General features: G+C 36.5%; 9 protein-coding genes across 22 annotated transcripts in view; 7 read left to right on the top strand and 2 right to left on the bottom strand.

The window, feature by feature from the left end:
- Positions 1 to 4,096: 4,096 nt before the first annotated feature.
- LOC104809561 (caffeoylshikimate esterase) lies at positions 4,097 to 5,314 on the top strand. Its single transcript, XM_010535588.2, has one exon. The coding sequence runs from the start codon at positions 4,187 to 4,189 to the stop codon at positions 5,156 to 5,158; it is 972 nt and encodes a 323-aa protein (XP_010533890.1). The 5' UTR covers positions 4,097 to 4,186; the 3' UTR covers positions 5,159 to 5,314.
- A 117-nt stretch (positions 5,315 to 5,431) lies between these two features.
- LOC104809560 (helicase-like transcription factor CHR28) lies at positions 5,432 to 12,957 on the bottom strand. Of its 5 annotated transcripts, none has more exons than XM_010535583.1 (12): positions 12,522 to 12,957; positions 12,163 to 12,238; positions 11,619 to 11,987; positions 10,375 to 11,501; positions 9,811 to 9,882; positions 9,162 to 9,239; positions 8,162 to 9,074; positions 7,873 to 8,003; positions 7,439 to 7,660; positions 6,529 to 7,131; positions 6,196 to 6,405; positions 5,432 to 6,028 (listed from the first exon to the last, which is right to left on the bottom strand). In XM_010535583.1, the coding sequence occupies exons 1-12, from the start codon at positions 12,669 to 12,671 to the stop codon at positions 5,918 to 5,920; spliced, it is 4,062 nt and encodes a 1,353-aa protein (XP_010533885.1). In that variant the 5' UTR covers positions 12,672 to 12,957; the 3' UTR covers positions 5,432 to 5,917. The 5 variants fall into 5 exon arrangements, with proteins under 5 accessions (XP_010533885.1, XP_010533886.1, XP_010533887.1 ...); XM_010535584.1 differs by having other exon boundaries at positions 11,754 to 11,987; XM_010535585.1 differs by having other exon boundaries at positions 11,757 to 11,987.
- Positions 12,958 to 14,025: 1,068 nt separating this feature from the next.
- LOC104809559 (glucose-induced degradation protein 8 homolog) lies at positions 14,026 to 16,015 on the top strand. 4 transcript variants are annotated; one of them, XM_019202111.1, is made up of 7 exons: positions 14,026 to 14,110; positions 14,306 to 14,414; positions 14,527 to 14,686; positions 14,783 to 14,889; positions 15,008 to 15,139; positions 15,322 to 15,478; positions 15,685 to 16,015. In XM_019202111.1, exons 2-7 carry the CDS (start codon positions 14,412 to 14,414, stop codon positions 15,804 to 15,806), a joined length of 681 nt encoding a protein of 226 aa, XP_019057656.1. In that variant the 5' UTR covers positions 14,026 to 14,110; positions 14,306 to 14,411; the 3' UTR covers positions 15,807 to 16,015. The 4 variants fall into 4 exon arrangements, with proteins under 4 accessions (XP_019057656.1, XP_019057657.1, XP_010533884.1 ...); XM_019202112.1 differs by having other exon boundaries at positions 14,027 to 14,110; positions 14,254 to 14,414; XM_010535582.1 differs by having other exon boundaries at positions 14,033 to 14,110; positions 14,398 to 14,414.
- Positions 16,016 to 17,908: 1,893 nt separating this feature from the next.
- LOC104809558 lies at positions 17,909 to 20,514 on the top strand. The gene is made up of 2 exons (XM_010535581.1): positions 17,909 to 18,386; positions 20,026 to 20,514. Exons 1-2 carry the CDS (start codon positions 18,075 to 18,077, stop codon positions 20,179 to 20,181), a joined length of 468 nt encoding a protein of 155 aa, XP_010533883.1. The 5' UTR covers positions 17,909 to 18,074; the 3' UTR covers positions 20,182 to 20,514.
- A 935-nt stretch (positions 20,515 to 21,449) lies between these two features.
- On the top strand, positions 21,450 to 22,563 carry LOC104809557. The gene has a single exon (XM_010535580.2). It carries the CDS (start codon positions 21,598 to 21,600, stop codon positions 22,465 to 22,467), a length of 870 nt encoding a protein of 289 aa, XP_010533882.1. The 5' UTR covers positions 21,450 to 21,597; the 3' UTR covers positions 22,468 to 22,563.
- Positions 22,564 to 26,809: 4,246 nt separating this feature from the next.
- LOC104809556 (protein STRUBBELIG) lies at positions 26,810 to 31,859 on the top strand. The gene is made up of 16 exons (XM_010535578.2): positions 26,810 to 27,288; positions 27,862 to 27,991; positions 28,092 to 28,163; positions 28,357 to 28,422; positions 28,536 to 28,607; positions 28,719 to 28,790; positions 28,890 to 28,961; positions 29,067 to 29,132; positions 29,240 to 29,305; positions 29,382 to 29,818; positions 29,902 to 30,242; positions 30,315 to 30,574; positions 30,657 to 30,795; positions 31,129 to 31,244; positions 31,320 to 31,476; positions 31,561 to 31,859. The coding sequence occupies exons 1-16, from the start codon at positions 27,186 to 27,188 to the stop codon at positions 31,621 to 31,623; spliced, it is 2,232 nt and encodes a 743-aa protein (XP_010533880.1). The 5' UTR covers positions 26,810 to 27,185; the 3' UTR covers positions 31,624 to 31,859.
- Positions 31,860 to 34,739: 2,880 nt separating this feature from the next.
- Positions 34,740 to 42,096, top strand: LOC104809555 (katanin p80 WD40 repeat-containing subunit B1 homolog). 5 transcript variants are annotated; one of them, XM_010535575.2, is made up of 18 exons: positions 34,740 to 35,080; positions 35,662 to 35,792; positions 36,094 to 36,211; positions 36,386 to 36,612; positions 36,714 to 36,816; positions 36,967 to 37,037; positions 37,418 to 37,492; positions 37,577 to 37,720; positions 37,857 to 38,022; positions 38,621 to 39,085; positions 39,179 to 39,436; positions 39,803 to 39,859; positions 39,952 to 40,475; positions 40,659 to 40,772; positions 40,995 to 41,069; positions 41,154 to 41,266; positions 41,472 to 41,588; positions 41,708 to 42,096. In XM_010535575.2, the coding sequence occupies exons 1-18, from the start codon at positions 35,056 to 35,058 to the stop codon at positions 41,835 to 41,837; spliced, it is 2,913 nt and encodes a 970-aa protein (XP_010533877.1). In that variant the 5' UTR covers positions 34,740 to 35,055; the 3' UTR covers positions 41,838 to 42,096. The 5 variants fall into 5 exon arrangements, with proteins under 5 accessions (XP_010533877.1, XP_010533874.1, XP_010533878.1 ...); XM_010535572.2 differs by having other exon boundaries at positions 38,615 to 39,085; XM_010535576.2 differs by having other exon boundaries at positions 34,741 to 35,080; positions 37,860 to 38,022.
- Positions 42,097 to 43,772: 1,676 nt separating this feature from the next.
- Positions 43,773 to 48,255, top strand: LOC104809554. 3 transcript variants are annotated; one of them, XM_010535570.1, is made up of 18 exons: positions 43,775 to 44,112; positions 44,512 to 44,676; positions 44,823 to 44,928; positions 45,082 to 45,177; positions 45,259 to 45,360; positions 45,488 to 45,523; positions 45,631 to 45,741; positions 46,075 to 46,158; positions 46,241 to 46,359; positions 46,453 to 46,554; positions 46,642 to 46,758; positions 46,836 to 46,901; positions 46,987 to 47,053; positions 47,147 to 47,200; positions 47,360 to 47,455; positions 47,659 to 47,685; positions 47,824 to 47,859; positions 47,956 to 48,255. In XM_010535570.1, the coding sequence occupies exons 4-18, from the start codon at positions 45,097 to 45,099 to the stop codon at positions 48,100 to 48,102; spliced, it is 1,245 nt and encodes a 414-aa protein (XP_010533872.1). In that variant the 5' UTR covers positions 43,775 to 44,112; positions 44,512 to 44,676; positions 44,823 to 44,928; positions 45,082 to 45,096; the 3' UTR covers positions 48,103 to 48,255. The 3 variants fall into 3 exon arrangements, with proteins under 3 accessions (XP_010533873.1, XP_010533872.1, XP_010533870.1); XM_010535571.1 differs by lacking the exon at positions 44,512 to 44,676 and having other exon boundaries at positions 43,773 to 44,112; positions 45,094 to 45,177; XM_010535568.1 differs by lacking the exon at positions 44,512 to 44,676.
- Positions 48,256 to 50,891: 2,636 nt separating this feature from the next.
- The window catches only part of LOC104809553 (endonuclease 1), a 3,202-nt gene continuing 2,582 nt past the window's right edge, over positions 50,892 to 51,511 (bottom strand). Inside the window, exon 9 of the mRNA XM_010535567.1 lies at positions 50,892 to 51,135. Within this exon, the coding sequence (XP_010533869.1) occupies positions 51,014 to 51,135 (122 nt within the window). The 3' untranslated portion in view covers positions 50,892 to 51,013. The remainder of the gene's footprint in view (positions 51,136 to 51,511) is intronic.

The following is a 51,511-nucleotide window of genomic DNA, read 5'->3' as shown; positions in this document are numbered from 1 at the left end:
TTTTATATATATATATATATATATATATATATATATATATATATATATTGAACACAACGTGGATATATTACCACACATTAATAAAATATTATATATATGAGATAGTGCCCAAAAACATTAAATAGATAATATATATATATATATATATGTTTACGGTAGGTTTAGAGGATTATTGTATATATTTCGGACTTCATTCTGTTTTTAATTTGACTATTTTGGAGTTTGGATTTAGATTTTAAAAAAACTATCATTTGTTTGTTATATTATTTTACTTCTATTTTTATTATATTTGTTCAAATTTGATTTGTATTAAAAGAATCATTTTCTAAAAGATTTTATTTTTTCATTGGGTTATTTTTTATATTTAATTCCTATTTAATTGAAGAAAATTTTATCTAATCAAAATTTTTGGTTCAATTCGATTCGGATACCTGATTTGAATGAATTTGGTTATGCATATTGACATCTATAAGAGATATTTATTTTTGAATTGTATTATATGTTATGTATATTCACCGCGTAAAAGAAAACTATATATATAATACCCAATTGAAGTTTGTTGAAGGTTGGATACATCCAAACTATATAAGCAATCCTATTTAGAAATTCTTTAAATTAGGGAATAACCACTACAGGGCTATATATGGAATCTAATAAATATAACTTTTTATAATATTCTATATTACATTCTTCTTTTGTGCATGATATATCATATATGGCTTATAGGGTCCAATAAGACTGATCTGTTCATATCCTATTACATTAATCACTTGTATTTTTAATGTATTGTTACTATTATATATATATATATATATTCATGATGCCACACAAAATAACTATCGATGAGTAGACAGTGGTGCCCAATATGGGGACCGCAACTATTGTACCAAGACTCCATATATTGGCCAATGGAGGTCCACTTAATAATATATATTATGATACTAAAATAATATCCTCGTCCCCATCTCCAAAGCCACTGTGAAAATAAACAAAATATATATATATATATATATATATTCTATATATGTGTATTAAGCTTATTGGCTAACAGATCTTATGTGGTTAATGTCAAATGCAATGTCTTTTAATTAAGACAACATCTCCTGTCATAAGCACACACGTAGATATTTTAATCCTTAATTTTGTTTTATGTATATATGTGTGTGTGTTGGTTGAATTTTGCCGGTTTGCGTTTGCAATAGACAACATACCAAATTTGGGGTTACCTATGGTGAATGTCTATGGGTTTTGCTCTCTTTGGTCCAATGTTCAAAGGGGCAATGTTCAAAGGGATATATATGTATGTATGTATGTATGTATGTATGTATGTATGTATGTATGTATGTATGTATGTATGTATGTATGTATGTATGTATGTATGTATGTATGTATGTATGTATGTATGTATGTATGTATGTATGTATGTATGTATGAGTTTGAGCATATTTGGCAGACAAGGGTATTACCGGTGCACAGAGATAGTCAGGGAGGCAAATAATATGAGCTCGTAAAAGATAAAGCGCACTGAAAAAAGAATTTGCATGTTAGTCGTCACCATTAAAGGGAAAGCATTTATTCAACCTTTTTTTTTTTGTTGTCACAGCTCTTCTAAGGATTACATGAAAGAAAAAAAAAACCCCAAAAGGAATCTTAACACAGTGTATGTATATGTATGTACGTATGCATGTATATACACATGTACATGTGTAATGCCCTACAGGAGTTAGATTTGTCGTCGATGGACCCATCAAAGTATTCGATTTGGACTGCATTTCTATTTCATGCGATGACATAAACCGGATCGTTCCACCCTCACTCTGACGTATTCTTATGCTCTTAGTTCGTCTCTCAGACTCTTTTACACGATATGTCGCATCCAAAAAGCCTATAGCGAGTGTGAGGAAAAAAAAATCAAGAACAGAAGGAAAAAGTAACACTATACATGTTTTAGGCATACAAACCCTAGCTAAAAAGAATTGCGACATGCGCATTTGCATGTTCTTCTTCTAAGATCTGCTCTGTAATTGCCGTGCGTGCGTTTCCCATTGTGAAACGGTCCAATATATGCATACAAAATTTGAAAAGTGATCAAAATATTAACTTGCCTTACAAAAAATGATATTTACAGTATATGATCTAGGGTGGACGTTTACCTAAAAGCTGCTGATTTTTAATTTCCTCTTCTTGGATTGATCACTAATCAGTTTATAATTATGAATCGACACCTTTAAACCTTCCAATAATATTTGTTCATCTTTAGGCAACGCACGGAACGATAAAAAACTAATCTCAAATATTGTTTTCATTCCTAAAGTAGGGTTCGAACCCTTGATATCTAGTTAAAAGTTATTGATTTTCGAATGCCCGGTACCACATGTATTTAACAAATGATATCGAAAACAAGTGCAATGGAACCAAAAACCAGGACCAAAGGTATGGGTTCACCCACATGTCTGTGGTCGAGTGATACCTTTGGGTTGGATGTGAGGCTGTGCCTCTTACAGGTCAAGGGTTCGATCCGACATGCGGGGGAGGGAGAGGCGTAGCCAAAAGCTGCGTGTTCAAAGACTGCTTCCGGGTCCAAGGGATGTCGGTTGGGTCGAAGGTCTAGGTGAACCTCGTGATTGACAAAAAAAAAGGTATGGGTTCGAATTTTTCTAGACCAAGACAGAATTTCTCATGGGTATCCGGATAAAAACAAGATTATATACGTTTATGTTTATTTTCTTTTAATATATTTATAATTATATGTAAATTTATGAATGTACTCTTCAAATCAACGTAATTTTAGAAATTCATTTGTTTGAAAAGAAAGAAACAAAACATAAGACCGAGAGAGGTGCCAGTCCAAGCCACCGCCCCCAATCAAATTAGAGAAATAATGCGAAAAGACTGTTATATTTCAACTTTCAACGGTCAAAACGCAATTGATAGGAATACATAATAATCAAGGCATGGAATTAGTGGCGTCATTAGTGAGGTAATTAGGATAAGAAGAGAGTTCGGACGGAAATGATAACAGCTTCATTAAGCCTTTTGTCTTTTTACCTGCAATTCTTATCCATACACGAGTTTATTATGCGAGAGAGCCTTTTTGACTCTATATTTACACTGCTAATTAAAACTTATAATCTTACATTTAATTTCATTTATTTTTTTTATAACTATGAGATTTATTAGACCTTCGAATCTTTGACCAACTTAATCCTTCTAGATTCGGAGTCAATCTTCTAGTCACATAATTAATTGCACTCGTCTTTCCAATAGTAAAATCAAATCCATGACTTTAAAATGACTTTATTACCTCTCAATGACCACCAATTATTGGATAAATACTAATATATACAATCCCGTTCGAGTTCATCTTATTTATAAACAGAGATCCAATTCTTGTCACTTCTAATCCTAAATATATATATTTGTATCCATCTTAATTTATAGTTCGGTTCTTATATATTCCTATTATACATTATATATGTTCTCATTAAATAAGTTTTAATCTATTTAAGAATAAAAAATGGCGGATTTTTATATAAATTTGTTTATTTTAATATTTAGATAATTTTTTATATTATTATACATTTGAACGGTTTTGATTTAATATTGTAAATATGTTTTCAATTTAGAATGGATTATATACCTAACACTATAAATGCGTTCGTTGCCATCATCCATGGCACCCATAAAATACAGCATTACAATGAGGTAAAATAATAGTATCGTTTGATCTTACATATTATCCTTTAATGTCAATAATAACTTTTTTACTAAAAAAATTATGACCCGTAAAATTTGATCTTAGAATATATATATTATTTCCTGTGATAATAATTTCAAAAAAGAAAGAATTTTTTATATAACATTATATTTCAAAAGGCATACACAAGTAAATCGAGTCACAAATAAATAAGATATAATCTCTTAATTTATAAATTTAATTTTGAGAATTTACAATATTTTCCTGTGAAATCTTGATCACTCATTTTAATTTTTTCCCCTAAAATAAAATCTTATTTTTCTCCGGTCTTCGAGCTGGACCTCAGGACGCGGTCGCGCAGTCAAACGCCAACCAAGTCAGCGTCAACGTTTAGCGTTTTGTCCCGCGTTCACTCATCAATCGAAGGCCCAAACCCCAATTTCCTAGACGCATGCGTATCCAGAGAATCTCTCTCTCTCCCTCTCCCCAATGTCTGAATCTGATCATCATCAGCAAGAGCCAAAGATCAACTTCTGGGGCGATACGCCAGAAGACGAGTACTACAATCTCAAAGGCGTAATCGGTTCGAATTCCTTCTTCAATTCTCCCAGAGGTCTCAACCTCTTCACTCGATCATGGCTTCCGATCTCAGACCCACCACGAGCTCTCATCTTCATGGTCCATGGCTATGGCAATGACGTCAGCTGGACATTCCAAGCCACTGCGATCTTCCTCGCCCAGATGGGTTTCGCTTGTTTCGCTCTCGACCTCGAAGGCCATGGCAGATCCGACGGCGTCCGCGGCTACGTCCCTTCCATCGACGCCGTCATCGGAGACTGCGTCTCGTTCTTCGATTCGATCAAGCGAGACCCCAAGTTCCAGGGCTTGCCTCGGTTCCTGCACGGAGAATCGATGGGCGGTGCGATGTGTCTCCTGATACATTTCGCCGACACGTTAGGGTTTGAAGGCGCTGTTTTGGTCGCGCCCATGTGTAAGATCTCCGACAAGGTGAGACCCAGATGGCCGATTGATCAGATCCTGATTCTGATGTCCAGATTCTTGCCCACTTGGGCGATTGTACCGACGGAGGATCTGTTGGAGAAATCGATCAAAGTGGAGGAAAAGAAGCCGATCGCTGCGAAGAATCCGATGAGATACAGGGGGAAACCAAGGCTTGGAACAGTCATGGAGCTTCTTAGGGTTACAGATTACTTGGGGGAAAAGTTAAAGGATGTGAGCATTCCCTTCATCGTGTTACATGGAAGTGCAGATGTTGTGACTGACCCTGAAGTGAGCAGAGCATTGTACGAGGAGGCCAAGAGCAAAGACAAGACATTGAAGATCTACGAGGGGATGCTGCATTCGATGCTGTTCGGTGAACCAGACGAGAACATTGCCATCGTCCGAAACGATATTGTGGGTTGGTTGAATGACAGATGCGGAAACGGAGCACAGGTTTGATGGTTTGTAATATGATCTCGATCAAAAAGTTCCATGCTTTTTTAGTTCTAGATATATGAAATCAGCCAACCACATTTGTAAATTTATCAACCATATATTGTCTTGTTGGATGATTGTCGTTTGCATTTGTTAAGCCTCAAAAAGTTTTGATTTGCACATGTTCTTGATCAAAAGATCCAGGCTTTGTTTCTTCCAGATTTATTAAATGAACCATTTTTTGTAAATTTGGGCACCATATTTGAAATCAGCCATGTTTTGCCAATGAACTGAAGACACCAACAAAGAGAATTCAATATTAGACTGATCAATCACATTGTTCCTGCAACTTCTTTTCCACAAAAAAAAAATATAACTAGAAAAAATGAGGAAACTTTCAATACTGTATCTGTCCTATAATGCAATTTGCCTAAACATTTTCAATCCCCCTAAGCTTTCTCTATACAGTGTGTGACCAAGAGTGAGTAAAAGTGTAGAGAAGCCATCAAAGCTAAAAAAGCTATCATCCTCTCCTGTTGTCTATACCCTTCTCTGCAATACCTAAACTTTTCACATTTCTTATCCAGTGGAATAATCAAATCAGCTTCTATGTGGCAATCGATCCTTCCTTTTCAGAGACCTGTAGCAGTGTCAGCTGTATGTGTTCTCCTTCTCCAGTGTACATGTTTCTTCTAATGTGCACAAGAAAAGAAAAAAAAAACCCGAAACCTATATAATATGTACCAGAGATGTCAAAAAGCACCATGGATCCTCACCCAGCTCTCATGAATCCACCATAAACAGATACTTCAAGTCATCCACACTGAGATGTGACTGCCTACTTCCCTTTTCATCTTCTCCAAATGCAGAGGCCACCATCATTCTCTTCTTTTGCTGCATCAAGAAATATGAGACATGTAAGAATTGATGTGCGGGAAAGAAAGGGCTTTAAACTTGTTCAAAAGAAGAGCACTTCCTATAGAGAGAGCATCACCATTCATTCAAATAGCTAATAGGGCTACACCAATGAAAGAGCAAATTAAGGGAGAACCGATGCAGACCTGAAGGGCCAATATGCGATCTTCAACTGTATCTTTTACTGTGAAGCGCACCACGGTAACTGGACGTGTCTGTCCAATACGATGTGCTCTATCAATTGCCTGATCTTCAGTCGTAGGATTCCACCACAGGTCCAGCATTAGAACATGACAAGCTGCCACCATGTTCAGTCCAAGACTTGCAGCTTTGAGAGACATTATCATGACAGAAACCTAAATGCACCAGCAGAAATATATGTCATTATGTCATTGTTGCTAATTTTATAAACACAGAAACCATCACGATGTATAGCATTTTAGAACCATAGTCCTTAAGATGCCGTTTTTCCCATGTACCTCAGGGAGAGTGTTAAAATCCGTGACTGCTTTATCCCTAGCAACAACCGACATTGTCCCGTCAAGCCTTCTATATTGGATACACGAACTTCTTAGACCAGCTTCAAGTAGGTCCAGCATCTTTGTCCACTGAGAGAACACAATGGCTTTCTCTCCTGCTATCTTGATTGAACCATCCAGACTATTTCCCTCATTTTTAACAGGTGTATCAGGAACACTAGATGACTTTTCAAGTTTCTGGACTTCTCCATTGTGAGAGGTCTGATTCGAATCATTTGCTAAGCTCAGATTCTTTGGTTTGGCCAGCGATTGCAAGACAGCAAGAGCAGCCTTAATTTTGGACGACCCATATGGGAAATTTTCATTACAGGGCTGATCAATCCCAACAGGGCCTGAAGTGGAACAATCCAGTGGAGCATCCATCCCATTCATCTCGGTGAGAGCATTGTTCAGTGTCCCTTTGGAAAATAATGATGCAAGAGTGAGTCTGACTATGCAGTTTGCACTTGGGCACTGATTGTCATCACCAGTAAGGTGTTCACAAATGCACGGCTTGCAGAAAACGTGACCACAGGTTGAAACAACAGCATCTTCAGGTGCATCCTGTTGATGAAGAAGGGTTAAAGGAAAATGTTAGGAGATTTGACAACTAAAGTAACAAATGACAAAAACCCAAGTATTTCTTTTAGACATAAACCTCTACGCATTACCACAAAAGTAAAAGAACAAAAGATAAAAACATTGTGTTCCCCAAATTTCTGTTCATAAAAAACATTATTTCCGTCAGCCAGCTGAGACCTAGATTCTATCTTGCACTGTGAAATAACGTTCCAGGAAATGTTTTCCATGTTCATCATAAAGCCAAAAGAAAATGAGGTGAAGGGAGTTTTCAAAGGTAAGAGAATCGTACATTGCAAATGCCACATATAGCCTGTGAAGCTTCTAAGCAATTCAAAAGAAAAACTTGTTTTTCACGAGGAAGCTTCTTAGCCACTTCAGCCGAGGCTTTCCACGTAGAACTAGATTCATAACCCTTCACGAGAAGAGGGTGATCACAAGCTTGGCGAAGACGCAACAGCATCAACAAAATATTTACATAATTTTGCTTCACAGTTCCAGCTTCTGCATATTCCTGGCAATAACAGAAAGTTTAGGAGTTACAAACAAACCAAAACAATTTCAAGAATGCAGAAGAGCAAACCTTCAAGATACATACATATACAATACCCACATGCGTGTTTTTGTACACAAGTACGTGAATATATATTTTATTGTTCATGTTTTACATACATAGTATGTGGAGAATGTATTCAATGGAATACTAGAGTGAATTGATAACCATACCCTGAATTGATCACGAGAGTCACATTCTAATCTGGAGTAGAAATCACGTTCCTCCTTCGTGAAATCCACTTTTCTCAATTCAATGGACTTTGGAGGTAACGATATTATGGGTTTTCCATCAAGGAGTGTACCTGGTGTGTTTTTACCAGTATAAAATAAAATACAAGGAACCTTAGTGAACATTAAAACATATTATCTCAGTATTAACAAAACCATCAACATATCTAAAGCTTCTTTTTCCATATATGGATAATTAATTAGCACAAATAAATTTTGAATATAGACTGACCTTTGGTTCGGCGAAGCATTATCGTTTTAAGGACAGCCTGCAGCTTCTGATACCCTTTCACTGGGCTCCTACTGATGGGATTCTTTATTGTCGTGCAAAACAATTTGTAGCTAGAGTAAGGGTCGTATTTGAGAAATCTAAAGTAGCTGTAGAGATCATCAATTGCATTCTGGATAGGAGTGCCGGACAAACACCACCTACGTTTAGCCCGAAGACCCCAACATGCTCTCGCAACTTGGGTTTTACGATTCTTGATACTCTGTGCCTCATCTAGAACAACCCTAAACCATGACACCTTTGCAAGAGCACCAGATAATCTCTCAAGAGATGCATAGTCCACACCTTTCCTCTGCTTTGAGCACTTCTTTTTGGCACCTGGAGGATTTTTTCTCTTCTTGATTGTGCAAAATTCAGTAGATGAATTTCCACAATCATCCAAGGAGCTACCTTTCTCCTCTTCGTCTTCTTCTTCAAGAAGAGGCTGCTTTGGCACTTCCATGCTTACAATAGAATATGTGGTAAGGACAACATCACATTTTGCAAGCTCATAGGGGTCCTTTGTTCTGTTGGGACCATAGTAGACCAGGACGGAGAGATTAGCTTGACTAGTCACCTTCTTTCGTAATTCATCAGCCCATTGCCTTAAAACACTAGTGGGACAGACAACAAGTGTTCCAGCAGCTGGCCGTCCCTTCATTTTACCTAAAGGTTGTAAACCGACTTTGTCATCATCGTGTGATATCTGAGATTGATTAGATTCCTCGATTCCTCCATTAAGTTTCGAAAGTGGCCCTTCTCCACTGTCACCTTCTAAATCAAAAATTTCTCTTTTGGAACCTTCTTCACAAGCTCCAGTAAGTGCACGTTGTTCCTTCAGTATAAGCGCTATAGTAGAAATTGTCTTTCCAAGTCCCTGCATACAGAGATAAATGAAAAATAAGAAAAAGTGTATTGTCTTATTAGTTGATAACTGAGAAACCTAAGAAGACTAGAAACTAGCCTGATCATCAGCCAGTATCCCCCCAGAACAGGGGAAGCTACTTGTCTCCTTCTGAACCATCCACGACAAAGCAATCCGCTGTCCATGCAATGGTCAAGGTCAATTTATTTCCAAGAACAAACAAGTATAAACTAGAACCAAAACACAACACCATCAACCACCACTGAAGCTATTACCAAATGCTCCAGATTAAAGACCACCAGAGCCAAACTCTAACATCAGACAATACTTTACAGAATATTCTGAATTCCATAAAGCTTAAAGATCTGTGAATTTAATGTTATTATGATTTATGAACAATAGAACACAGAAATTCCAGCTCCTCCATAGAATATAATTTTTCAGATGCTAAACCTAGTTATTTAGGTTATTTGAAGGGTCGACTTGGCTCAGCGGTAAAACCATTTCCCGTGGGGCCTAAGGTCGCGGGTTTGAATCCATCTCTCTACATTAAAATATAGGGGTATAGGTGGCCTAGTATATTCCCTTTCCCAGCATCCCCACTAGATGGGGATACGAACTCGGTTGGTCTTTTATTTAGGCAGAACCTATCCCCTAACAAAAAAATTTAATCCTACAGCCCCTCGAATATATCCATGGGGAAAGCTTTCGCCTTTAATTATCCATCAGCGATACCAAATATACAAACCTGATGTCTCAGAAGTGGGACTGCCAAGAGACCATCAGGGGGACTTGTTTCAGATCTGGGCTGAGAAAGATCCTGTTATGATATGATAACACACTGCAGTTAGACCAACTAAAATCTGGAATCCTGGATCAGCAACAAGATTAAAGGCCCATACGAACACTAATTTAATAGCAAAATGTAGGTCTTGGAAGCAACCATAGAAGAAGAATAATAAATGTCAGAGGATAAAGTTTATCTACATTTGTTGTAATCATATAAATACAATCTCATATGACACCACATAGATACTAGCAACAACAGAACATGTTCAGCAACCACTTACCCCTTTTTCAGCCAAAACAGTATTCTTCAACTTTAATACTTGATGCATAGACACTGAAACATACATTCTAACTAAAGGAAATACACATCCACAAAACAATTATTTATCTGCCAAATTCAGAGCGAGGAGGGGAGGAGAGTCAAGAGGGTGGGCTGGGTGGAGAGGGAGCAACATAAGGAGAACAAACATAGGTATGTACAGAGCAATTAGGCAGAAAGCTTAACACCATTCACACCACTAACCTGCAATGCAGCTTGAAAAATCAGTTGTTCCTTGTTTGGTTGAAGCTTCAAGTCTCTAGAATGATTCAGTGTTTGACTAACCACAGAATTTTGTGAAGAAAAAACTGGCTTTTGCATAACGTGGGATTGGCGAGGCAGAACAGGTAGACTGTTAGTTTCTATTATACATACATCAGAGTCATCATCGGAGAAATATTCATACTGTGACGAAGCACTTTGAAATGATTCAGGACTGACTTTCAAATGATCAGCATCCATGCTCCTAGGTCGGATATGTTCATTGTCTCCTATCCAGAAGTGTTCAGAACTTTGTGTTCCCGAGTCAAGATCTGCTTCATATTGTAGAGAGGTATTTGAATCAAAAAATATACTAGAGCTTCTGTTTCCAATATCATTACTATGTGAAGCGGTCTTGGATGGCATAATTGTATATTCCTTCTTAGCATCTTCCTGAAAGGAACAATTAGGGACACTGGACCAAAACTGTCTGGCTTCTCCGCCTGTAGATCCTTCATGACGCACAAGATCCTTCCCCGGGATTGAACTGTAGATCACGTTCTCTGACTCGGTCAAATTACAAACAGGTTTATCTGTCATATGGACAACTTTATTCATCTGATTACCACTTGAAGCATTGTAAGTAATAGGCTGTCTCAGTTCCATTTCTGCTAAATGCCCGTCAAAACTATTATATGATTTAGCACATGAAGGAGAAATTAAGGGATTGCCTTCAAACTTGAAACTGTGTTCTCTTGCGCTAAATAAATCGAGAACTGGTTCTCTATCATAAGATCCACCATCTAGTCTCCCATGCCGATCAAAAACAATCCGGGTATCAGACTGAGACTCACTTGCTATATTCCTCATGTCATTTGTAGCCTCTTCTTTATAGGGGAAAAACCGAAATGCTGAATTATGGGAGAAACTGTGAGAAGCTCCAGACAAGGATGCACCAGTTGTATTGTAGCAATATTTTGCAGAAGGGGCGCTGTTACTGGCACCATGACTGAGAGAGTTCGAACTATGACAGAGAGCAGACATATTGAAGGAATTCTGTGTGGTTCCTATCCCAAATCCATCTTCAGACACGCCATTTAGATATGGAGTCGTGGGCCTACAAGATGTAACTGCAAAACAATATAAAATTCATAAGAAGAACTCGCAGGATTTAACATCAGATTAATGAAGACTGTGAAGTTTTCCGAAAGTAATGGAGCAAAAAATTTAGCATAGGAAGCATATACATTTAAGATCAAGTATCTCGTCATCACGCTTTGGCCCAGTGTCAACACTACAATTCAAAGGACTAAAGATCATATTGCCACCGTGACCAGAGAAACCAGCATCATATCTCTCAACAGGACCAGATGATATACTACAACCTTGCATATCGGAATGAGACACCCCAGATGTTTCCGTAAACTGCCCCCCCTGGCTCAATGAAAACCAATCTTTAAGACTTGCGGAACAAGTCTGAGCTGGTGAAGAACCCTGTCCCGATTCCACTTTCACATGATCATCGAATGAACAACTGGGCACCCCTGACCCAGCAAGCAATGCTTTGGAGCTATACGAATCCCGAGAATGAGACCAACAAGTCTCCTGAGATCCTCCTAGTCAAGAAATACATAATAAAAAAAGCAATTGCCAAGTGAAGTGACATTAATTTTCTTGACTAATCACGATGCATTCTCTGACAGATCAAGAAGTACACCAACCTAAATAGGTCTGAGACAAGACAAAGCAAAAGGAATCCAATAAAGAGCCATGTCTTCAGCATCTACTAACCATTTAGTAAGTGTGAAGTTTCGAGCTCGCCAGATTCTGTAGACGAACCAACTCGGGATAAATTTTCTTGACTACCCTAAAAGTTTTAACCAGAGCACCAGAGGTTAGTATTGGGTGAATCATACGTCCATTCCAAATATACACTAAAAGAACAACTCCAAGATCAATACCATCATTCACCGACATTAATTTCAGTGCAACAAAACAATGGATTTCATTCATGATTCTCGGAAGAATAGGGTGAAAGTAATGGACCAAATTCTCCAAAAAAAAATGATTAACGAGAACTAAGATAGAGACCCATGTAATCAAAATTCTCCAACTACTTGCTTCTGTATCACAAAACAAGACGCCAGTACCTCCGCAGAATCGGGCTTCTCATCAAGAATACGATAGATCGTGTCGAAATCAATAGCGAGATCATCGTCGTAGTCAAATTCGAAGACGCTAGGACAATCGTCCGCCGGAAACCCAGCGGACGGCAAAAACCCGTGACCACCGTCACCCATCACGCAAAACCCTTCACCAGACCAAAACCCTAGCTAGCGAGATCCAGAACGAGAATCCAAAAAAGCAACAAGGAGATCGAAACCAAATCCAAAGAAACGAGAGCGTGGATCCGACAGATCCGGAAGCGGGTATGTGAAGAATTGGCCAGAGAGAGAGAGAAGAGGAAGACGAAGGATTGAAGAATTTGATAGGAGGGTGAAGAATTTTCAAGGAAAGTTCGAGGAAGTTTGGTTGAAATACGCGACTTTTTCTTCGCGTCGTTAGGTTTTTGTTTCCTCCGAATTGAAAAAGGCAATGGGAAGAGACGTACAATTGGATTTAAATAAGGAACGGTCGGGGTTACGGTCTTTGATTTTTCATTGGACATTTCCATTAAATTATCAAAATAAAAAATGCGCCGTCATACTGATTCGTCTGACAAAAAAAAACTATATGATAAAAATAATAATAATATATTTTTTAACGAACAGAAAATGTCCTGAAAACATGGTCAGACTTTTTTTAGTATTAACATTAATATTATGTTATTATAACATGAAATTGGTACCGACCGCGTGGAACATACACACTTCATTCTTTGAAAAATCGTAAATTAATACACAAAATTATAATATATATATATACTAAACAGATAAATAAATAAACTATATTTTTTTAACATACATTAATTCTTCTAAACTTTTAACACATGGATTTTTAAATAGTTTTCAAACATCACAATATTATATTGGTTTTAGGGAAATACAATATATAAAAATAGAATAAACTATAATTTTTTTTAAATGCATTAATTCTTCTAAACTTTTGCGACCTGAATTTTCAACTAATTTTCAAAGATTTACATTTAATTTATGTTTTTTAAAATCGTTTAAAATTTTATTATTTTTAAAAAGCTTAAGATTTAATACAATAGTGAGAAAGAGGTCCTATATTTATGTGAAATTTTTTATAAAAAAAACTGTATATTTATCTGAAATTTTTAAAACTTATTCCATAAGATTAAAAAACGAAAAAATCCTACAAATTTCCTAAATTTATAAACTATTAGCAATTTTGTACATATCATTCAATGATTCTGGACGATACTTGACTTTGTTTTTACACGATTTGTTTTAAAAATCTAAAAATACTTCACAAAATTTAGAAAATCACAATTTTTTTCTATCTTGAAACAATTGTTTCAAGTTTTTTTAATATGTAAAACTATCATGGGACTTGGCCCAAATGAGGCCCATTAATGATTTCTAAACAATTTGACCGGTTCGATCTCGGACCCGGTTTTAGGATCCGAACCCGGGAGGAAGAAAATGTGCATAAATTATATGAAACGAGGGAGGAGAAGATTTTGCAGTCAATCTAGAAGCGGGGGATTCAGAATCCACAGCAAAATTGCAGAACAATTTCGCAGAAAGCTTCCTCTATTTTTTTAATTCTCCAGGTACTTTTTCTGGAAAATTCTAAGAGAAATTTCTTGGAAAGTGTTGTTGGGCATTCGCTGTTCGTACTCATTTAGGCAAATTCCCTAGATTTTGGGTTATTCCGTTTGATCGGGATTTGGGAAAAAATTCTGGTTTTTGATAGGAATTCAGGAGTAGGTTTCCATGAAAAATCCGCTCTTTTCGTTCATGGATAGGTAGTGTTTGTACCGGTGATTGATTCAAGATGGGAGCAACACTAATGGGCTAATGTCAATGTTCTGAGTTATTATTCGTCATCAACTTGCAGAAACCGAATCAGCGATGGTAATCGATTTCGTTCATCTCTCGTGTTCTTCGTATCGGCATGTTTATGAGAATTTGACTCTACTTGTATTGGTATATTCAAAGTCGTGATCTTGACCCGTCTCGCCCACAGGCTACGTCCAAGAAAGTGATTACGAGGGTAGAGTGGGAGAAGAAGCTAAATGGGATCATAATTAGGAAAGAAGACATGGATAGACTGGTGATGAATTTTCTTGTGACAGAAGGCCATGTAGATGCTGCCGAGAAATTCCAAATGGAGTCTGGAACTAAGCGTATCCTTTCCCCGGTTCAGGTTTAATCCCGGGTGGAGTCTTATTGTTTTTCGTGTTTGTTAGTGTAGCCCTGTTTTCTTCCTTATCGGGAAACAGCAGAAACAGATATTGCAACTATCACGGATCGAATGGCCGTTAAAAAGGCAGTCCAATCCGGAAATGTCGAGGATGCCATTGAAAAGGTCAATGATTTAAATCCTGAGGTACGAAGCTTCTTCTTCAAGAACCGTTCAAACTTTGATGTGTATTCATTGCAATGCAAAACATATCTGGTCCGAGTTTTCTCATCGTTAGAGAAACCGTCTTTTTTTGTTGTTGCAGATATTGGACACAAATCCCGAATTGTTTTTCCATCTTCAACAACAAAGGTTGATAGAACTAATCCGACAAGGGAGGATAGAAGAGGCCTTGGAGTTTGCTCAGGAAGAGCTTGCACCTCGTGGAGAAGAAAACGTTCTGTTCTCTCTTTATCCAACTTTTCGATTCATTTTCATTGATATTTCATCTGGTTCTGTTGTTTTTTACGACATCATATTTACTCGCTGATTGCATCTTAAAAGGTTTCGTTTAAACTCTTCTTTTAAATGATGAGATATATTCTGTATAATGTTTGATGAATGTATCTTACTGTGCAGCAAGCATTTCTTGAAGAGTTGGAGAGAACTATTGCCCTTCTTGTTTTTGAAGACGCCTCTACCTGCCCGGTCAAAGAGCTTCTCGACGTTTCACAGCGTCTTAAAACTGCAAGCGAAGTGAATGCAGCCATTCTCACTAGCCAGAGTCATGAGAAAGGTATGTTAAATTTCAGACATTTTACACTCTATTGTGTTTTGCTTGCCATAAGTTTTTATTATATCGAGCACTCCTCGTTTCAATGAGGCAATACAATTATACAATACGCTTGTCTGAACGTGTTCTTCGGGATATTTTGGACATCATTCAGCTTATTAGACATGTGTATCATCCTAATTTCTTATCGAGATCTTCTTCTTCAACAGATCCAAAACTTCCAAGCTTGGTGAAGATGCTGATATGGGCAGAAAAACTATTGGATGAAAAAGCACTGTATCCACACATAAAAAACTTGTCCACTGGTCAACTCCAAGGCCCGCCTGTTTGATTTCACACTTCAGAAGGGAACACTCAAAATATCTCTTTAGGGTCAGAACATTTATTGGATTGCTTTCCCCATTCTTTCTTCTGCATCTGAATTTGTGGGAACCATCATTGTTTAGGGTATAGGAGATGAGATGGGGGGGCATAAGCTGTTGTAGAACAATGAATAACTCTTGAGATATTCTGATTTTCAACACATTTGCATTGACAATATCCATTGTTTCTTCCAAGTGACTTGAAAAAACATGAAATGACGAGTGTTTGGACCTGCAGTGTGAAAACTGACAGGCATTGCTGATTTGGGTTGATAAAGAAATGAGCTTGAGTATCAGAAATTCTGCAAATGAGAGAGGTGGGAAACTATGCAAAGGAGTTATATGCATACAATACAGTAATGCCAAACTCCAACAAAAGATTGATAATGCAAATCAAGATTCAACAAAGACAACATAGTAGAACTCCAAGTGATGTTCTTGTCGTCGCCGGAGAATCTCCGGAGGAATTTGCTCCTCCTCCTCCGCCGCCGCCCATCACCGCTTTTCCGGTACGTATTCACAGCTTCAAATCTCTCACCCAATCTCATACTCAAAAACCCTTCTCGATATGAACTGTCAGAGCAAAGGGGTCTCTGAGACAAACGTGTTTTGAATAAAAAAGACAATGGGATGAAGACAAAGTGAGCAGCTTTCTTGAGACCCTCGTGATGGATTTACGTGGGGATGCTAAAGTTGTTCACTTTCTGGTACGATTCACGAGAAAAGTCTTGTGGAGGAGGAAGAGGAAGAAGAAGAAGAAGAAGAAGAAGGGAGAGAGAGCTGAAAGCTTTGGGCAGAGAGCCTAAAACGTCACTTTCAGTTTCTCTGTTATTTTTCCGACTGTTTGTTCATAAGGAATCGTCATTCCTTTCTCTCTTATCTTCCATTTTGTCCCTTTGGCAAAATTTCCCCTCTTAAATAATAAATAATAAATAAAATCAAAGTTTTACATAATTAACAAAAACAAAAATCTGATCGTTTCACAGATTCAAAATGATGTTGTTCCTTTAAGCTAATTTAAACCTTTTCTTCATCAAGAAAATTTAAAATTTGGAATGTTTTATGGAAGGCATAGTTTTTCAAATATTTCATTTTTTTTGGGAAAATCGGAATAAAAAAAATCTAATCAAGGTTAGATCTTATTCTCATGTAAACTTGAAAAAAACCACTTTTGTGTAAATTATAACAAAAAGAAAAGACCATTGAAATTTTAAGAAAAAATATTAAATTTCAATATATTTTTTTTGTAGGGGTGGCCATTTCGAAAATCGGTTTCGGGATAAAAATGTATTGGTTCAGTTTTTCAGCTTTACAAAAATAGGTACGAATCAGTTTTTATATTATGTTAAGTTCAGTTTCGATTCCACTTCGGTTCGATTCCGGTTTTTATTAAAAAAAGATATATTTTCTTTAAAAAAATTCAGTTTTTCGGTATTTTTTAAAATTCTATTCGATTCGATTAGATTCCAAAAAATTAAATTTTCTAAAAATAATATCATTTGAAAATTTAAAACGATTCGAATCGAAAAAAAAATATTATATTTTTCGATTCGGTTCTTTTCATCGAAAACCAAACCGAAACATTCATCCCTACTTTTTATATAAAAACCTAGTTACCTAGAAAGATCTTGAGATTTTCTCTTCTTTAGAAAAAGTTTTCCTTCCTTGTTTTCTTTCTGTTATCTTGGCGCAAATTTTGATTTTCTGATTATTTTGTTGTAATTAGTTTTTTTATTAGCTTCTAATTTAAATGACTAACTATCATATATATACATTAAATGGATAATAAAAATAAACAGACTTTACTATGTTATTTTCGCTTTGATGCTGTAAATAATTTTACATTATTCACATAATTAAATAGTTTTCATAAATATTTACATAATTTATATTATGCACATCGGAATGGTAACCAGTGGGGGTCCACAGATGCTTTAACATAGTATATTTTTAGAAAATCGAAATCTGTAAACGAAATACTGGTGGATAAAAAATCATTTTTTAATAATTTTTTAAAGAAAAGTCGTGATTTGTGTCCCAAAGTTGCAGTTTATTTAATTCATGTAAACCCCCAAAGCTTTTTCGTTATCGCACCTTAGCCCCACATGCTCTCCCTCTCCTTTTTCTTCTGACAATCTCTCTGCTTCGCCATGGCCATGAGAGCACAAACCATATGAAAAAGAACCCACTTTAGCAACAACACTAACAAGAAAAACCCTAGAAAAAAGGTTCACGACATGAGAGAGCTTAAAATATTCACCGTCTCCGGAGTTGGTGGTCGGAATCCATGGCCGCCTGTGGGAGCTCCGGTGGATATCCGGCGAGAGGAACCGCCGTGGAGATCCAACTCCTCCGACGAAGACTCTGTCAATGCGGTGTCGTTTGGCTTCGTCGCCACCGCCATTCTCATCTCCATGTTCCTCGTCATGGCGATTTTCGAGAGATTGATTCGACCAACCACTTCTCAGGACTCTCCAGGTCGAGTCCGGTCGGGTCTGGATTCTCGGGTGGGGTTCAATGGTGCTAAGCTTGGTTTCCAATCTCCCAAGGCAAGTTTTTTTGTCCTTACCAAAAGAGAGAGAGAGAGAGAATACTTCCAAAGTTGCTTCCTTTCAGTTTATGTCCATTGCATGCGTATGAATTCGTCGTGGGTTTTGACCCATTTCCCAAATCCTTTTGAAACTATGGAGATTTATGGTTTACAACTTCAATTGTGGGTTAGAAAGAACACAAATATGGTGTTTTGGGTATGATTCACTTTAAGAACACTAAGACCTGTCTTGTATCCGTCTTCCATTTACTCCATTTATGTTTTCTTGCTAAATTTGGAATTCGAATTCCGAGTTTCTGACCTTAAAGCCTTGATCTTGAGTTTGAAAATGCTTATATGCTACCGATTCCGAAAGCTTCGATCTTTTTCTTTGTTCCTTGAGAATTTCCGTAAATGTTATACTTTTCGTGTTGTAGGAGAACCATGAGTGGCCATTGGTGTGATCCATGTAGTTCTTTTGTTGATCATTATGGTCCCATAAGCAAATACAGGAACATGAAAGAACTTGGTTCTGTATTTTTGGTATCATAGACCCACCATTGCACATGCTTTTTTCATAGCCACACACACGGATATTTTTGCAATATATTCGCCTCATATACACACACTTGAGTATGATTTTCCTAGATATCAGCGATGATGCAATTCATCCATGTCTTGCTTTTTTCACCAGTTCTTTTCCATAATGACAATGCAAGAGAAAATATGCAATGAAGGTTTTTTTTGCCATTGATTCGTTTGGAAGTATTATGAGTGACAAAAGTGAGTCTATGCGTGTGGAAATGAGAATTTGGTCTACCATGTGACAGACATTTTCGAGGAGCACAAATGGCCCACACCCCTTTTCCCCGAAGCTAATGAGAGGGGTTTATTCTCTCATACCTTTTCCTTGGGGGCATAGCCTATGGTTATGGAGATTGGAGAGTTGTTTTCTCTCATGCCCTTTTTTCAATAAATTCATTAGCTTTCTCTCAAGAATAGCTTGACTGGTTGAGAGATTGATATATAATAAAGACACCATAACCAGATGTAGAATCTAGTTCTTGTTTTCGGATTCATTGTCTGCAAACTGAGATGTGCCTCTTGGTGCATTAGCTCACTTTTCTTAATCATGCAAGTCTTGAGTATCGACGATAGATCGTGTTATTTTGTTTTTTTGGTGTTAAGGATAGTTGTTTTGGTGGAGACTGGTTGGCATTTTACACATAGAACCATCCATGTGATCAAACAAAGCCATTAGACATGAGGACCCATTTCGGAATCTAGTCTCGTTCATCTCAGACAGCGTGTTTTGTCTTTGTGTTAGCCGAGTTTCTGTGGAGGGGAAACATGACATTTCATTGGTCTGAAATGAAACGTTAATTCTGTTATTTGTCTGTTCGATGATTCTCCTTGATAAGGTTAGCTCCATAACAAGCCAAATCACATTTTCACTGGAGAAAGCTCTTTGAAATTGAATGGTTGGAGCTTCGGCCCCAATTATGCATACTTGACATGTTCTAGTGTACATCATTCTCTGCTACATGTCTAGATTCTTGAAATGTTTTCAAGAATGAAAACCCGGTTACATATGGTTTTTGCGTCAATCAGTATTATATAATATAACACCAAGAGAATGTTTTTGTATCGATTTGCAGATAGATGTGTACTCGAAAGGGGTTTCGGTGTTGATGCCAGGAGACGCAATCCCGACGTTTATAGCACATCCAGTGCCTTGCCCTCCTCCTCATCAGCATAGTTCATCCAGAGATTCTTCTACGAGCTCCAATTCAAACTCCATCCAAGAATGCTGAAACTCCGAGCTGTTTTTTTTTTTTTTTTGGTTTGTTCCTCGAGCCAACGAGAATGAGTTGAGTTTGGCAATGGATGAATCCTATCCTTCCATGGCGGTTTTTTCTTCCGGATCTTTCTCTCCGTTGCTCGGGACAGGAAAAGTAAGTCGGGGGGAGATTATGTTGGAGTGTTTTGTGTATATAGAGAATTAGGGTTGGTAACTGCCCTGTCTTTAAGCATACAGCTTTAAGTTTTTGAGGTTCTCTGTCCATTTCTTGTTGTAAGTGATGAGTTACAGAGAACCGTGTTCTGTTTCTTCTTTTGGCTCTTCATTATATTGGGTTTGCAGTGAATCAATTGGATGAACAGACAAGACATTTCGGTTTATTCAAACCGAATTGAATCTAATTCGGTTATAATTCAATTTGAACACCGGTTTAATCCGGTTTAACATTAAATGGACCTACAAAACAATTGAAAACCCGAGCGAAAGCAAATTCAGACCACCACGTTATTCGGCCTCTTTCAAAGCCCATTGTGCATATGACGAATATAAGCCCAAACCCAAAACTAAAGAAACACGAACAAAACTAGATATATATAATAATATATCACATTAAATGGACCAACATTGCTCTAAATTTAAATATTTTCTCAAGGATATTTATTGTGTCCCGTATTTTTTTTACGAAATTTATTGCGTCCGTATTATTAGCTCCGTTGCGATAGAAGATCGTACATTCGTACTTTTTTACCTTGCATGTTTCAATATTCTTACACATAATCGTATATAATAATGCAATAGATTTTTTTTTCTCATCTTCTATATTATCGTTTTTTTTGCTAAAATCTATATTATCGTTTTGTGTAACTATAATGTTTTAAATTTATGACACTTAATAAATTTTGTGTTTTTTTATTGATTGTTTTCAGATAAGATATGAAATTTTGGTGTGGATAGAGATGAGAAGTAATAATATGCCATATTTATAAAAACAAATCATATGATTAAGCACAGAGGTTAGTTCCCGTATTATTGGTGTTATGAATAGATCTAGGAGTTGGATTCGTCGTCTTAGATTATTGTTAATTATTTATTAACTTAGCTTAAATAATCTCCGCCCCACGTTGCTAATCCGGTTTTCCATAATTCATGGTTATTCTCAGGGGATTAAACAGTAAATGTGTTTTCTTTGGATCTGTAAATATAACCATATAAATTTTAAAAGTAAATATTTTTTTACTTTTGGTTTTGGTGTAAATTAATAAATTTTACAATGGTAACAAAAAAAAAACACAGTATTAAAAGCCAATGGAGTAGTTGATATCAACTGTCGGAAACATTGACCATAAATACATAGTCTCATCTTCACTCATCTTTCGCTGGCATCAACACTCACTCTCTCTCTCTTTCCCCTTCGAACGACGTCGTTCTCATGGGTTGCTGCGTCAGCTCCACCTCCGCCACCGCCGACAAGAACTCCGGCGACCCCTCCCCCGCCTCTGACAACAACAGACCACCATCGCCACGACCGCGAACTCCGGCCATTGTCGAGGAAGAGACAGTCAAAGAAGTATTGTCGGAAACCACGCTGCTCACTTCCTCAAACGACGAACCAGTGGTCGAGGACGAGACCCAGAAGCCGATCATGGAGAAGATCCAAGAATACGGGGATAAACCCGGAATTTATAAGCCGGGTCGAGGTCATGAACCCACCCGACCCGATTCCGTCGACCCGGTTGAAGATGGGTCCGAGCTCTCGGAGATTTGCAGCTTGAGCGTGAGCGAGAGCGTGTCTTCCACCGTCGTGAATCCGTACGACGACGGCGACGAAGAAGTGAAGCAGAGGAAATTTCAGGGCACGAGGCAGAGATCTCCGGCGAAACCTCGAACCCAGGTCACGAACCGGAGATCCGAGCAATCTCCGGCGAAGAGAAGCGTCGGAGGGTCTGGGTCGGTGAGGCTGGTTCATCCGAGTCCGGGCCGGAGATCCGGACCGGGTATGGCGGATCCGGCGGATAGATCCGGGAGGAGATCCAGATCGCCGGCGACGAACAGGTCAGTGATGAGTCCGGTTACTGGTCGTGGAGCGAGGAGAAAGAACAATGAGTCACCGGGTCGGGTCAGGTCGGACCCGGGTAAGAGCGAGTCACCGGGTCTGGTCAGGTTGGACCCGGGTAAGAGCGAGTCGGAGCAGCTGAGTCAGTGGCCGAGTAGCGGTGCGGCGGCTGGAAATTACAATTGTGCCCCTCGGGAGTCGCTGGAGAACCCTCTGGTCTCATTGGAATGTTTCATCTTTCTCTGAAGTTTTTTTTCCCGGCGATAATTATAATGTCGCCCCTTTTGTAATATTAATATTATTTTTGTTATTTAGTTATAACATGTGAATTATTTATATCAATTATTAAAATTATCACTTTTTAAAAAATATATATATATACAGATATAATCCGAAAATGATGAAACTCCAACTTGCAAGTAAAGCATTAAATTTTGTTTGCACCAAACTTTGATGGATTGCAAACTCACCTTGCAAGTAAACTTTGTGTGTATATATATATACATAGAGATTATTTGTCAATATGGAAGAGTTTAAACGATGAAATGGAATGGACCCAACTATTAAAAATATTATTTAATGAATATATAATAAAATATACACAAAGCATAAGATTCGAGACGAGTGGACCTGTCCGATTTTATATTTCTCATGGGGTGTTGTTTGGAATAGGGCAAAAGATTTGCTTTTTTTCCTGCAAATCAATTATATTTTCTGACAAATAATAAAATCACTGGAGTCAGGCAAGACAAGAAATAACACAAACACCACGTAAATAATAAATTATTATGTAAAAATAATAAATTCTATTTATTTGGATGTAAAAAATCATAAAGTATAAAAAAAGTTAATTATTATGGAAATATATATATATATATATAGACTATTTTATACTTTACATGTACTATAATATGTGATACTCGTGAATGTACTGTATTGTCATGATATAAAAACTTTTAATTTTTTTAGTAAATTCATATTTTTACACTTTATTCACTCAAAGCTCATACTTTTCCTGCAGGGTAAAAAAGTTAAATATTTTTATGTGCTTGTAAAATTAGGGTCTTTACTCTTTATACAATTTTATATATTTCAAAGGTTCATCTTTTAGAAAGCAGAGAAAAGAGTTTCACTTTTGACTCTGTTTGTCCGTTCTTTTGTGCCCTACATTTGCACCCTTGAGCAAAATATATTTTTATTTATTTTTAATTATACACAGATATATATTAATTAATCCCCAAAAAAGTTTCGATCTCGCTATTCATATATATATATATATATATTGATTTTGTCATGTTTAATAAAATTTCAAATTATATTATTTTCCGTAGCTAGAAACTGAAATCATGGTGTTATATCTTTTATTCCATAATTATTTTTATTATCTTTGGAAATCCAGTTAATTTTGTCTCTGAAATAGTTTTTCGGCCGTACTTTAATTTATCTTAATTATAAACCAGTAATTTATAATTACCCACTGGAATTTTGTCTATAAATTCGTTTTAGACAGGACTACAAGTTTTTTTTTTTTATACATCCATCGTATTTTATCCAAAATGATGTAAATTTGATGGGGAGATTCAAATTTGGGTTTGGATAGGTATAGTCGTTATTTCGATTGGAATATATAGGAATAAACCGAATAATATAAAAAATATATATAAAATAGGAGAGTATATAAAAACTAAATAATTATGAATTTATTAGAATCAAATCAATCCAATCTTGATAAAAGTATAAAATAATTCATGTAATAATAGATTAAAAAATTCAGAAAATAAATATTCTTAACAAAAATAACCGATCCAATTTCAAAGAAAATTATTTTAAAAAATCTAAATCAAATTCAGAACAAAAATCAAACCAATGTAGCCGTTATTGCTGAGAAAAATGTTGGGTGTGCAAAATATTTGAAATAAGAACACATTGGATTGGAAAGTGAGTGATCAACATTGGATCCTTTTTATCTAATTGCAGACTAGAGGGCCGTTGGTTTCCCCTTTTCATTTTCATATGTTAAGTCATGAAATCACGTGAATATATTTGGCTACAAATGAAACGAATTCAGATAGATGTAAATGTTCGTTAACTATATCGGGAATTAATATATATATATATGCATGTGTATATATATATATATATCCTCATAATATGTAAAATAAAATGATATATCATCAACCCAAATGGGATGGTATAGTGGTAAAGATAATATAAAGTGCTTCTCACCACCAACGTTTCAAATCCAATTGGACCAAATATTATAATATATCATGAAATTCTTAAAAAATAAAGAATACAATTATCATAATGGGCTGAAACCTGACACAATTAATTGGGCCGGGTCCAACGGCCCATCAGATTCACACACCAAACCTCAGTGATTAAGGATCGTGACCGAATGATGATTGCGGCCGAAACAAACATCTCTCACTTTTGTTTCCCCTAATGGAAGAAACAATTTAGATTAACCATCATTAGCTTACTATTTTTAAATATTTTAATATAATAATAACCGATATTTGCTAAAATAATATAACTATCGAACCTTACACATACCCTAAACACCATCAAAAAATAAAATTATTGGGCATAATTATAAATATGAGATAAACACAGTTTACCAACCTGTCGAATAAAAAAAACCATACACAATACCGACGGCACAACTACACAACATTAGAAACATATTCTTGAATCTCTACGAGAAGAAATTTCACCACGTCTCAAACAGTTTTTACTTGATATAAATAAATCGCGCTTCCATCGATTCTGAAATTACATAACTACCCTTCGGGACAAAATCTGTGTTTCCCAGGTGGACCAATGATAATGCCTTTTGACTCCTTTGGGACCCACTTCTCAACATCACTACGTCTCTTGGCCCTCGAAACGATTGAACATATATATATATATATATGTATATATTTATACACACACACACATATAAGAAATTTATGAAAAACTAATTTGTTATATAGTATTGCGACTGTATTTATAACGATGATTTGCAAAATTATCGGCAATCGACGCAAAGTATTATAGTTTTGTGCGTTTGTCTTTTTACATGCAAACGTACATATGAATTAATTGGGGCGTATAATTGCGGCGTATATTGGGTATTGAGTATGCAATTTATTTATCGAATACTTTTCCTCTTTATTTACTTAGTCCAAAATTTCTCCACTGAATTGTAGGATCAAAGTGGAAATCGGTTAAATTGACATTTTAGAAAAGAAGATATTGTTTTTATGAAAACTCAGTTCGAATAGCAATTTTTAAAAATAATAGATATAAATTTTTTTTTATAAAATTGGAAAATCTGAACTAAAAATAATTGAATGGAAGAAAACTATAATAGAATCCGTAAATACTTTATTTATAAGTTATCTAATGCGAGGAAAAATAACACACAACAATTCCCATTCGGTGGGGAGCCTAAAGGTCTAGAGACCTAACTATAGTATTCTAATGGTTGCCCCCAAAAATAATTAAAATTACTATTATAAATCCATTATCGTTTGATTCATATTTTATGATGTGATCATAAATTATTCGAATATGTTTACTTTTATTATAAAATATTTACTTGTGAAATTATAAATGTCTAATAAAAAAATACATCAAAGCTTGAAAAAAAAAATGTCCAAAAAAATTGAACTACAAATTTAGGATGATAGATTCGATACCATTCTTTAACTCAAACATCATTAATGCTTCTTTCTTTCTTTATTATTTTCGGTGAGACATATATTCTCTTTGTTTTCAATCATATTTTTTTTCTTCATATTATTTGTCAAAAGAGAAAATAAAATAATTGTATCATTCTAAATTTTATCGAAGAATTCATATTTTTAAATGATAGATATAATTTTGTTTCAATAAGAATATCACATTGGATACATACATATATATATATGTATATATATTCTGATTATTTGCCTGTATATTTTTAAATTTTTATTAGAAAACATAAATATAAATATAAATAATATAATTTTGAGCAAGAATATCACACTTTTATTTATTTTCTTTCTTCCTTAACTGTTTCGGAAATTTCCGAATCTGATTTTGTTTTTGAGATATTGATGAGATAATTTTTTCTTGTGATATTGCCGTCTTTAATAATTTTTTAACTTTTTTCCAATATTTTTTTCTCAGATACAATACAATCAGGCTTTATTTAACAAAGTTTCATTTTTTTAATATTAAGATATTGCTTATATATTAAATATTTTTTTTTTCAAATTGAATGTTAATTACACTAATCACACAACATATTCGCCACGTAATCACATGTTCCTACTTTTTAATATATAATTTTCCATCATTACAAATTCCTAGTATAGTTTTATTATTTAGCTAAATAAAATATGCGATAATATTTCCTCTGGATATATTTCAAGAAAGTAATCTCAATTTTTAAAAACAACAATAATAATTCAGGTAGTTCTTAAACATTTTGGCTGCCCGATCACAGAAGAAACCCTAAAAAAATAATTGCAGAGAAAATAGAGTTGGATGAGAGAATAGCGACAAAGAGACGAAATTTAAAGGAAAAGAAAAAAGTCTTTGTTGAATTGAATCTGTATTTCACTTTCACATACATACGTTGAAGAACACAAAGCCGTTGGCTCTATAGTCCGCTCTTTCTTCGAGGCTACATATCACTCTTTGAACTTCACCCTCTCTCTCTCCCCTAAAAATCCGACGAAATTCAATCTCTCTCTGATTCACTTTCCCTTTTCTCTGACAATCACCACAATCATCGTTCCTTGTTCCACTCAATCTCTCACCTTCTGGGTTCTCTTTCGTTTTTTTTTTTCTGGGTTTTTTCTTCTGAGGCTGTTTCTTACTTTCCTCAAAATCACTGGTTCTAAAAAGTTTCCTGGGAGGGAAACTACGATTAGGGCAGAACGGAAGAAGCTTGTCCGTTTGAGACGGGTTTTGTTTCGTTTATTCTTCAGATGTTCAAAGTCATGAGCTTTACCAGGTGGGGAGTGTTCGTTGTTTTCTGTGTTTTGGCTTCAACAGTGCCGTTTTCTGCCGGAATCACTAATCTTCGAGATGGTATGTTTCTTCCCCGTTTTGTCTTTTTTTTTTTTTCCTTTGGGTTTGCTTTTTTTCTGCCTAGTTTGGTTCCGGAGGACAGTGAACAGAGTGGAACTTTAGTTCTGGAAAGTTCATGACTTTCTTCAGCTGCATTCTGCAATTATATGAGTAAGGTTTCTTGGAATCATGGAAAAAAAAACCTTGTAGATGTGTTTTTTTTTTTTCCTTTTACAGCTTAAACTGAAAATTAAGTTCCTTTAGTGCTTACGCCGCTGGTTATGTCGTTTTTGAAACAAGAGTCTTGTCTTGTACCCTAATCCATGGAGCCAGGTTCTGATCTTTTGGATGTAACAGAGATTCAAACTCTCTCTTAGGTTTCTGATTTTACACGCTCTTGCTGGGTTTAATAAGTTCAGAGACCCAGTTTTTTTTAGCGTTAGAATTCTGATTGAGTTCTGAGACTTGATCTGTGCTTGTTTGGGGCTACATTCCCACTCATGTTCTGTCTTTTTTTTAAGCTTTTATAAGCTGTGAAAATTTTGGAAGATGATGCTTATATTATCACTGTTCTTGAATTGTTGAATTCCGCAGTTTCTGCAATCAACAACTTGTATATCACTTTGGGGTCTCCACCTCTATCTGGCTGGCTTGATTTTGGAGGTGACCCTTGTGGAGAAGGATGGCAAGGCGTGATCTGTGACTCTGCAAACATAACGGAAATGTATCTTCTGCTCTGTTCTGTCTGATTCTTCTTGTTATTTATCCGCTTTAGACTAATGCAATGTGCTTAATTTGTCCATTGGCTGTTTGTGTCTCAACAGAAGGATCAGTGGCTTGAATGTTGGTGGAAGCTTAAGTGACACTTTGTCTGAATTCACATCAATCCAAGTGATGTAAGAAATAATAACCCTTTTAGCTTCTTGCTGCCTCTCTCGAGGCTTCTAGACCGAGTAAAAGATTCATATTGTTTACAAATGCTTCTTTGATCTGTGGTTTTCGGGTTAAGGGTACGAATATTTCGTTATTGGGTTGGGTGAAAAACCAATTATCAATCTTAGTGATACCAGGTATTGTCTTATTGAGCAGGGATTTCAGTAGCAATCGTATTGGAGGGAGCATTCCACGGAATTTGCCGTATACCATCAGGAACCTGTCTGTTCTCAATTCTACTTTTGTGGTCGACAGTTGAAAATAGATATAGATCTCTACTTTTTGTTGTTTAACGTTAGAAGATAATTCAGTTTCATGTCCTGTCTTGTGTTCAGATCTCTCTCAGGCAATCAGTTTACCGGGAGCATTCCCTTCACTATATCCTATTTGTCTCAGTTGTCTGACCTGTAAGTCCCGACCTGTCTTAGCTTATTCTTACTAGGTTTGGTTCTGTTCTGTTCCATAACTTCAATTAAGGATGCTTGTTCTTAGTTTAGATTCTTGTCTCTTCCCTTCAGGTCTTTAGGCAACAATCTTCTAACGGGAAGCATACCCGATATCTTTCAGCAGTTGTCAGAACTGACAAAACTGTACTATGTTCTTTCGTTTTCTAAATTCTCCTTTTTCGTTTTCCCAATGTGTATCACTCTGGTTTAGGGTATTCACTTGTGAACTCGTTTATGGTGCAGGGACATGTCGGCTAACCAGATGACCGGGAAGTTGCCTTCCTCCATGAGAGATTTATTATCTCTTAAGACATTGTGAGTGAACGAAACATGTTTCAGAAAGGAAACCGAAAAAATATGTGTGTATATATATATTGAACGTCCTTTTTATCCGTTTGTGTTGATAATCTTGGAGTTTAGGCATTTACAGAACAACAAGCTTATCGGGACGCTTGATGTTTTGGAGGATCTTCCCTTAACCGATCTGTAATCTTTTTCGCCTTATCGGTTCTTTGTCTTTTGCTCAAAACCAAGCTCTGCAATCACATTCCCTTCTTTAGTAACTTGCTCAAGATGTCATTTTTCTGGATTAGGAACGTAGAGAACAATTTATTCTCTGGACCGATACCGCCAAAGTTGTTGAATATTCCAAATTTCAAGTAAGTTTATGTAATTTGCGTTCATTTTCCTTGCCCGTTTTTTGTTCGGCTGAACCATTCGGGTCACTGTGTGCAGAAAAGATGGGACCCCGTTCAATACAACGATCATAACGCCACCACCGCCGGGAATTGTTCCTCCTCCTCCTTCCTCACGCCTTCCTCCAGTTTCCCCTCTTCCTCCTGCTTCTCCTTCTCCTCCTCTGGTTTGGCCGCCGCCCACTGACGACGATGGAGAGAGCGGAGATCCATTTAATGGTGTTCCCAGCTCGGGCCAGCCTACCTTGGAAATATCGACCCCTTCAGGGTCGGGGAAATTCTGGACGACGCAAAAGATCATCTTGATTGTTGCTTCGGTGGCGATAATCCTTCTTGTATCAGGTTTGTGTTTCTCACTTTGGAGATGCTGCAGAAGCAAGAAATCTTACCAGTACGATGCTGAAGCGTTTAAAGAAAACGTACCGAATCGCAGCAATAAACCCTCGTCTCTCCCGGTGGCTTCTGACATTGGAAAAGGTATTTCTTGATTCCTCAAATGTTGTTTGAGGTGGAAAGAAATTGTACTCGTTGTCATGGCGGTTTCTCTTTTCGTTTTACAGTTCCTCGTGAGCCGATGGTTAAGCCTTTCGATGGATACGGAGCAGACAACAGGAAAAACGGGTCTCAGCCGAAACCGCAAGTCATGGCTGCGGGTTCGGGTTACAAGACTGGTAATAGATTGCCGCCACAGAAACCGCTGCCGCGTCCCCCGATGCACTTTCGGTCTAACGAGGCAGCAGAGAGAGTGACTCGTTTTCCTCCGGGAATGAATTCATCGTCTTCTGCTACCGTTTTCACCATCGCTTCTCTTCAGCAATACACTAATAGCTTTGCGGAAAGGAACATTATCGGGGAAGGATCGCTCGGAAACATTTACAGAGCCGAGCTTCCTGAAGGGAAGGTGGGACTTCCCGACTATAGAATGCTTTTCTTACTTTCTAAGAATCTGATTTCGACGATTCTCGATCTGCAGTTACTCGCGGTGAAGAAGCTGACCGCAACACAGACCGACAGCGAATTCCTGAATCTAGTTTCCAGTGTGATCAAGCTTAAACATGGTAACATATTGGAGCTTTTCGGTTACTGCAACGAGTACGATCAAAGGTTGCTCGTTTACGAATACTGTCCGAATGGATCGCTTTACGATGCTCTACACGTCAACCGCAAAATGCAAAAGAAGATTACATGGAACATCCGGATAAAACTCGCGTTAGGAGCTTCCAGGGCGTTGCAGTAAGTAAAAACACCTCGGAATTTTCGTTTTCTTACATCGGTCTGTAGGGTCCAACCTGAGAGTTGTGATATTCGCTCGTAGGTTCCTTCACGAGGTTTGCCAGCCGCCGATTGTTCACCAGAATCTCAAATCTTCCAAGGTTCTCCTCGACGAGAAGTTTTCGGTTCGTGTTTCAGACAGCGGATTAGCTCATCTGTTACCGCCTCGTTCCACAAGTCAGGTTAATTTCTTAAGACAAAACTCACTCTTTTCTCGGCTTCGATTAGGGATGGTCATTTCGGGTTTTGGGTTAGATTATTTCGGTTTTGGAAAAACTATAACCACGGTTTTATATTGAATTCGGTTCACATTCGCTTTTTATTAATAAAATACTCATTTTCAAAGAACTTTTTGGGTTCAGTTATTTTTATTCGGTTCCTTTCAGGTTTAGTTTTTCCGGTTTTACCGATATCATAACCATTTGGTTTTTATATATCGGATTTGGTTCGGTTACGGTTATGTGTTATTCGGTTATTAACTAAAATTATATCGTTTGACTCGCAAAATTTGTCAGATGGCGGGTTACGCTGCTCCTGAGGTCGAATACGGGAGCTATACTTGCCAAAGCGATGTGTACAGCCTTGGGGTCGTCATGTTAGAACTGCTTACGGGACGAAAACCATACGACAGGTTCCGAGTTTGTTTTCGCTTGTTTTGTTCCTCCGGCTGTAGTTTCTGACGTCGATAAACCTCGTCTTCTCGCAGGACAAGGCCAAGGGGACAGCAATCGCTGGCACAATGGGCGATTCCTCAGCTTCACGACATCGATGCGTTGACGAGAATGGTCGATCCATCGTTAAACGGGGCGTATCCGATGAAATCCTTGTCGCGTTTCGCCGATATCATATCCAGATCACTGCAAGTGAGTTCTTGTTTCGTTTCGAGTGTTGTTTGTTGTTCAATGGATGAAGCAGTTACTGACCAAAGACGATGGTGTTCCTTACAGATCGAACCTGGATTCAGACCACCGGTTTCAGAACTTGTCCAAGATCTTCTGCATATGATCTGAAACCCTGAAGCCGAGAGAGAGAGTCCACTGTAAGATTATTGGGGGTTTTTTTTCCTTATTTTTTTTGGTTGTTGCATCATCCTCTGATGAATGCAAAAAAAAAACTGTTTCTTTTTTTGTGCTATAAAATTTTACAGTGTGATGGTGAACTGTAACTGCGTTTGCTCTTCGGTCTAGCGTTAGGAGCGTTATCGGCGTTGAATGCGTTAAGACTATGCTTCTATATGTTTCTGAAATCTAACTCTCGATCTCATGCATGCAACTCTAATCTAATCCACCTTAGCAGAATAAATAATAAAACAAATAAATAAATGTAATATTTCGGGACCGTATTAGGAAAAATTATACAAAAGACATTTCAAGTGATCCCAGGATATTGATACGGATTAAATTATTTTGATTTAGATAATTTTTACTCGTAGAAGTTAATCGTAAGGTTAAATAGTATATTTAATGAGGAGAGAAGAGTAATATACATGGTTATGCGTCTAGTTAGAGTCCAATTTAATAGTTTTTGCCATTTTGCGTAATTTTTCCCTATTTAGAAATTATGATAATTGTGTTAACATTTTAATAAAGTACAAACAAAAAAGGACATGCAAAGCACTTCATTATCATGATGTCGTGCGCATGCAAGAAAATAATAAATATGAAACCAAAAGACTATCCGATTATTCAAAGTATTCAAGCTTTTATAGTGACGAAATTGCATAATCAAATTTATGATTTATTAAAATCTGGATATTTGATTTTCATACGTCGTTGTTACCCTCGAGAAGTTGATAGGAGAAATACTTTTTACGGTTTAATTCGATTAATCTTTTGATGCGTAGATCATTTAATATATACAGATATTACAAAAAAAATCTCATGATTAAAAAATGGAGAAATTTTAATTTAAATATTCTTATACGAACCTGTAAGCAAATTAGACCGGCTCAACGTATATATTAAAAATTCAAATATCATATTTCTTATAAGACTTCTAAGATAAACCCAAGACTAGTCGATTTATTTTACCAAAAAAAAAAGACTAGTCGATTTATAATAACTGCTGTTGTTGGTGCATAAAAATTGGGCAAATAGATTGACTTTGTGAGTTGTTTTTTTTTTGTTAATTTGTAAATTTCAGTTCTTATAAAAGGTGTTATATTTAAATATTTGTAAATATGGCACATAAAAAGATATTTTTTTTCTCATAATTAGATCACACATTCAAAATATATATGTTTGGGTGAAAACAATAAATATATATATATATATATATATATAACAGTTCACGCAATCACAGAAATGAGATGTATCGAGGTTTGTAGACGTAGACTTCGAAAGATGCGTCCATTCGGGTCACCTCACGTCGTTCTAAATTTCTAATCGGATATTTTGGATTTTTGTTTTGTTTTTATTTGTAAATGTTATATTTATTTAGTTTTTACATTATTTTTAGTTTCATGGATATTTATTTTGTAATAAGTATATATATATATATATATATATATTGTTGAATTTCTCATGAAAGTTCAACAAAAAAAAAGAATTTGTCATGAAAAAACTCTATTTATAATGGTGTTGGTAATAATGCCCAAGGAAATAAAGAAACAAAATAAATAGAGAGGTCGACGTGCTAACTTCTCCCCAAGTCAGTACTTACGGCTATCAAGAGCCTCTGCGCGACTTTCTTTTGGGCGGGTTCTTCACATTCTGCTCGTAGATCACCCTCGAGGGTCGCTTGGGAGACGATTTGCAGACCAAAGAAAGAAGGAGGACTTGGCATCAGAACTCTAAAGGATCTGAACATGGTCCACCGGCTAAAGCTCGTATGGAGGACACTAAGTGACAGAGGTTCTTTATGGGCTAGATGGCTGAAGCAGAACGTATGGAAAAAGAAGAGCTATTGGACAACAACCGTGTCAAATCGGCTATCATGGAATCTCAGAAAGCTACTCTCAATCCAACAAGAAGTCAAATCATTTTTGCGCATGGAGATCGGGGATGGAACAAACACTATGTTCTGGCATGATACTTGGTTAGTTGAGCGCCCTTTGCTTGATGTAACAGGAAATGCAGGTCCGCGTCTTATGCGCATTGGTCTGGATGCAACTGTGGCTGAGGCATGCCGAAGTGGACACTGGTCAGTCCCAGGAGCACGGTCTGATGCGTTTGAATCGATTCTTATCCGTCTGACGACAGTGCAGACACCTAACGCAGATCGGGGACCAGATATAGCTACTTGGAAGCACAAGCCCGGAGAATTTAAGAGGGAATTTTCGGCTGCAAACACATGGGAGTTGATAAGGGAGCATTTAATCGAAGTAGATTGGTACCAAACCACTTGGTTTAAGCATGCAGTACCAAGATTCTCCTTCCTACAATGCTATCAAGATTGCCAACAAAGGATCGCCTTAGCCGCTGGGGATTGCAAGTGGATCAGATCTGCGTCTTGTGTTCAACGGAGCAAGAAACACATGGCCACCTCTTCTTTTCTTGTTGTTTTAGTTCGCAGGTTTGGAGTCCAATGGCAAGCTTATATCTACTCTCCAACCATCAATTGCAGTCCAAGTTCCTACATGGTTGAGCAATACAACCAACGACATGGTGAATCACAGAGCATTCTTGGCAAAACTGATTGTGCAAGCATCCGCCTATTACTTGTGGAAGGAGCGAAACCGAAGGATATTCACCGGAGAACACAAATCGACAGCTTACATCCGCCACGAAGTCGACCGAAGCATTAAAAACACTTTACTACCTCTTTCCACGAGATCTTTTAGTGCCCAATCACCCCTGTCTGATTGATATCTCCTTACGGAAAGTATCCGATCACAACCCTCCGACAACAATGGCATAAATCAATAGGATAGCTGTTTGTTTTGAAAATTGATATTTTATCTTTTTTTGGAGCATGGTAATCTGTTGTATAGAGCATTGGCTGGATCTTTTGTAATCATTATTTGATCAATTCATTAACCTTTTATGAAAAAAATATATATACATTGCGTTTGAGAAACGTGCCATTATCAAGGGTGTTTTCGTAAATTCAAAAAATAATGAAAATGTAAAAAATCTGAAAAGGTAGAAATTTCTCCGCTTTACATTTTCCGTTGTCTCTCTCCCTGTCTCTTCCTGCTCGTTGCAACTATTATTTGAATCTTATTTTTTTTTTTGGTAAAGTATTTGAATCTTATTTTATCTGTTTCTCCTTCAAGTTTCTCCAGAATCCAATTCTCTATCTCTCGCTCGTTGGATTTGATTTCTGGACAAGAAGCAATCTCTTTCCATGCTTATCCCCTTGGATCTTCGAGAAATCTCGACCTCTGTCGTGGAGTTGACAATTCATTTCCCAGTTCCGATTCTCTGGCTCTTCGATTGATTGCAGACGCAAATGGAATCCGATTTCGGGTTTAGGGTTTCTCTGGCCTGAATCAAGTTAAAATGGCGAAGCGTGGATATAAGCTGCGTATCCTTATGTTTCCGGGGTTGTCGATGTCGGAATTTTAGCTATGTTTTGAGCTCGATCCTAAGAATTTTTTGTGGTTTTGTCGCTGAATTTCTAGGGTTTATCCCTTTTCTGATCTTACCTTCTAGTTGATGCTAATGGGTTTAGCTTCAACATTTGTAAATTTGTTTTGGGTTGGATTCTCGGGGCTCTGTCTTATCTGAAAAGTCGGATTAAGACTTGTTTGATAGCTGAATTGATGATAGAGATGAAACTGCAAATTGTGTTCTCTCTGTTTGTTGCGATTCTTCTGTGGATGCAGTCTGTGAAAAAAGCTATGATCTTAGTTTATTATTTGCTTTATTTTTTCCTACCAAAATGCTTCAAAAGGTATTTATTTGTTAATAACTTGATTTGATTTGGAAAACAGAGGAGTGAAGAAACTGCAAGATGTGTTTTATGTGTTTGTTTTGATTCTTTTATGGATATGATCAAATCTGTAAAAAAGTTATGATCCTAGTCTATCTGCTTTATGTTTTGCTATCAAGATGCTTCAAAGGGTATGCTATTTGCTTATAACTTGACTTGATTTGGAAAAATAGAGGAGTTTTTGGCACATCCTGCAAATGTGAATTGTCTGCGTATTGGAAAGAAGACATCACGGCTTCTTATTACCGGTGGAGATGATTGCAATGTCAACCTTTGGGCAATTGGCAAGCCTACGTCTTTAATGGTGCATGTTCATGTTTATTCCCTTGTGTAATTTGTTCCACTACATTCGTCTTATTTGTTATCCGTCTGCTCAATGATACAAAATTTCATTCGGTTTCTTGATGACCTTTTTTGCCATATTTAAATTAATTCATCAGGAGTTCCATATTTGGTGGCATAAACGTTTGTTATCATGCACGTTATCATCATTTGTAAAATTATGGTCTGCCATTTCTTGTAAAAGCATATACTGTTCTGCATTCTTGTCTTGTGGTAGCGCATTGATAGAATAATGATTTGTATTTTATCTGTCTTGTTTGCAGAGTCTTTGTGGGCATACAAGCCCAGTTGACTCGGTAGCTTTTGACTCAGCAGAAGCTTTGGTGCTTGCTGGATCTTCTTCGGGTATGATAAAGCTGTGGGATCTGGAAGAAGCAAAGAGTAAGTCGCTGGTTTTTCTTTCCTTTTTTAAGAAAATAACTTACTTTGTCTACATGCTAGATTGCTCCATTTGATGGGAACATGTGGGATGCATTTGAGTTGTGGTCTGAGTGAAATCTATGGTTCTCTGAGCAGAGCGGTTTACTTGTTTTCACTCTTGCTCTTGAAGTGTAGTCGTTCAAGGTCTTACGGGACACAGATCAAATTGCTCTGCTGTGGAATTCCATCCATTTGGTGAATTTTTTGCATCTGGATCCATGGACTCGAATCTAAAGATTTGGGATATCAGAAAGAAGGGCTGCATTCACACGTACAAGGGTCATACTCGTGGCATTAGCACTATCAAATTTAGTCCTGATGGCCGTTGGGTAGTGTCTGGAGGACTTGACAATGTTGTAAAAGTAAGATCAGCAGTATCACATAAGGGGATTTGTGCTTCTTTAAGAAAAATGTTCTCCCATAAATGTTCTTATAACTGTTTGCTCTTCATTGTACTTAATAGGTATGGGATTTGATTGCTGGAAAGCTCTTGCATGATTTTAAATTTCATGAAGGACATATTCGTTCCATTGACTTCCATCCACTTGAGTTTCTCCTTGCCACAGGTGAGTCTCTGTTTGCATATCTTCATTCGTTTTCTCTTTGCATTTAAAAATTGCCAATCTGATAACAATTGTAACTAGATGAACTGAATTTCTATGAACATTTTTATTTTCATGTCCTCTGATTTTTTGTACAACCAATTTATTATTCAGGTTCTGCTGACAGGACTGTCAAGTTCTGGGATTTGGAAACATTTGAACTGATTGGATCTTCCAGACCAGAGGTACTCGAGCTTGTGTTTCAAAATTTCAGGTGTTGGGTAAATTTGATGGCTTAGATATCACTATGTCCTGCTTTGGCCAAGAGAATACCGCAATTTTTTTCATCTTTATAACCTTCTATTGTGATAGTTGATTATACGGCTGTGATTGAGGAATCACCATACGCTTACATTATATGAAAACTCCTTTTTTCCCATTCCTGTGAAAAGAGCATGTTGGAGAAGTGCCAATTCATTATAAACTTCTTGAGTTACTGTTTATATACAATATAGCTTCTGATGAAGTAATTTCTTTTGGAGACTTTGCAGTCTTATCATAAAGTTCTCATCATTTGTACATTTTTGAATCTTCACCCAGACATTTTGTATTTCTTGTTTCACAGGCCACTGGAGTTCGTTCAATCGCTTTTCATCCGGATGGTCAGACCCTTTTTTGTGGATTGGATGATGGTTTGAAGGTTTGATTTTATTCATGACTCTGTATGGCTTCATGTGTTGTCAATTTCAAATGCTGATATCATCAACTCATGCTTGTAATGCAGGTTTATTCATGGGAACCTGTGGTTTGCCATGATGGTGTTGATATGGGATGGTCAACACTTGGTGACTTCTGTATCAATGAAGGGAAGCTCCTGGGTTGCTCATACTACCGAAATTCTGTTGGAATATGGGCTGCAGATATATCGGTATGTCATTGGTTGTGATTACTGATGCTTTTTGAAAGTTTAAAAGTTAATAAATGGAAGGATTTTAGATACTCAGATTCCTAAATGGAAGGATTTTAGATACTCAGATTCCTTTTCTTTTTTCCTTCAAGTTTAGCAGATTATCGAGCCATATGGAGCTGGAACGGTGGATAAAAACGAGTATGTGGAAAAAACATTTAGTATGATAGATGATCAATCTTCTGGAGGAACAGGGAGTGTACCAAGGAGAAGTACATCCCCAGATTATGAAACTAAGGAGATAAAAAACATATATATTGACTGTGAGTGGATGCTACCTTTTCATGCATTCGTCTTTCTCTTCTTTGAAGTTAGAGTTCAGGTTTGTTCTTTTGATTGGGTAAACTTATTAATGGTTAGAGTTTCCTTCTTCCTTTCCTGGTTTGTCCAACATTCTGATGTAAGAAGATTGTTGATGTTTTCTGGTTGCCCTTTCTTCCTTTGTGCACAATTATAAATGAAAATTGAATCTGCTTATTGTGAATAAAATTTAGCTGAATGTAGGTCATTGCTATCCTTCTAGGAGATCTTGTCGATAGAAATAGGAAGGATATTAAAGCTTGGAGCTTTCTAATCACAATCACCATTGTAAAATTGCGCCGTACCTTACGTTTTATGGCTATTGAAACTCAATAAGACTGAAATGCAATTTAATAGTCTTCTTTCAAGTTGAGCTTTACTAAATGAGTAAAGTTGTCCTATCGATGGCATCAGTGTGGGACTTGGAATCTATAAATCTAAATCGATTTAATTTTTGGATGTGAAAAATCAGAACAATGTGATGTTCATGTATATCACTTCAGTGTTCTAGTGTTTATGTTTGTTCTAATATGAGCCTCTCTCTTCTGTTTAAAGCCACAGGTGGAAATTCTACTGCTGCAGAAAAGCCAGGATCCCTAAGTGCTCCAAAAGTGGTATTGCCTATGGAATCTGGAAAAGATAGCAGTATGATGGGCCGGAAGCAGTCTGTTGGACGAACAGAGGACAGGTCTTTTTTCGTGCCTAGTGTTGTACAGCGGGACAGTGATATGGGAAGAGATTCTTCTGATTCTGGAAGGGACTCTATCGCTTTCTCAAGAACTAGACCAGGGATGTTACTAAGACCAGCTCATGTAAGAAAAACCGCAACAAAGTTTGATGAAACAAAGCAGTCAGCTGCTGTTCTGTCTGGGGATCAGAAGAAAAGCGGATCCGATACTGAAAAGGAGGCAGGTACTCAAAACCTGCGTATGAAATTAACTGAAGTGGAGGATTCTACAATCAAGGGCATTGCGGACAAGTTTGAAAAAGCATTATCGCCAGAACCACCGGCTAATGAAGTGAATCGTGGGTTCCCAGTTCTTAAATCAGTCTCATCAAATATAACTTCTGGATGCCTTAGTTATATCTCTTTCCATATCTCATTAAATCATGTGTCAGGTATTCTGCTGAAACCGCCTCGTGTACAGAGGTCACCAAATCCTAAGTCTAGTGAGGCTAGACGGACATTATCTGTTGATTCTGGAACTTTTGACCATAAAAAGGGTGGGTTAGAGAACTCAACAGACATAGACTTACAAGCAGGCTATGCTAGCGAGGGAAGTGGTAGAAACCTGTCCGAGGAGGATATCAACAAGAGTGTTGCCAGCAACCCTGAAAGAGTTCTATCACCTGAAAAACCTGATTATGACCTGAAAAGTAAGTTCTTGATTCGGTATCAGAATTCACTAATTAATAGACGCTTCTGCTTACAAAGTACCTAGTAAAACTCATGCACCCTTAATGTGTTTGGCTAAACTTTCTTGTCAATCTTTCAGCTTATGAGAAGCATGTTATTAAATAAAAGCCCGTCTACCAAACCTGAGGAAGTTGATCTGGAAGAGCCACTAAATACTATTAAGTTACTAAAAAGAGTAGCATATGGTTTACCAAAATCTAAATTTTTTAGTTAGTGTTTGAACTCGATTTATAATTTTCATCATCTGTTGTTCGTTCTGGTTCAGTTACTTGGTTTCGAGGCAATTATCAATTGTAACTGGTCAACATAAATATTCGTTTATGTAGGCCTCGAATCCCCTGGAGGCAACAATGAGTCGAACTCTGTTAAGATTGTAAGAGGAGGTAAGCCAGTCACTATCTCTACTCTCTCCGTTTTTTTAATCGTTAATGTCTAGTCACTAGTTATTATTTTGTAAGAGTATCTATATTTGCAGTAAAAGTTGTTTCGGGAAGGACACGTTCATTGGTCGAGAGATTTGAGAGAAGAGAAAAATCTACTCATACTGAAGAGAAGACAATTAGTACAACATCAAATCACAACATTAATATGCAGGAAGAGATCAGTACAACAAAGAGACATGCAGTGAGTACAACTCCAAACCCGGTAATGCCTCTAGTACTTGATCGGACAACTAACACGATGTCTGAAGAGCCTACTACGATTTTAATACGGCGAGCTAGGAGTACTCCAGCACGAGTAATGCCTGTGGTACTCAATCAGGCGTCTGATATAACAACATCTGATGAGTCTCTTGTAACTTCGACACTATCAGCTAGGACTTCTCCAGCCCGTGTATTGCCTACAAGATCCGATCAGGCTAATAACCAGACATCTGATATGTCTCATATAGCATCCAGGCAGCGAGCTAGCCCTACGGTACTCGATCCAGTGGTTAATAAGACAGCAGATGAGTTGCATGTAACACCAAATCGACCAGCTAATGATATTTCAGCCGAGGTAACGAGTGTTCTTCATAAATCAGACAGCTAATAAACAGAAAAATTTTACCTTTCTGTTGGATATCCAGCTTGTTGCACATTTGATTCTAGTAGTTATGGGTGGTATAGGAGAATAGAAGAGCTCGACAATGACAAGTTTTTTATATGATGATTTTTTTTTGTTTTGTTTTTGCATCTGCAGAAAGAAGAACCTCAAATATCTGGGAGGGAGAATGATAGTGACATCCTTGAAGATTTGAATCAAACTCATGATGCATTCTTAACCACTCTTCAGTCGAGGTTGACAAAATTACAGGTAATTTTTATCTCTGTGATTTTCCTTGGGCTCTTTTCCCTTTTTTGTGTTACTACCGTTACTTTGGACGTTCTTGAATATTTGAATATTCGGCAAAACTCTAGCTATTGTGTACTTTTTTGGGCAAAAAATTCCTTCTTTTTCTGTCACTATGTTTTTCCTTTTTATTCCCTCCGTATGGAGCACAAAGTGCCTCTAAGTAGTTGTACTACGAACATGCAGATTGTAAGACACTTTTGGGAACGGAAAGATATTAAAGGTGCAATTGGTGCATTGAAGAAGCTGTCCGATCATTCTGTGAGTATCACAGTAGCTACTTTTAAGCATTCTTGCGTTTGATCTATGATGCTTAGATAACCCAACTCATTGATCCTGGAACAGGTCCAGGCAGATGTTATCGGTATCCTAACGGATAAAACAGAGGTTCTGAAACTTGATCTGTTTTCTGAATTGCTCCCTATCCTCTCTGGCTTATTGGGTAGCCGGGCTGAGAGGTAAAAAAAAACTCGTAATACCTATATGCTTTGGCATCACATTTGGCTTGTGAAAGAGAACAAAAACAATAAACCCATTTGTTGATTGCTTTTTCCTACTCCATTTGATGTTCTCAAGCCCTTTACTTTAAGAAAGGAAAGAGATGGATTGTCATAATTTATGTCATCTTCTTCTTGACCGTGAACTATTTACACGACTGAACAGGCCTGTAAATGTATCCTTGGAAATGCTCTTGAAGCTTGTAGCAGCGTTTGGTTCTGTTATACGCTCAACCGTCTCAGCTCCACGAATTGTAGGTGTTGATCTTCATGCGGAGGAAAGGTACTTGATATTGGGACATGGGTTTAGGTTTCTTGAACGTTATGAAATCAGATTTTGGTGTGTGATTAATCCTTTGTTGCCTTTAAATAAACAAACAAAACATAAACTCCGTAATGCAGGTTAGAGATTTGCAGAAGTTGTTTCGCGGAATTGCAAAAGGTTCAGAAGATTCTTCCTGTACTCGCAAAACGAGGCGGTATAATATCAAGAAAGTCTCAAGAGCTAAATCTAGTTCTTCAAGAACCATAGGCCATGGCCATCATCTTCTTCACGGGTTTCACCAGATCTTGGGTGTGAATATTAACACAAAGCTTCTCTCGTATTCCCTCAGCCAAAATCCGCTGTTTCACGTGGCGGGTTTTGGGCAAAAACTCGAGAAGGGACACATGGATTAAGGTATCGGAAAATCGGTATGTTGTAAATCATCTTTTGCTGGAGCTATTGATACTGATTCATGTGATCTTTGATTCAGTGATTAATGTTCTTAATATTATTTCCTATGCCTCTCCCTTGATGTATTGTCTCTTTTGTTGAAATTAAGTATATGAAATTGATCCATTATAATGATAATATTATTTGTTTCATGTGATTAAAGATGTATAATAATATTTCATTTGCTTATAACATAGGAAAAGACAGACAAGGACTCTTTATGTTATTGTTTGTTAAAAAGTGTTTTTAACCACTTTTTAACATTTTCGTTTTGGAATTTATTTAACTCTTTTAATTATGTTTCGATCAAATAAAATTAAGTTAAACTGAAAAAAGCAGCATATATTATCCTACCAACAACGTAATTCATTTTTTTATTATACAAGTTTTAAGCATGCATGCAGGCTGTAACATAAACATAATGATTATTCATAGCAATATATTTTCTGTATTTTTTTTTTGTGCAAGTACAATGAACATTGTAACAAAGCCAAACTATAGTGAACAAAAGTCAAATTACTTATAAAACATAATTTGTTCGTATTCGTGAACTGTTGGACATAAAAGCAAAATGAAGGATATATTTTCTTTATAATTTTAAATTTAATTGTTCCCACTTACTAAATTTTTTAATATAATCTACTACTTGACTTTGTGGTACTTTGCCATGCTAGCGACTGGATATATAAATTATAATTGAATGCGAAGAACTATCATTTGCAAATATATATTCCGTAAAGAAAGTTTAATATAATCTTAAAATATTTTTAATAAATTTTCATATTACATTTATTTCATATGATTATTTGTTTTGGTTTTATATATTGGAAATTAGATATATAATTCTATCAAACTTTATATCCTGATTCATATTATGATTAATTTTTTTGTCGTGGAAAATTTGGGCTTAAACATAAATTTAAATTGAAATATATGGAAAACAATTAAATACGAGTCTACTAACTAATGAAACTGTAATAAATCACTTCACAGTCTTTGAATGATGGTGTTGACGTTTGCCTTTTGTAGAAATAGATTATCCATTTGCATAATCTGTATTTAATACACGGTCAAAGGAGTAGTTTCACATTTTAAAAAAAAAATAAAATCAAAAGAATTAGGTACCGAAAGATAACAGATTTGTCACGAGAAATTGGAATTGGTATACCAAAAAATTGACGGATCAGTAGTAATCATATATAAATGTGGACTTATATATATATATATATCAATGCTATATTTTTTTGGTAAAGATATGAATATATATGGATATATTATACTAATTATTTCAACGAACGAATGGTGGCTAGTCATGTGTATACTAAATCCATATTGTTTGATCACCAAGGGGTTTATCTCAAAATTCTTTTAAAAATAACAATAATTTTTTTGGATAATAAGCTTGATGTATATAGATATAATTACAAAAGAGAGGAAAAAAATATTAAATATACCGGTTGACAACTCGCAAGAATAAAGACTGGTCCCGGGCCTAGGGTGGATGTAGTCGGGCCGAAGTCCCGGAGAACTATCCTAGTTATCAAAAAAAAAAAATCGCAAGAAAAGAGAAAAAAAAAAGAAACTAATTAAAAAGGAATTAATTAAGTAATTAGGAGTTGCTTTGGGAGTAAACGACAGGCAAACGCTGTCTCATTGAATTCGTTGTAAAAAACAATAATGGCGGAACGCAAAACATGGAATATTTTTTCTTTATTGCCTTCTTTTTTCCTTTCAAAAACATATAATTGTTTTTTTTTTAAATTTTGATCCATCAATTCTCGTGTTCGGTCACAGAATCCAACCTACGCAAAGATGATTATTTTATCCATAATTACATAAACAATTAATCAAGAGAGAGAGATTCATCAGACGACACGAGTCGCTTCCACTCAAGATTCGTTCGTTGTTGGGTTTGGTTCGATCCATCGACCTATTTCGGAAATCTGTTCCTCCGGATAAAAAAAAGCTCTGTTCTCTCTCTCTCTCTCTCTCTCTCTCTCTCTGTGGACGAGCTTCATGGGTTCTTCCCTTTGATTCTGCAGCTGGTGATGTTTCATCACAGTTTGATTCTGCATGCTTCAGATTTCTTCAGGTTTCTTCAAATTTCTTCACTTTGACGATTCCTCTTGTCTTTTTTTTTTCTCTCTCTGTGTTTATGTCTTGTCCCTTGTAATAAAAGATCAGGGCTTCGATATTTATTACGCCGACATTAATTTATTCCCGTAAAATTTCAAAATTGTTTATTCACGTTTCAGATTCCTTCCATTGCATTTGCCTCTATTTCTTTTTTGTTCATAGACAGAGGATTGCAGATTTCTTTTTTTTTTCCCATGAATTAATTCGCATTGAAGGAGCGTTTTAATTCCTGTAACCATAAACAGTATTTGCTCCCCCTAGATCTGATTTTTGTTTTTATATAAAATAATTTTTTTACATAACTTTCCCAATTTTCTTCGTCCTCTCAAATCCCTTAGCCGTTTCGCTTTCTCAGTGACCCCGATGGTTCGTCATTTTCCGGGAAAGTAAGCGAAATCCCCCGAAAGGCGTCACCTTTGTATGGCCCATTTTCTCGGGAAAAATTTTTCATGTCTTCGGATAAACACCCTTTGATTGCTCGTTTTCCAAGCTCCCAGTTATCATTCCGTCTCATTGAAAGGTTCTTGTTCTATCATATGTTGCTCTTTGCAGATAGATAGATTTTTCTAAGGCTCTGATTTTATTTCCTCTATGCTAATCTTGAAGTTTGAGTTAGTCTTGTCTCTTTTTGGCCGCGGCTTTACAATGGGTGAGTTCTTGCTACAGATATTTGGACTGAAGCCAGCATGCATGTACCTGAATCAGCCTTTCAGACACGGATTTGGTGACAAGTAGTTCGGATTCGTGTTCTTGTTAGCTCTCTGATATACGGGTGAGTTAAAAGTTTCCTTCTTTTTTCGTTAAAAGCTTTGATAATCTTCATGCAAAATCGGTGGGTTTGTTTGTATATCGCTCTTACTTCTGCTATTGTTGGAGAATGGAAATCGAAAAGCTCTGATTTTGCAGATTTCTGAGTCTTCTGCAGATTGTTGTATAGGTTATGGAACATGCTTTGCCGTCTATGAAATCGATCAAGTCATGGAAATCACTTGTGAAACGAAGAAACACTTCACAGGAAGGGGTACGATTCCATTTCCAAGAAGTTGATTTTCTCCGTACAAGACGATTTTGATTTTGAAATTGTGTAGTGTGGGCTTTTCAGGTTAAATCGGGGTGGAAAATGAAGCCGTTTATGGCGATCCTTTGTACCGTTCTGTTGATCGTTTGGTATAAGACAACTAACATTCAGTATGAGCAGACAGAGGTATGGTGGATCTGTTTGTCATTTGTTGTGTTATTCGATGTGAAATTCTCTGGGCAAAGCCGTGTAAATTCTCCTTTGTACGGTTCTTTTGATCGTTTACACTTATCGTGTTCTTCTCTACTCACAGATGGAAGAACAAGATTATCCTCTTGAAATGGCAAAGGTAACATTTAAAATCCGATATCAATAACATTAAGCTTTTTCTTCGTGTTTCTTGACCCGTTACCGGTATAAAGTTCAAGTCTCTTTTTTTTTCACAATCATGGTCAGGAATCTGAACCGGATAATGAATGGTTGAAAGGCTTACCTCTCGGTATAAGACACTCGAGGTCAGATTTGGAGTTGAAGCCTCTTTGGTCCAGAAGTAGCTCGAGGTTAAAGGTTAGTGGAGATTGGTTAGTTTTCAATTCACTAGCATCTAGGGGTGGCCATTTCGAGTTTGGGTTCAGTTTTAGGAAAACTATAGGCATTCCGTTTTGCTATTGATTTGGGGCTCCGTTCTATTGTGGTTCAGGTTTGGTTTTTATTGATAAATGTACTCGTTTTTCAAGAAATGTTCGGGTTTAGAGAGGTCGTAACCATTCGGTTTTTATATTTGATTCGGTTCGTGTCGGTTCAATTATTCGGTAATTAATCAAATTAGCATCAATGTGAACAAACGTGTTTTTGCAGATAGGTAACCTTTTTTTAACCTTTGTTTTCTATAAATCACAGGAAGGCGAATTGACCAACCGTAACTTGTTGGCAATGCCGGTAGGTATTACGCAAAAGGACAATGTCGATACCGTTGTACAAAAGGTATTCCATTTTTTTATTTGCTCGGGTTAGTGAATACTTTGCAGAGGGAAAAAACTTCTTTTTAACCGTAATTCTTGCTCAGTTTCTACCATCGAATTTTACCGTTATTCTGTTCCACTACGACGGGAAAATGGATAACTGGTCGGATCTAGTGTGGAGTTCGAAGGCTATACATATAGTTGCACAGAACCAGACAAAATGGTAAGCATATAATGTCACAAGAGTATACACTATGCTTAATAATAACGTTAATGTAGTTATCGTTTTTTTTTTCAATATTTTGCTCGTATTCAGGTGGTTTGCGAAACGTTTTCTTCACCCCGATGTAGTGTCCATCTACGATTACATATTTCTTTGGGATGAAGATCTCGGTGTGAAGAATTTTAATCCCGAAAGGTGAATCGAATACACGAAGCATTACTATGCACCTTTTTATCTTAAATCCGAATCAATTTTTACCGTAGTTTTGGAATTTTTCTGTAGATACCTTAGGATCATTAAATCAGAAGGGCTGGAGATATCTCAGCCTGCTTTAGACCCGAACTCTACCGAAATTCATCATAGGATCACAGTTCGTTCTCGATCAAAACGAGTTCATCGGTGAGTTCCTCTGGATCAATTCTTTCGGATTTTTCTTATCGTTTTCGTGGTTTCGTTACCAAAATTCTGAAATACAGGAGAGTTTACGATCATAGAGGCAATATGAAGTGTTCCAATGCTAGTGAAGGTCCTCCTTGTACAGGGTAACACAAGAAATTCCATGATTTGTCAAGGATTTTGGCTATTGTCGGTATTTTCGATTTCATATCTTCTTTTTTCGGAGTGCAGATTTGTGGAAGGAATGGCTCCGGTTTTCTCGAGAGCTGCATGGTTTTGCACTTGGCATCTTATACAAGTATTAGTCCTTTTTCTTGAAGATATATGTGATCCCGACTTTACTGAAATCATCATCCCGAGGCAAATTATGTGGTCGTAATTTTGATTGCAGAATGATCTTGTTCATGGATGGGGAATGGATATGAAACTTGGGTATTGCGCACAGGTGACAACAGTTCATCTTCTTCGGGTTTCCAAACGTTAGAAAGTCGAAGAATTTGATTTGATATATAAAGAACCCGAAAATTTGTCGGATTCCCCTCTTGAAGAATTTGCGTTTTCATGCCCGGGATTTAGCTGAAGTTTCAACCTTTGAGTGTTGCAGGGCGATCGAACGAAGAAGGTCGGGATCGTGGACAGCGAATACGTCTTTCATCACGGGATTCAGACACTAGGTGGCAGTGGACACCCCGAGAAGAAGGTATTATTTTCTTTTGCATCGGCTCTTTTTTGAACGAGTTGAACCAATGTTTTCCTGACCTGTTAACGGGCTCGCGGGCTACAGCTAAAACCGAGTATTTTCCAGCTCGTTTTCGTGACGATCCGGGCCGAGCTGAGCCAACTCCCTTGCATGTTCGCTGATATTCGTTCGTCTATTAATCGGCGTTTTCTGTTTCTCTGCAGACTGCAGCTCGAAGCGTATCGTCTCGGGTAATGAATCAGACTTTTATATATATATATCGCCATTGAAAAAACAAATGTCTCTCTCTCTCTGTCTCTGGTTAAGACAAGAATCTCACATCTTCTATGAACTTTTGGTTCGTGTTCTTTGCCCTGTCTTTTGATCAGAGACGTGGCTCTGCAACTTTCGATTCAAGAACAGAGGTTATTTTCTTTCTCCAGTTTCCATTTTCACAGAAACCAAACACTTGGAAACAGAGGGTAATTGTTGTTGTTGTTGTTTTTCTGGGGAGGAAGCAGATAAGGAGGCAATCGACATGGGAGCTGAAAGCGTTCAAAGAGAGATGGAACAGAGCAGTCGAGGAAGACAAGAGCTGGGTCGATCCCTTCCCTCCCCGACTGTCTCTTCAGAGACGGAATCGAATATCCAGACGGATCCCTTCTTAAATACGCATTTGAAAAAAACAGAAGTTATATATGTATACACACACACACATGGTTAGTACTGTAGCTTATGTGTTGTAGTTTCTTTGTAGATTTTGGTCTGGTCCCATTGTTTCAGGACATATAATTTCTAATATATATATATATTTATATATATATGGAAATTTTCTTGGGAATCGTACGAGTCACGTTGACACTGATTGATGATGGACTAGCTGGTAGTAGATCATTGATAGAATCTGCATGTAGATGTGTTTTCGTTCTATTTTGTTTTTTTTCTGTAGGACATAGCGTTAATCGGTATTGTACCGAAGTTGACAATGCGATCTATTCTTATGAAGGATAAGACTCTAACCATGGTTTCTAGATCGATCATTGATGCTTATCGGAAGCATGTGGATAATGATGTGGACAAGTCTAGCTTGACGTTTGGAAATATGGCCTCGGAATTGCGTAAGCGATTAGAGGACATGGACGATTCTTTGATAGTTGATCAGTTGAATGCGTCATTCCAAAAGAAAGCTGAGAGCCATGGAAAGAGTAATATGGTAGTTGTTGGAAAGAGTTTCAGCAAAAGGAAGCGTTCCAAGAGCAAGGGCAAAAGGAAAGTGACAAGCGTTGTCATTGAACCTAAGCCTAAGTCCAAAAAGGAAGAGTGTTATTTCTGTCATGCCGTTGGGCATTGGTACAGAAATTGTAGACTCTACCTGCAAGATCAAGAGAAGAAGAAGCTTATAAAAGTATCGAATTCTAGTGTCTTCGTTATGGAGGCTAACTTGTTTACTTCCACATCGTGGGTATTGAATACCGGAATTGCCTCGTACATTTGTGGAAATGTGTAAGCGTTGCGAGGAAGTAGACAGTTGGAAAAGGAGAAGTAGATATGCACGTTGGGAATGGAGCAAGTTCATTTCTTTTTTTTTGGATTTCTTTACAGGGTTTTAGGTATTAGTTTTAGTGTAAATGTTGTTTCTGTTTTAGAGAATTCATGGGCACTGCCCAACAAAACCACAGATATTTTTTTTAATGGGATTTGTGTGGATCTGCATTTTTTTTATTGCCTGTTTTTGTTAAATAAGTATTTTCGAATATTTCTTCTATTTTAATCGTATTAATCGTGCCTGGATTTATGACATAATAATAATATTTACGGAATAATCTGTTACCAATAGAAAAAAAAAGGAGAATCGAAATATTAGATTTAAATCATAAACAGCTTTACTTTGCTTTCGGCCAGCGAATAGATTCTTGATCGTACAACATGGGATTTTTTGTGTGTGTCTCAATGTATATATATCTTCGTAGGAATCTAATAAATTGTTTGAATTTTTATATGCATAATTTAATTTGATCAAGAGTAAAGCTTTCGCTTTATAATTAGCACGTGATTTTAATGCAAAATTGCGGGAAGAATCTTATTGTCCCGAGTGACTGAATGACTAATCTACCCTCACAATTAGTTTAATGATGAAAGTGGGATTAGAGCTGTTGTCCACTAAAGTCTATTTTTTTTAATTGCTTTATCACTTTTTTCCTTATCATTATCAACTTTGGCTTGAGATTCAATGTATTGGGTTGGATTATTATGTTTTTCTTCAAAAAATAAAATTTAAATTTTACGCACCACCCTACAATAAAGAAACTTTTATAAAATAAAAACAAACAACCAATTGTATGGCCTTTAATTTTAATGATATGTATTTAAAACATATTAAGGATAACCAACTAATCTCTTGCTTCACAATACCATTTGTTTTATAACTCAGTACACTGAATAAATGTTAACAAATCAAAATCTAAACAAAATTTAGAAAAAATTAAATGCATTGTGAATATTATCCCGTAAAATTTAGGGAATTTTAATTCTATTTTATTCCGGTTGATCTCCTACAATTTTCCGGTTAAATCTATTTATATTGCAACTCTTACCAAATTTAGAGTGATGCCTAATTATGTATATTATGTAACAGGGAAAAGCAAAAGATTACATCAAATCTAGAGGGCGGCGATGGCATAATAGTAATATTAGCAAAAGGAAGGGCGTTTAGAGAGGACTCATGTATGTATATATATATGATCCTATACGACGATGTTCAGCAATTCAACCCCTTTAGTTAATCAGTCATTTCTCTCCATAAACAAAACCGAGAAGTCAAAGCAAATGGCAGGAATGAGAAAAGTCAACATGATCAACGGTGAGGATGGTAGAAGGAGAGAGAGAAGCAATATCGGCCGTCCGATCCCGAAGAGAGGGCAAGTGAAAATGGCTATTTTGATTGGTTTTGCCCACTCCTTTGCTTCAATGTTTTCCTCCAAAGCTTCTTCCTCTCATTTTCCATAGAAATATTTTTTTCCTTTTTTATTTTGAAATTTTGGAGATATATATATATATATTGTAAAATATGTTTTGGTTTACAAAATTGTAATATCTCTTGGAGGCATATGGATTTTATTTTGTCTAGGCGTTTAATTAGAGTTTGATTCATGTTGTCATTTTTGTACAAAGCTTCATTAGTTTCCCTTATTCAATGCAGTATCTCTTGCCCCTTTTTTTCTGAGATATTTTTGTACATTATTGGATCTCTACAAATATAAAAAAAATCGAAAAAAATCATGTAATAAAATTATCTGAGATATTTTTTTATAGTTATGATGTATTAATTTCAGAATTTTCTGAAATTTATTATTTTTTTTCGATTTATAGAATAATTAAGTTTGGATCACTTTGGTATCATATTCAATTTATATATAGTGAATGACTGATTAACACCACAAAGTTCACAAAAGAGGGATAGATAAATGGCGATGGATTAGTGATGAAGAAGAAAAAAAGAGTGATTAGCGTTAGTTAATCGTGTTAATTAACCAACAAATCTCCTTATTAGTTGCCTTTGTTTAGGGTTTATTTGGGGATTTAAGCTGCAGCGACATCAACGTGAGCCTCACCAAAAACCCTGTTTAGCACCATTGCTAGTCTTACTCCTCCTCGAGCTATTCTTTCCATCACTATTGGCAGTCTTGAATCGAAATATTCATCTGCAAATATATTAAAATTAAAAATAATTTAAAACATCAAAAATTAACAATGGTAAATTTAGATATTTTAGTTATATATTGGATTCAGTTCAAATTAGATAAACTAATAAATGTTTTAGAATTGAAATTAATTTAGATCGGTCATGGATAATTGTTAATGACTTTTTTTTGTTTTGTCTAAATAATAATAATAATAATAATAATAATCAAATCCTCAGAACTATGGATCCATGTTATCATATACATTAGATTTAGATTTTGGTTACATACAGTGGTTGGCCTTCGATATGTGTATGTGTATATATATATATATATGATTGTAACGAGACAAAAGCGTATATATATATATATATATATATATATATATATATATATA

Source organism: Tarenaya hassleriana, unplaced genomic scaffold (assembly GCF_000463585.1).
Source record: "Tarenaya hassleriana unplaced genomic scaffold, ASM46358v1 Cleome16, whole genome shotgun sequence".
Lineage (NCBI taxonomy): Eukaryota > Viridiplantae > Streptophyta > Magnoliopsida > Brassicales > Cleomaceae > Tarenaya > Tarenaya hassleriana.
Note: the sequence above shows the minus strand (reverse complement) of the source record. Positions and strands in the feature narration are given on the sequence as shown.

Excerpts from the sequence above, each read along its gene's own strand:
- LOC104809561 (XM_010535588.2), top strand. The coding sequence starts at position 4,187 with ATGTCTGAATCTGATCATCATCAGCAAGAGCCAAAGATCAACTTCTGG.
- LOC104809560 (XM_010535583.1), bottom strand. The coding sequence starts at position 12,671 with ATGGGTGACGGTGGTCACGGGTTTTTGCCGTCCGCTGGGTTTCCGGCG. Across the intron at positions 9,240-9,810 it reads TCCCACTTCTGAGACATCAG|CGGATTGCTTTGTCGTGGAT; the intron begins GTTTGTATATTT and ends TTGCATGGACAG. Across the intron at positions 8,004-8,161 it reads AATGCTTCGCCGAACCAAAG|GTACACTCCTTGATGGAAAA; the intron begins GTCAGTCTATAT and ends AAAACACACCAG.
- LOC104809559 (XM_019202111.1), top strand. Across the intron at positions 14,890-15,007 it reads TCAATGATTTAAATCCTGAG|ATATTGGACACAAATCCCGA; the intron begins GTACGAAGCTTC and ends TTGTTGTTGCAG. Across the intron at positions 15,140-15,321 it reads CACCTCGTGGAGAAGAAAAC|CAAGCATTTCTTGAAGAGTT; the intron begins GTTCTGTTCTCT and ends CTTACTGTGCAG.
- LOC104809558 (XM_010535581.1), top strand. The coding sequence starts at position 18,075 with ATGAGAGAGCTTAAAATATTCACCGTCTCCGGAGTTGGTGGTCGGAAT. Across the intron at positions 18,387-20,025 it reads TTGGTTTCCAATCTCCCAAG|ATAGATGTGTACTCGAAAGG; the intron begins GCAAGTTTTTTT and ends ATCGATTTGCAG.
- LOC104809557 (XM_010535580.2), top strand. The coding sequence starts at position 21,598 with ATGGGTTGCTGCGTCAGCTCCACCTCCGCCACCGCCGACAAGAACTCC.
- LOC104809556 (XM_010535578.2), top strand. The coding sequence starts at position 27,186 with ATGTTCAAAGTCATGAGCTTTACCAGGTGGGGAGTGTTCGTTGTTTTC. Across the intron at positions 27,992-28,091 it reads TCTGCAAACATAACGGAAAT|AAGGATCAGTGGCTTGAATG; the intron begins GTATCTTCTGCT and ends GTGTCTCAACAG. Across the intron at positions 29,306-29,381 it reads TTGAATATTCCAAATTTCAA|AAAAGATGGGACCCCGTTCA; the intron begins GTAAGTTTATGT and ends CACTGTGTGCAG.
- LOC104809555 (XM_010535572.2), top strand. The coding sequence starts at position 35,056 with ATGGCGAAGCGTGGATATAAGCTGC. Across the intron at positions 37,038-37,417 it reads TTGGATCTTCCAGACCAGAG|GCCACTGGAGTTCGTTCAAT; the intron begins GTACTCGAGCTT and ends CTTGTTTCACAG. Across the intron at positions 38,023-38,614 it reads AAAAAACATATATATTGACT|CCACAGGTGGAAATTCTACT; the intron begins GTGAGTGGATGC and ends TTCTGTTTAAAG.
- LOC104809554 (XM_010535571.1), top strand. The coding sequence starts at position 45,097 with ATGGAACATGCTTTGCCGTCTATGAAATCGATCAAGTCATGGAAATCA. Across the intron at positions 45,742-46,074 it reads GAAGTAGCTCGAGGTTAAAG|GAAGGCGAATTGACCAACCG; the intron begins GTTAGTGGAGAT and ends TATAAATCACAG. Across the intron at positions 46,360-46,452 it reads GCACAGAACCAGACAAAATG|GTGGTTTGCGAAACGTTTTC; the intron begins GTAAGCATATAA and ends GCTCGTATTCAG.